The sequence below is a fragment of the Dasypus novemcinctus genome, chromosome 12 (genome assembly GCF_030445035.2).
Source record: "Dasypus novemcinctus isolate mDasNov1 chromosome 12, mDasNov1.1.hap2, whole genome shotgun sequence".
In the NCBI taxonomy this organism is placed as follows: domain Eukaryota; kingdom Metazoa; phylum Chordata; class Mammalia; order Cingulata; family Dasypodidae; genus Dasypus; species Dasypus novemcinctus.
Window position 1 is genome coordinate 30,242,567 of NC_080684.1, and position 72,089 is coordinate 30,314,655.

The 72,089-nt window shown below is 37.9% G+C and overlaps 3 protein-coding genes across 3 annotated transcripts; 1 reads left to right on the top strand and 2 right to left on the bottom strand.

The window, feature by feature from the left end:
- Positions 1-14,426: 14,426 nt before the first annotated feature.
- Positions 14,427-15,236, bottom strand: LOC101416978 (olfactory receptor 6C74-like). The gene has a single exon (XM_012525400.3). It carries the CDS (start codon positions 15,234-15,236, stop codon positions 14,427-14,429), a length of 810 nt encoding a protein of 269 aa, XP_012380854.3.
- Positions 15,237-24,330: 9,094 nt separating this feature from the next.
- On the bottom strand, positions 24,331-25,098 carry LOC101416549 (olfactory receptor 6C74-like). The gene has a single exon (XM_004459165.3). The coding sequence runs from the start codon at positions 25,096-25,098 to the stop codon at positions 24,331-24,333; it is 768 nt and encodes a 255-aa protein (XP_004459222.3).
- An 8,427-nt stretch (positions 25,099-33,525) lies between these two features.
- Positions 33,526-34,464, top strand: LOC101416128 (olfactory receptor 6C6-like). The gene has a single exon (XM_004459164.3). It carries the CDS (start codon positions 33,526-33,528, stop codon positions 34,462-34,464), a length of 939 nt encoding a protein of 312 aa, XP_004459221.2.
- The last annotated feature ends 37,625 nt before the right edge of the window (positions 34,465-72,089 follow it).

A 72,089-nucleotide genomic window follows, 5' to 3' on the forward strand; every position in this document is an offset into this window, starting at 1 on the left:
GTTGCTAATAAAGAGAAGAAGTAATTAAGGCCCCCCAAAAAAAGGGGGGGGGGAGAAAGTAACCTAGAGGATTAGATGTGGAAATTAAGAGTTAGATAAATGATTATTTTAAGACTGTTTTTAACAGAAGGTTGATGGTTCCCCTTTCATATGAAAGAAATATGAAAAAGTGGCACAAGTCTAGATTATTTGCTGACAATTTCTACAGTCTTCATTTGTTTAAGGAACAATCCCTTTGGTAAATTTGAATTTATATTTATTTTTGTAATATTTTGATATATATCAAATGTATAATGTACATATATGAATTATACATACATACATTCACACATTCATGACTTGGAGTTAGATGTTGTTCATCTTTAGACAAAGCTGTTGAAGCACAAAAAGAAGGTATTCAGATGTAATCATGGAAATTTTAATATTTAGGAATCAAACAGAGAGATAATAGAAAAGCAATTGAAATTTACCTGTCAATATAATCAGAGAAAACCAGATGAAATCTCACTGATCCAAGGCAAAGCTGCTACATTAAATATGAGTCTGTGTTCAATTGTAGTAAATATTATTGGAATTCATTATGATAGCAATATTATCATGACTCATAGACTTGAAAACATGGACTTTGAAAAAGTATATTAGTGAATTGGTGGATATTATGTAATTAACTGAAGATATATCTCTATATAATGGGCCTGTGTGTTGTTTCCTAATTCACAGTCATCTTGGTCCGTTCTAAGAGCTGCTGGCATCAAACTTTTATATTCATGCATCTATTTTATTAGAAATAGCCCAAACGAGTTACTTTTAATCATTTAGAATTAACTCTCCCTATAAATACAATGGAACATCAAACAAAGTCTGCTTTCCATTTATAAGAAAAGTACATACACTTATAAAGGGTTTTGTTGCTTCAAACCCTTATAAATCTATAGTTACAGGCTGAACATGTCTCATCCTCTAGACATATAAGCAACTCCACTAACTTTCTACTCCTTCCTAGGAGTTTGGGTGCTTTTACTGGCCTTGGTTTCCCATTGTTGGCTCCCTAATGCCTCTGGAAGATTTTTGTTTTGTTTTGTTTTTATTTATTTATGCATTTATTTATTTATTTTTGCTGTGAGACTTTTCCCCTCTTATGCAAACTTGCCAGAGTTGATTCCAATAACTTGTTTGTCTGTTACTTCCATCTAGTGGTCAATCATTTACTTGGACAACTAAAATTCAAACACACTAGAGTGAGTTACAGACCAGTAAGGAAAGGATGAAGGAATAATATGAAATTTGAAAATAACAATAGAGGTATGTAGGCAATGGTTAATGATTTCCAAATTCACACTGGAAAACATACAGGGAGGCATATTTCTTAGAAATAGAATATTTCAGGCATTCTGATCAAAATGGAAAATCCAGTTTGGTAAATATATCATGAAGGAAATACAAGATAATTGAAATAAAAAGTAATTAAAGTAAGAAAAGGGGGAAGATCTAACTAAAAAATTACAAATTATGACCAGATTATTACAAATGAAGAGGATTTATTTGAATAACTGAATATAGTAATTATGACATATTTAGGAGAAAGGGAGTAGTAAGAATTGAAATGAGCTTAAAATTTAGGAAAATGCATTTTTAAATATTTGCATAAGGAGTCGATGTCACCCTGGAAATTACTCTAATAGAAAAATGATCTATACATTCTAAAGACATTAATCATAGAAAAGTGCCAATATGTTTAAAACTCTAATTATATTTCAATTTAGTTAAAATATTGATGTTGTACTTTCAAAAAATTGGAAGCAACAATATTTAGAAGAAAAGAGATTTTATGTTACTGTGTAATTGACAAAAGTTTGGGATATGTTTCCTGAGCTACAACATGGAAGTTTCATTACATCACTTTGAATAAAATCTTAGGTATATTATATAAATTTTGAAAGACCAACCTGGATAAAGAAAGTATAGATGTACCCATAATTCAGTGGAGAAGCTCATCTCTATAAGAATTTATTTTTACCAAAGAAGTTCAAAACAACAAATTTTATGGGCAAACATCTGTAAAGTAAGAATGGCATTTGAATTATAGATGCCATGGAGTTTTTTAAAAAATCAATCATAATATAATTTAAGTTGAACAGAAAATAGAGTGACTAATGTTTTGAGAAGATGGTAATGCTATTAAGACAGGCAATATTTAAATTGGGTACTTGGAGGGTTCAGAATAATTTTATTATCCTTGTAACAAGAAGGAATGAAGAAGAAGGAACAGAATGGGGCTTCTTATATGATTGGGTGCATCAAGTTATAAAACAATATTCTTGCCACTCAGTCTTCAACTCAGTGTGCTTTGCATGGAAAAAGGATAAGAGGAAGGAAGGAAGGAAGGAAGGAAGGAAGGAAGGAAGGAAGGAAGGAAGGAAGGAAGGAAGGAAGGAAGGAAGGAGCGTCTTCTACAATGCAATTCAGGAATTACTGGAGTCTAGGCTAAAGATAAAGCTTAAACGATATCACGTCTCTTATTAGACTAAAGAAAATTAAGCTTCCAGAGTTTAAATTTGATTATTTGTTTTAGCTCAGTCATTTGAAATATTCTTCACTTCTCTGAACCCTCTTTATATTCCTTGCATAATGCTAATTATAAATTTAGCACTGTCGTTTCAAGAATTAAATAAAAGTGATTTATACAGATGTATCCGGAATCTAATGGGTTTTCAACAAAATATAGAATGCATTTGTTATCCATTCTACCCAAAAGGGCAGAAAAGTAGAAAACATTTCAGCATAAAATATTTGACCATTTTAGGTAGATTTTCCTTAAGAACAGATATGTTAACATGTTTAAGAAACCTTGTCATTGTGAAATATGCAATTTGAAAAAATAAAACTAAACCAGCAGGAATAACGTCTTGGGGAATAAGAGCTAGAGATCAATATTAATGGTTCTAAGGGATGTTGATGTGGGAGTGTATGTCATAGAAAAAGAGAATTACCAGAGAGAATATATGATTAAACGTTACTTCTGTCTTGGAGTGGGAAGAAATGGGAATGTGCACATCTTGATTTAGATATGTTAGACCCTTAAAGATTGCAATGAATTTCCAGAATAGCTCCATGATAAATTCCTAGCAGTATATGATAAGCAAAGTCATTCTGATAGGCACATAACAAAATCAACTGTACTCAAATATTGATAAGGTCCATAGCTTTTACTTTTATTCATTTTCTCAAAATGTATTTTTAACGTATTTTTTACTATTTATACTCTTAATATTTCTAAATTTAGATAATATTCTAGGACTATTAATTCTACTTTCTCAAAATGAAAAAAAATGATCAAAGGAAAAATGTAACCAACTATTTAAATAACCATTTCATCCTAAAGTCATATTATAAATTCAAATATCTTTTAAGAACCACTTCATTATACACATTCTACAGAAACCTGTACAATTGTCCCATCAATTTTTTCTGTTAACTTTCCTCCCTGGCTGCATTTTTGTTTAGATGCTTTACACAGTATTTTTCAAAGATATTTCTTTTTTCAAATAAAGACACATAGTTAAAAACAAAAAAAGGAGAAATAGGCAACAATATCATGTCCTATTATACCCACACTTCTGTAACACAAATTTCATGAAATGCTGTCTTTGTATGCAAAAACCTTTCTGTTCTATCTCATTTATAAAATTCTGGTCATGTCAAAGAAATTCATTATATACTGCCATAAATGGATTGTGGCATGCCATTAGAAAACCTTTCCTTAAGAACTGAATGTGTTTCTTCCACAATTTCCATTTCACTAATAGGGGACATATATAGCAGATGCAAATATTTACTGACTAGAATAAATACAGTAAGAATCACTAATTCATCATTTAATCATTCATGTCCAAAGCTATTTCAAATAAGCTACAAAACTATCCCAAATAAGCTACAAAACTATCCCAAATTGTATGGAGGGGATATCTCTGCTATGGAAATACCAAATATATATTTGATATCATTATTAATTTTTAAATAAGCAAGTAGGATAAATTTTCTATGAACTACTTCAAAGAGCTAGTATAAATAATTATCAGATACAAACTAAATAACTAGTTTCTGGAAACTGCGTCTTGAAAAAACATTCACAGACTTTTGAAATAAACATTTCCAAAGTCAAGTGTTAAAACTGATAGCTGAGGAGGTGTCTGGAAGTTGATTTGGTGAGACAGTGATGGAAGAGATTCTTGCGAGAGGTGGAATTTTGGGTTTCTGACAATGAGGTCAGAGGTTCTGGGTGGAGCCCCTTCCCCTAGGGCTGGCAGCCGGGCTGTGGGGATCCCTGGGATCTTTGTTGTGTGGGGTGTTCCCAACCCCTGAGTGGGCTGTTTCAGGGGCTTGCAGGGCAAGAAGTGTCTGGATGTCTATTTGGTGAGATAGTGACAGAAGAGATTCTTGCAAGAGGTGGAACTTTCAGTTTCTGACATGAAGGTCAGAAGATGTAGGCAGAATCCCTCCCCCTAGGGCTGGCGGCCTGTCTGCAGTGGTCCCTGAAATCTAAGTTGTGCTGTGGCACACCCAAAACCTGAGCAGGCTGTTTCGGGGGCTTGCAGGGCAGGAGGTGTCTGGATGTCAATTTGGTGAGACAGTGACAGAAGAGATTCTTGTGAGAGGTGGAATTTTGAGTTTCTGACATGGAGGTCAGAGGTTGAGGGTGGCACCCCTCCCCCTAGGGCTGGTGCCCAGCTGAGGGTATCCCTGAAGGCTGTGTTGTGCTGCGGTGCTCCCAGGCCCCCTCTTAACTGGATGCATGGTTCCCAGGTCTGTGTCCCCTAAACCCTGGTGGCCCATGCTCCAGAGAAACACACACCTTGAGTCTGCAATATCACAGAGTTCCCATCCCTGAATCCATCACGTCCTGAGGTCCATCTGAGATCCTTGATTACCCTAGCCCTTGGCATTTGTGGGGTTTTTTTTCTCTCTCTCTCCTTGAACTTGGAGGAGTGTACCAGCTGCCTTGGGGAGAGTCTAGGAAGAAAGGACAGGCAAATCTACTGAGAAAGCCCAATTTACATAAACATCCTCTGATAGGAAACTTGGTCTGGGAGAAGGTGGAGTCAGAAAATCAGTTAGACCTCTCCTAGCACACCTAAAGGGGAAGGACTGTAGGAGGTGCTATCCAAATTTCCAATAACATATTTGAGGTTTCTGATAAGGTGTAGGTGCTCTCACACTGGAAATAAAGAGTCATAGTCTTCTGTGTTGAGTTGGTTCAACAAGGACCTACTTGAATCTCCTAAAGGAACTGTCAGGCAGCTTTCCTACTGCCCTGGGAGAGAGAGTAGTGAGGAAAGGAGAAAGGGGGAAGGTCAGATCCCTAAGTGTATTATTTAACTGCAAAGAGGAATCCTAGCTTGAAACATTGGATTTATTTTATTTTTTTATTTTTTGGCATGGTTGCTAATATTGTATTGTCTCTTGGTCTTTTCTCTCACTGTATCCCCCAAGGTCCTTTTTCACTTAATTAGTTTTTTTCTCTTTTTCTTTTTCTTGCTTATTTCCCCTCCTTTTTCTTTGTCCCCCCTGTTTCTCTTCTCTTTTTTTCTTCTCTCTTTATCTAATTTTTAAAATTTATTTTCTTTATATACTAGGTGCGACAGGGAGCACTTCACACTTACTGTGTTTCCTCATCCTCCATTTACTCTTTTCTGTTTGTATTGATTTTGGCCACCTACACAATCCCCTTTCCCCTGCATCTTTCTATCCTCCATCATTTGCTGTTTATCTTACATTCTACCTCCCTTTCTTTGCCCCCATCTGACTTTTTATTTCTAATACCTTTGTTCTATTTTCTGTCTCTTATCCACTCTTGATATTATTGTCTTTCTTTTCTCTTTCCCTCTTTCATGAAAACACTGGTCTTTTAATTCATACCATATTCCTCCCAATATTCAGTTGACTATCTCATTATCAATACTCTACTTACTGCTATAATTCCACACAACTTACATGAGTCTCCTAGATCTCATTTTGCTTTCCCTGGCCATAGTATTTTCCTTCAAAGTGAACTTAGCCAGCAATAAGAAAATAGAGTAAGAAGAACAAAGTGACAAAGAGAAGACATAACACTTATGCATGAACAACAAGTAATTAAACCCCAAGACTAGACAAAGAAGCTAAGGAACTATTAAACATGTCAGGATAAAATGATAATCAGGAAAACATGGCCTAATCCAATCAACAAACTAAAAACCAGGAAGAGGAGCAGAACATTGGACAAGTAATTAAAGATCTCAAAACATATATTAGAGACCAATTTAATGAAGCAAATGAAGAGATTAACAATATGAAGAAAACACATGGAGAGGAAATTGCAGACATATGCAAAAGATAACAGATATGATGGTGATGAACACCACAGTTCAAAAATGAAAAATACACTCTCAGCAATAAGCAGCAGATTAGAAGAGGCAGAGGAGAGAATGAGCAACAAGGAAGACAGTACATCTGAAATCAAACAGATAGTAGAACTGATTGATAAAAAGATAGAAAAAAATCCAGATAGGAATTAAGGACCTGAATGACAATGCAAAACGTACAAACATATGTATTACAGGCATTCCAGAAGGAGAAGAGAAGGGAAAGGGGACAGAAGGGGTGTTGGAGGAAATAATGGCTCAAAACTTCTCAAATCAACTGACAGTGAAGGATGTACATGTCCAGGAAACACAACACACCCCAAACACCATAAATCCCCACAGGCCCATCCCAAAACATATACTTGTCAAATTATTCAATGCTCAAGACAAACAGAAAATTCTAAAAGCAGCAAGAGAAAAGAAAACCATCACATACAAGGGAGGTTCCATAAGATTAAGTGCTGATTTCTCATCTGAACCCATGGAGGCAAGAAGGCAGTGGTATGATAAAGTCAAGGTACTAAAAGAAAAAATTTTCCAACCAAGAATACTCTACCCAGCTAAACTAGCATTCAAAAATGATGGAGAGTTCAAAATATTCACAGATGAACAGAAATTAAAAGATTATGCCAACAAGAACCCTGCCCTTCAAGAAATACTAAAGGAAATTCTGCAGGAAGAAAGAAGAAAACAGGAGAGGCAGAGTTGGAGGAGAGTGTAAGAGCAACAAAAAAGACAAAAAGAGGAGGAAAAAACAAACAAACAAAATGTGACAAACACAAGTCCAAACAAAATATGGCTAACATCAATAATTCCTTGAAAGTAACAACACTGAATGTCAATGGATTAAACTCACTTGTCAAAAGAGATTGGATAAGGAAATATGACCCATCTATATGCTGTCTACAAGAAACACATCTTAGATCCAGAGATTCATGGAGGTTGAAAGTGAATGGCTGTAAAAAAATCTTATAAGCAAACAATAACCAAAAAAAGGCAGGAGTAGCTATATTAATATCAGGCAAAATAGACTTTAAATACGAAACAATTGTGAGAGACAAAGATGGATACTACACATTGGTGAAAAAGATAATCTTTCAAGAAGAACAAACAATCAAAAATATTTATGCTCTTAACAAGGGTGCCTCCAAATACATGAGGCAAGCACTGGAAAAAGTAAGTGAAAGAATAGATGCCTCTACAATTATTGTGGGAGACTTTAATACAACACTAATAAATTTGGACAGAACATCTCAAAAGAAAATCAATAAAGAAACAAAAACTTTGAACAGTATATTAGAAGAACTGGATCTAATAGACATATACAGATCATTACACCTGAATACAGCAGGATATACATTTTTCTCAAGTGCACATGGATCATTTTCCAAGATAGACCATATGCTAGGCCACAAAGAAAGGCTCAATGAATTTGGAAAGATTGAAATCATACAAAATAATATCTCTGACCACAGTGGAGTGAGGCTGGAAATCTGCATGGGCCAGAGACCCAAATTTCACACCAAGTTATGGTAATTAAACTGCACACTCTTAGAAAAACAGTGGGTCAAAGAGGAATCTCAAAAGAAATTAATAACTACCTTGAAACTAATGAAAATATAACACAACATACCAAAACTTATGGGATGCAGTAAAAGCAGTACTGAGAGGGAAATTTATAGCCATAAATTCATACATCAAAAAAGAAGAAAGAGCAAAAAATGAAGCACTAACTGCACATTTGGAGGAATTAGTAAAAAAACAAAAAAGTAACCCCACAGGAAGACGAAAGAAAGAAATAACAAATATAAGAGCAGAACTAAATGAAATAGAAAATAAGAAGGCACTTGAAAAGATAAACAAAACCAAGAGCTGGTTCTTTGATAAGATCAATAAAATTGACAAACCCTTAGCTAGACTAACAAAGAAAAAAAGAGAGAAGATGCAAATACACAAAAAAAGAAAGGAGAAAGTAGATATCACCACTGACACTACAGAAATAAAGACTATCATAAGATGATACTTTGAAAAACTATATTCCAACAAAAATGACAATTCAGAGGAAATGGACAAATTCCTAGAAACTAACAAGCAGTCTATATTGATGAAAGAAGAAATTCATGATCTCAACAAACCAATCACAAGTAAAGAGATAGAATCAGTCATTAAAAACCTCCCAACTAAGAAGAGCTTAGGGCCAGATGGCTTCACAGGTGAATTCTACAAAACATTCCAGAAAGAATTTACACTGATCCTGCTGAAACTCTTCCAAAAAATTGAAACAGAAGGAGCATTACCTAACTCATTCTATGATGCCAACATTACCCTAGTACCAAAGCCAAACAAAGACACCACAAGAAAGGAAAATTACAGACCCATTTCTCTAATGAACCTAGACGCAAAAATCCTCAACAAAATACTTGCTAACTCTATCCAACAACATATTAAATGAATTACACACCATGACTGAGTGGGATTCATTCCGTGTATGCAAGGATGGTTCAATATAAGAAAATCAAGCAATGTAATACACCATATAAACACAATGAAGGAAAAAAAAAAACCACATGATTTTATCCATAGATGCAGAAAAAGCATTTGACAAAATACAGCACACTTTCTTGATAAAAACACTGCAAAAGATTGGAATACAAGGAAATTTTCTGAACATGATAAAGAGTATATATGAAAAATCCACAGCCAACAAAGTTTACAATTTTGAAATCCTAAAATACTTCCCTTTAAGATCAGGAACAAGACAAGGATGCCCACTCTCACTTTTTCTATTTAACATTGTCTTAGAAGTACTTGCTCGAGCACAGACAAGAACCAGATATAAAAGGCATTCAAATTGGAAAGGAAGAAGTCAAAATTTCATTATTTGCAGATGACATGATCCTATACATAGAAAACCCTGAGTGGTCTACAACAAAGCTTCTAGAACTCATAAATGATTAGTAAAGTTGCAGGTTTCTAAGATCAATTCACAAAATTCAGTAGCATTCTGTATACCAATAATGAGCAAGCTCAGGAGGAAATCAAGAAACAAATACCATTTACAATAGTAAATAAAAAAACAAATACCTAGGAATAAATTTAAATAAAGATGTAAAAAACTTATACACAGAGAACTACACACCACTGTTTGAGGAAATCAAAGAAGATCTAAATAAATGGAAGAATATTCCATGTTCATGATAGGAAGACTAAATATTATTAAGATGTCTATCCTACCAAAACTGATCTACACATTCAATGCAATCCCAATAAAAATCAACACAGCATTTTTCAAGGAACTAGAAAAACTAGTTATAAAATTTATTTGGAAAGGAAAGAGGCCCCGAATAGCCAAAGACATATTGAAAAAGAAAAACGAAATTGGAGGAATCACACTACCTGACTTCAAAACATACTACAAAGCTACAGTAGTGAAAACAGCATGGTATTGGCACAAGGAGAGACACACAGACCAATGGAACCAAACTGAGAGTTCTGATATAGATCCTCATATATATAGTCATATAATATTCGATAAAGCCACCAAAACCTCTCAACTGAGAGAGAATGGCCTATTAAACAAATGGTGCCTGGAGAACTGGCTATCCACATGTAAAAGAATGAACGAGGATTACCATCTCACACTTTATAGAAAAATCAACTCAAGATGGATTAAAGACCTAAATATAAGAGCTAAGACCATAAAGACTTTGGAAAGCAGTGTAGGGAAGCGTATACAAGACCTTATAATAGGAAATGGCTTCATGAACTTCACACCAAAAGCACGAGCAGCAAAAGAACAAATAGATAAATGGGACTTCCTCAAAATTAAAGCCTTCTGCACCTCAAAGGAGTTTGTCAAGAAAATGAAAAAAGAGCCTACACAATAGGAGAAAATATTTGGTAACCATATGTCTGATAGGAGACTTATAACCTGCATATATAAAGAACTCCTATATCTCAAAAATAAAAAGACAGCCCATTAAAAAAAAAATGGGAAAAAGATTTAAACAGACACTTCTCCAAAGAAGAAATACAAATGGCTAAAAAGCACATGAAAAAATACTACAAATCTCTAGCTATCAGGGAAATGCAAATCAAAACTTCAATGAGATACCATCTTAAACCCATAAGATTGGCAGCTTTGAAAAAAACAGAAGACTATAAATGCTGGAGAGGATGTGGAGGAATGGGTACACTCATCCACTGCTGGTGGGAATGCAGAAGGATCCAACCATTCTGGAGGACAGTTTGGCGATTTCTCAAAAAACTAGCTATATATTTGCCATATGACACAGCAATTCCACTACTGGGTATATACCCAGTAGAAAAGAAAACAAGAACACAAACTGATATATGCACACCATTTTTCATAGCAGCATTGTTCACTATTGCCAAAAGTTGGAATCAACCCAAATGCCCATCAACAGATGAATGTATAAATAAAATGTATAAATAAAATACAATGGAATACTATTCAGCTTTAAGAGTGAATACACTAGAAACACATGTGATGACATGGATGACTCTTGAGAACCTTATGTTGAGTGAAGCAATGCAGGCATTGAAGGACAAATACTACATGACCTCAATGATATGAAATACGTAAACCAAGCTGCCTCAGAGAGCTAGAGACTGGAAGATAGGCTTAAAGGAAAATGGGGGGTAGAGGAATGATGTAAGCTGACACCTACATGGGTGAAATCTATGATAAGCTGGAGGTAATTATTTGTACAAGTAAGGGATAAAATGGGGGCATAGGGTTAACTTTGGGTGGGACTTTGTGGGCTTGAGGGGGGCTAGGGATGGGAAGATGGGTAATATTGCCCAAGAAATTGGGGGGAGGGTGGGGCAACATATGAACATAGGAGTTGAGAGTGTAGTGCTAAGAAACCTTTTTCAAAAATATAATAAGGAAGGTTACCTATTTAAGATGCTTAAAGGGGATAATCTGATGCAGGACAGTCTCCTAGGGAGTATGTGAATACTCATTTTGCAGTAGTGGGTTATATCGTTGGATAGAGACCCATACAATGACAGTGAAGGTATACTCACATCATGAGGAGGACTGATGTTCTCAAATAGAGGAAATTGTACCTCTCAAGAGAAATGGTGTCTCCCAGTGCATTAGGGCAGTTGAGCATGTCAAGCCCTCAACACTGTTGCAAGTATCCCTGAACATGTCCCTTCAAGCAATGAAGATTGACTGTCACTGAGGGCCCTAAAGGCAGGGGGAAAGAGGTATTGAATAGATGGAACCAATGTAACTGTGTGGGCAATAGAAGTGTTCCACAAGATTACACAAGGATGGATATAAGACATGTTAAATTACACCAAAAATGTATAGGGGCTGATAGACTAAAATGTAAATCATAATGTAAAACACAAGATAACTAAAAATTTAGAAAATTATATAATCTAAAATATAAACCACAATGAAACGCCAAATGTTACCTTATTTGAAAGCTATTGTCTCAATATCTGTACATCAGTTTCAGTAAATATAATATGAATATGTAAAAAGATTATTGCTGTGGAAGGGAAAGGGTTTTATGTTGCATATGTGTAAGTACTGTACATTTTATATATGAATTACTGTGATCTAAAACTTTCCTGAAGAAAAGCTTAATAATTAGGAAAAATAAAAGAAAAAGATAGGATGTAGACACTGAGGAAAACTTGGAAATAGTTGCCTTGCCAATTTGCATACAGGGCAACACTTATTGCAGTGATGGAAAGCAAAATATCAAAAACAAAGCTTTTCCATTTTTAAATTTTTTGATACCCCAATTTATTTTTACCTTAATTTTTCTAAATTAATATGTATTCTATATCTAACCTTTAAACTCATCACTGTATTCCATTTTACTGTTAATGGAACCTGGCAACATTTTGGGCTTCCCTTTTGAAGAAGTTTGGATCACAGAGAGGTTCAACAATGGCAGAGGAGGAATACGATATGGGATGCTATTGACACATGGGGACACATGGTTGGCAGGGAACCATACAGGGTATATATCCAGGGTACATAAAAATATTTGGATATTTTCATAGTGGTTACAATTAAAAACATCAACTGAGGGAGTGCTGTGTTCCTGGCCAGGGGAGCTCTATCACAGTCTCTAAAGGAACAGCAACAATCCCCCAAGTGCAATGGCAAAGATCAAAAAAGAAGGAAGATCCAACAATGAGCCCTTGATACTAATGATTATGCTTGTGAGCCTGTGCACCTGAAATGAGAACAAGACCTAGAGCTGCAGGGTGCCTAAGAGTTACCTCCTGAGAGTCTCCATGTTGCTCAAATGTGGCCAGTCTCGAAGCCAAAGTCAGTATGTAAATGTGTTGCCTCCCCCCAGTGTGGGACATGACTCCCAGGGATGAGCTTCACAGGTTCCGAGGTATTAATACCAAGCTCCAGCTGACGATGTAACTAGAAAATGACCTTGAATAAAAGGGTCAACTCGGACCAGCAGAATGTCTCAGTCTACATGTAATTCCAGGAGTTAAAAATGCTTTTTGACCTGAATAAAAGGGGGAAATGGAAAGGACAAATGAGTTTATATGGCTATGAATCTCCAAAAAGAGCTGGGAGGTTATCTGAGGGGTTGCCCTTATGCACACCTAAGCAGAGTCCCAGAGACAGATAAAGTAGATACAACCCCAGGTATTGGTTCTCCTGAGGGCTACAGAGACCCACAGGTTCTATGGTCATGGCAGATGGAGTTCAGTGCCGTGTCAGTTGGCCCTACTTTGGAGTTTGTGTTTCTTTTGCGATGGAGCTGGACTCAGATGTGATCTTTGTCCACAAGTCTCTCCTTTTACTTTTACTGGAACTGTAGTTGTTGCTGGGATTTAATGTATACCCAGGGGACCTGAATCTCTGGACTGATCATGTGATAGCCAGGTCCTAAGCCTCAATGGGCTTGCAACTCCTACACTCTGATTTATTGGACTTACCCCACTCATCTAATATGGAGGTGAAGAAAGTCAACCACCACACCAGGGAGCCAAGACTGCCTGCAATTGAAATTGGAGAATTGCATCCAGCATCCATCTGGAATCTAAGCCCCCTCTTGATATAGACGTGGAGAGGACACAACCATTCTAAGGTCCACAGCATGGAGGAATAGAGTATGGATTAGAGTGGACTTATTGATATTCTATTCATGAATTAGTAATTGTGATTAGTAATCGAAGAAAATGTGGCATTGGTGTGGAGAAAGTGGCCGTGGTGGCTGCTGGGGGTAGGGAGTGGGAGGAAGAGATGAGATGTGGGGGCGTTTTCGGGACTTGGAGTTGTCCTGGGTGGTGCTGCAGGGAGAGTTATGGGACACTGTATTTCCTCCCATGGCCCACTGGGTGAAATGTGGGAGAGTGTGGGCTATGATGTGGATCATTGACCACGACGTGCAGCGGTGCTCAGAAATGTATTCACCAAATGCAATGGGTGTCTCATGATGATGCAGGAGATAGTTGTTATGGGGGGAGGAGGGGGGTGAGGGGGGTGGGGTGTATATAGTGACCTCATTTTTTTTTAATGTACTATTAAAAAAATAAAGACAAAAAAAAAAACCCTGATAGCTAATACCCACTAGAGTTTAAAAAACTTCTTTAAATGAAATATGCTTGAGTCACTTTTAGACATCACAGAGATATATTTTAAAAAATCAGATTAAATGTTGGTTACTGATTGCAAGTAATAGCTTAAGTATGGGACAGTATAATAAACTTTGCATTGTATGACATATATTATTTAAATAAAACAATATTTATAGTATTGATTAAATAGAATACCTAAAGACAAAAGAGACAAAATGAAAAACTTAGCTTCATTTCCTCCAGATATCTAAAGAAGGAAGTGAGATCAGGAAGGGAATGTCTAAAAGGAGATAAAAATGAAAATTATCTTCTTTGGGACAAAAACCTATGAAAAATAAATCTTATAAAGGAATAAAGATGAATATCAAAGATTGGCAGAAGAAAAAGATAGAAGCTAGGTACTGGAAGGTAATAACAGATACATTGATTTTATTTGAGACTTCTTTTATTTCTTAATATAATGCAACAATATGTCCATTTCTTTGGCAAAGAGATAATTCTATGTAACATATGCATGAAAGCTATTTTCACTTGTTGTTTCTTCAGGGTGTAGGTTAGAGGATTCAAAAGTGGGGCAGCTGAGGTTTTGAGCACTGAAATTCCTTTGGAAAAAGAAATTTTTTGTTGAACTGTGGGTTTAACATAAATGAAAATGCAGCTGCCATAAGAGAGCGAGATGACAATCATGTGGGAAGAACAAGTGGAAAACGCCTTTTTCCTCTGTTGAGCTGAAGGGAATTTTAAAATCGTTAGTGCAATGTAGGTGTATGATGTTATTACCATTACCAGTGTGACCACGAGTGTCACCAAAGCTGAGATGAAACCCATTGTCTCGATGAGCCTTTTGTCTGAGCAGGAGATCTGCAGGAGGGGAGTAATGTCACAATAGAAATCATCAGCCTTGTTTGAGTCACAGAAGTCAAGCTTTAGACTGAAGATGAGTGGTGAAAAGATGATAAGGAATCCAGCGAGCCAACAACTGAGCTGTGTGCAGACTTTGCTGCTCATGATGGTTGTGTAGTGCAGGGGCTTACAGATGGCAACATAGCAGTCATAGGACATGGCTGCTGGCAGGTAAAACTCAGGGGCTCCAAGGATGAAGGCAAAAAACAACTGAATGACACAACAGTTGTAGGAAATGGTTCTGTCTCCTGTCAACATAATAATCAGCAATTTAGGGATATTTGTACTAGTATAAGAGATTTCTAAGAGGGAAAAATCCCGAAGGAAAAAATACATAGTGGTCTTGAGGTGAGCATCCTGCAGGGTGAGTGTGATGATGATTAGATTGCCAGTGATGCTGAGCAAGTAGATGAGAAGCAGGAGGACAAAAAACAACCTTCAATTGTGGGTTATCAGTCAAACCTGCTAGGATAGACACCATCGCTCTGATTTGGTTTCCCATTACTGTCCTATGACTTCTATGAATTCCGAATAGTAATAGTAAAAATAAAATACTTGATGACCCCTATTTAAGTAGCATGGTTTAAGCTACAATTTGCCAAGAATTGTTTAGATACAGCAATAGAGTACTCTTTTAAGTTTATGGATTTAAGCTGGTAAGAAAAAAATAGTTTGCATTTCCAGAGTAACTAGAAAGAGAATTAAAATTTAATTTACATTTACACCAAAAAATAAACCATATAAGAGTAGTCATTGTTGTTTGTTTTTATATGAATTAGAGGACCCTATAAAACATAGACAAAATTTGTTCACTCTTGATAAAATGCAAGAGTTGGGATGTCAGACCATGTCTGATCATTAAAGAAGTTTGCACACTGGGACCAAAATTATATTCATCATTGCAAATACATTTAGCCATATTTTGCACTTAACACATGCAAGCATGCACATAAACACACAGGCACATATAGACATACAAATATACACATTAGCCCTGGTCAATAATCAAGGGTGGTACACCTTTACCATTGTATTCAACCAATCAAACATAAATACCTGATTTTTTTTCTCATTTACTTTAATGGCTAATGAGATCTGAATCCACATAAGTGAATATGAGACATAAGGAATAATTTTATTTGTCCATATCTGTTGTCACTGTCCTCTCTTTCTACACCTCATGCCCCACTGTAAAATCATCAGGAACAGTGTGATAATGTTGATGTACTTAACAAAGAAACTGCAAATTTTCCCTGCAAACTATGGCTCTGAAAATGACAGCATTAGGTAAAGTAAAAAGGAAGGTAAAAGGATGCAGAAGCAGATATAAATACATGAGCATGAGTTTAAGGAATTGTATGAGATGAGTTTAGGGAATTGTAAAGGGAAGAGAAAGATAAAGATATGTTCTTGGTAGCTTAGAGGAAAGAGGACTATTGAATAGAGAGAATGATTTTGAGGAAAAAATTAAAACTAGATTAAAATTATGTAAATTAGTATGTAAAAATAATTACTATGAGGAAGAGTTTAGCATGGAATTTCTCTCCATCTGCTTCTATTCCTTAAATTGCCTTTGTGCCCTCCATTTAAAATACAGACCAAAAACATGAAGCATTTGGAGATCAACCTGGCCTAAAGCACAAGAAAAGAAAATACTTGGTTAATTTCAAATTCATAATAAATCACTAAACTAAATTTTAGAAGCCATATATTTCTCTGCCATAACAAGAATATTCGAATGTCCAGCTACAGGAAATTAAAGAGATATTAATAATAGATTTCTATTCTCAACATCCAGAATATAGTAAATGAGAATCAGCAAGAGAGGAACAACATTGTTCAGGTTTGCACTGGAAGATTATGGCTTAAGATTTAAAAGTCTGTTTCTTCAGTAGAAGTCTTCTTAATATTACAAAATTTTGTACAAACTATTTTAGGCCAAATTATAGAGCATTTAAAAAATGATTAATGATAAATCTCGAGAAAATTTCTTTCCTCAATATATTCATCATAAAATATATAAAATGATTAAATTTTGATGGGCACTATATAAAACAATGTTTTTGTCTTGAGAAAATTAAGAGACTTATTTGCAACCTCTAAAACATACATTATTATTCAAAATTTTAAATATCAAAAAAAATGGTTAATGTTATAATGGTCAAAATAGAACAAAAGTAGTTTAAAATATACCTAACAGAAGTTATCATTTTTTAAATGTGGAAACACATATTTTTTTCAAAATTTTTAGCCTCAAAGCAGCTTGCCTAATGCATTTAGAATCTCAAACATCTTTCTTTAAGAACACATATACACATATTTCAGCAGGCAAAATGATCCGTAGTTCAATGCTTAATACTTTTGTCATCACGCTGAAGAGAGCGCACTGTCAATCCATTCCTCTCTGCATGGACCACCCTCTCCCAACAATTTATGGGTGCTTTAAAGGTTATCTTGGTGAAGTTTTGATTAGAATTTTTTCCGGTTTTTTAGTTACTATATTGCATTTCCCCATACTACAATGTACATATTTATGTATTGATACTTTGATGAGTATCACATATAGTGTCGTATAAAAATTAAACTACTCTTAATCCCAGGACTATTTGTGCTTTCTGTAACTAGCAGAACAGTTATGAGGAATTATCTTGGGATCTGTGATTCAAGAACACCATTTCCCCTTGGATCACCAATGTTTGCCACACAAATGTTCTCCGTAGGCATTAAATGATTTAAAAATAATATGTATGTAAAATTACTCCATTGAATTTTATCTCCAGAGAATTTAGTATAGATTGCCTTAATATATGTTTGGCCTCCCACGTATGCATGCTATTAAATCTTAAATACATAGCAAGGATTTGGAAAAAGAAAAAGAAAGTTTATTTCAGGGGGGAATAAAAAGTGAGAATATATGATGCAGAATTTATCCTGTCATAGACAAAACTGCACATTAAATTATGTGCCATTATTAACATCCAGTCCAATTGCACATTTCACATCCTATGTGGCATTCAATTCCTTTCTGCAAACTGAATTTGTGATGTTGTCTAGTGGACCAAAAAAACATTATTTCATAGTTAAGGATTCTCCATTTCATCCATATTTATAAAATTTTAATGTTTATCTATGTACAAGACTAACCAGAATGATGATCCAATGCCTTAGCCTTCTGTGCAACTTGCTGTGGCTATGGGACTTGTTCTGGCCAATGGATGTAAATGGAAATAATTTTTTTAACTTCCAGGCATTAGTCTTTGATTAAAGGAGTTTTCCCCCTCGTCCTCTTTATCCTCTCTTAATGTTATAATGCAAATATGAAGGTTATTATCCTGAGCCATGAAAATGAACAGACACACTAGGGATGACTATTCAACAAGATAAAACACATTGAGTTTTCTCTCATGATAGCATGCCATAAAAGCAAACAAGATGCAATGAATTTATGCAACAGTCTCAACATAGTTAAATGAGTTAAAAAAAAAAACGCAACTTCCCTCTCTTTAAACCACTGCATATTTTTCTTTCTCATACTCTGCCAAATTTATCCTATCATCAAAAACTGAAAGGGTCTGAAATTTCACCCTATTTGCAGTATGGCTAGTTAGCCTCACTTTATTACTCACTTCTCAGCAGGCAGCATGAGATTTTTATTCTCATTACTTCTTCTTTTACCACAAATCATATGGGGCACCGGGTGGAAGGTGACTCTAGTGTAGGTTGTACATACGATGAGCTTGAGTCACAAATGAAGAACTGAAGTCTAGCAAATTTCCAACTTTTAAAAGGGCTGTCTGAAAATTTGCCTCATTTTGTCCACTGGGAAGCATTGGCTGACATACTGGTCAGCAAACAATTCTGTCTTTTGCCAAAAAGAGACACTATTTCTATTTCTATCTTTCAAGGCAGTCCAGGATGTAAGCGGGACTGTGCATACTTGCTTCTCACAAATCTACACTTCTTTTCTAAAACAACATGGCTTTTCGTAAATTTCCCAATAATTACTTCACTTTGTTGACTGCTCTGATTAATTGAACCTCTTGTTACCACCCCTACTGTGGAAATCAAAGTCCAAGAGGGAGGCAAGCCAATGCCTGAACTACACACAATAAGTACAAAACAAAGGGTACAGTGCATGAAGTCCCATTAAAAGAAATTGCTTAAAATTTCTGGAGGCAACCTACATTAGATTTGTTAACCTATAGAACAATCAGAGTATAGGTTAACAATTCCTCCAACAAAGCCTCCCTGGTGACTGGTAAACCCGAGCATTCCCAATTCAGTGCCTTGTGTTTGGTACTGCTATGCAGTTAATTCAATCTGTCCTATTTCTACGCTACTCCAATTCCTGTACACACACACACACATACATACACACATATCCCACAGCTCTGGATGTCTTCCCCCACCCTCAGTAATAATTTCATCTGTGACACTCTAATCAATAAATCCTGTAGAGTGCTCTTTTTGTCTGCCTCATGTGTATATTATCCAGTCTCACCTTCATAGCCTCCTCAGTACTACCTGGGAGAGGCAGGAGCAAATCTTGCTCCTTTGTCACAGCAACAAAACACAGTATTCTGCCCACAGGTATACAAGGCAAAGGCAGCTCCTCTTTACTCTAGATGTATGGAAGTCACAGTTCTGCTCCATGTGGGAAAGGTGCAACTTCCTTATTTCAGATGATGGAAGTTAGTTTCCACTACAGGCTCACAGCAGAACTGTCCACCATGTTACCACAAGGGAGACGTGGTGCAGGACAGGGGCCGGCTGACAACTCTGCTGCTGCAGTGCCCATTGGGATGAGAGACAGGATGGGATGTTATTTGTGGTACTTTCCTTGACAATAAGTAGGTAGCCTTGAAAATTTTTGCCCTGCTAGGCTAAACTACCCATCCACCAGTGTACTCACCTCAGTCTTTTTTAACTGTTAAAGACGCTCATATTTTATTAGGGCTATGTTTTGCCTGCTCACAAGGCATATCTGGGCATGGACACCTCTAGGACTCAAATTGGTGTACATAAAAGGGAAAACATGTAAGGATCCTTGCTGAGTATTTTTGGGTAATATGCCCTTAGTCAGTCCCTTTTTTATTCTACCTTATAACTTTTAAAAATCAGATTTTTATTAAATTACACCATGCAAACAGTAATGCCCATAAATGGGTTATATTTAAACTTAATGATTTTTCCTGAAGCAATTACTCTCACTCACAATAATTGACATTAAAAGACCAGAATATTACCAGCATGGAAGAAGATCCCTCCACATATGTCCCTTCCCAAATACAAACTGTATTTCATATCTTCAACTCAGTTTAGTTTTCCAGACTTTGAGCCAAGAAATGAAATTAAACAAAATATAGCATGTTTTCCCTTAGATTTTGAAAAGAATTTGTGAGATTTAGCTTTGCATTTTTCAGTATTTATATATTTATATTTAGTCTGTACACTTGTTTGAATATAACAATCACTTATACATTTAATATTACTAAATAAGTGTTTTGTTTTGCTACAACTGCAAATAAAGCAAGAATGAATGAGCTTTCACACATACACATGTTGAGCAATGTGATGTTTGAATTATATATTTATAAATTCTTATAAAAGTTTATACTCAAACTAGTAGCTTATCATCATTTTTTTATGCTTGTTAACACTTCATATTCTCTGTATTCTTTGTTTTTTGCTTTGGATTTTTCAATTTTAAACATTTTTTTGGGTATGACTTTTAATATTATCACATTCCATTTCTCTAGTAATTATTTTTTTTCACGTGCTCATATTCTTTGAATATTTGGACATATTTGTTTTAGAAATCCCTGTACATTTTTCTATTGAATGAGCTGTCTCCTTCTCAATTTGTGCAATTATTCCATACATTATAGTTTTAAATTATCTATTAAAATTTTAGGTAGTATATATTTTACTAGGAGAAAAAACACAAATTTACTAGGAGAAAAAACACAAGAGACTAGTCACAGAAAAAGAAATAAAAATGGGAATAATTATCCACTGCTGGTGGAATTGTAGAATCATGCAACCGTGTGGAGGACAGTTCGGTGGCTCCTCAGGAGGCTAACTATAGAACTGCCATATGATGCAGCAATCCCACTACTCAGTATATGTGCAAAAAAACTGAAAGCAGGAACATGAACAGACATATGCACACCAGTGTTCATAGTGGCATTATTCACTTTTGCCATCAACAGATGAATGGATAAGCAAACTCTTGTATATACATACAATGGAATATTACTCAGCTGTCAGAAGGAATATGGTATTAACACATGGATGAAACTTGAAGACCTTATGTGGAGTGAAGCAAGCCATGCACTGAAGGACAAATAGTACATGACCTCAATTATGTGAATTAAGCACATTGAGCAGCCTCACAGAGCTAGAGTCTGGAAGATAGGTTTACAGGAGACAGACAGGGAGTAGAGCATTGTGAGTTAATGCCCATATCAGTAAAATCTATGAAAAGGTGGAATGGTGAGGTTTTGCAGTGGATGGGCATGACAGTGTTGCAGTGATGCTATTGGGTTCAGCAGGGCTTGCCTATGAAAGGGTAAGGTGAGGGGAGCGGTAGATTGTACTATCCATGGGCCTAGGGGTCCGGGAAGGGAGCAAATGAACTCTGGGGATTTGTGGGTCTGTGGGTGAAGCTACAATGTTGTGACTCTTTTTGAAAATACAGCAGGGAAAGGTTGCTGGTTTAGGGTCTTGGCAGTCTTCCAGGAAGTATGTGAGTGTTCATCCTGTCATAAAGCATTGTATCTGTGGGTGGACACCCACATGGTAAACAAGAAGGTGTTGGAATTCCACCCTGGGTGGTTCTGCTATGTTTTCATTCAACGGGCAGAAGTCTTTCTAGAGCATAGGCAGTGCCTCGAAGGGGAGATCAGGCCAATATGTCAAATCCTCAATGTTGTTGCAAGTAATTATGAATCTTGTTCTTCAAAGAGTGAAGCTTGGTGGTGGTTGTGGGTCCTTGGAGGCGGGGGGCGGGGAGGAATAGAATAGATGGACCAGGGGGCATTTTGGGGATGTAGGAATTGTTTTACATGATCTTGCAATGATGGATTTTCATTTTCAATTTTATTCATATCTTTGTCTTCAATAAAACCAACTAATTTATTTCATTTTTGGTTTGTGCCTTTATGTTATATTTAAAACATTTATTTATATGAAGAGCATGAGTATACCATGCTATATTTTATCATGATCTTTAATGTTTTACTCTTCACATTTAGTCAATAGTCCCTCTGGAAAATTTGTTTGATATAGAGGTCAAAATCTTTTTCTTATCTTGTGCATACTCAAACAGCCCAGTATCCTTTGATAGTTTATGGCAAAAATCATCATTTCCTCATTGAAATGTATTACCATTTTGTCAGAAAGCAGATGAAAACATATATGTGTATATACACATATGTGTGTGCATGTGTATATATGTATATATATATATGTAATGTTTTTATTAATTAGTCCATTTGCCTACTTTTGTGCCAAATTGGCACTTTCTTAATTATAATGCTCTGAAATAAGTTATGAAATCTGGTGTTGCTTTGCTCTTCTTTAAGATGGCTTGATTCTTTTTGGCTGACATATTTCTGGATAAATTTTGAATCACATGCTAGTCTCGAAAAATAGGTCCTAAAGAATTTTGTTTGGGATTGAGTGATTCCCTAGATAAATTTAGGAAAACCTGATATCTTTGTAATATTGAGTCTTTGTATCACTGAGTATGACACAGCATTCCATTCCAGGTCAAGAATGTTTTGTGATACTCTTTGAACATTTCTGAAAATTTTGAAAAAAAAACTTTTATGATATATCATCCAGCCTAGTTATAAATTCTTTTCTATTATACTTCATTTTATAAAATGTTCTGTTCATTACAGGTAAATTGATTTTAGATTACCATGCTAAATTGTGATCTACAGATGAAAATATCTTAAGAGAAGAACCTGTTTCCTCTAATATTTAGAGTTCATTTGTAGAACCATATATGTATGTATGTGTATCTCAGTAGATGTTTTTGAAGGGAATAAAATAATTACTTATATATCTGCCCTTGGCTTCAGAGAGTATGCCAATTTAATTGGGAAATATATCTTCTGTTTTGGATACACTATATAAAGAAAGCATTTTACTCTTTGATTTTCAAAACAAACAATAAGCTAACAAATATCTTGCAACAATAATCGCAAACACTCTTAAATGTAAGCATCAACTACAGAAAAAAGAAATGTTAGCAAATATCTACAAAATATATTAAAAGCAAAGTTTGAGTTCTTTAAGACATAATTATATTAAAGATGACCAATAATTCTAATAGCTCATCTTGGGCTAATAATTTCCAGATTAAATGTTTACTCCACGAGAGTTTCAGTTAGTACAGAGTGTTTCCATATTCTCACATCCTTTTTACTCTTTTATTAAATATTACATTAGTATGATCCATTTATATTAGTTATGAGCCATTACAGATACCTTTCTACTTACTAAAGTCCATACTTTACTCAGAGTTCCTTAGCCTTTACTTCATATCTCTTTCTACCTCCCAGTATATTTCATTAAGGATAATATATTCTATTTTTTATTCTTGTTTCCTCAAGCTCCTCTTGGCTTTGTCATGATTCTCAGACTGTTTTTGTTGGCCTGACAGTTTTAAGTAGTACTAGTTACCTATTTGTAGAATGTCCCTGAAGTGGGATTTGATCCTGAAGTGGGATTTGACTAAATTTTCCTCACGGTTCGACAGGGGTTATATGTTTGGGAGGAAGACTACATAGATAGATTGCCATTTTTATCACATCACATCAAGAATAGATACTAACAGCAGGACTTACACTGTTGATATTAACCTGAAGTAGAATTCATTAAGTTCCCCTGATGTAAAATTAATTTCCCTCCCTTTCCAAAGTGTTACTTGTGAAAGAAATGATTTCCATGAACCTACTAATTGCTATTTTTTATATAATATACACATACAAATTTATAGAAATAAAATATTATCATAGGAGCATGTTAGTTCTAATTAGGTTGTGTCAAATCACAAATTATTATGCATTAGGAATGTAATAATGTAATGAAGTATACATTATATGAGGCAATAAATCATTAAAAATATATTAGAATTATAGTTAACTAGAATTCATGAATTATGAAATAGATAGATTGAAAAATTTAACTTCATTGCAGCTATGCAGAGAAAGAGAAATTAAAATAAAATATTTCCAGGAAAAAAAACAATGATTTCTAACAGGATTTTTGTGGGAAAAAAAAAAGCTTGAAGGGAGACATTGTCCAATAGCAAAGAAATAGAAAAAGCAGGAAATGATATACTGAAACCTTATTACGGATGATTGAATATTAGGCAAGACTCCGCATTACATTTCTCTGCCATGTCACAACAGCATTTTCATTTTTCTGAAGAGACAAATTTTTGTACCAAATTCAGGAAGGCTTTCTTCACTTGCTGGTTCCTCAGGGTATAGATAAAAGGGTTCAAAAGTGGTGCAACTGAGGTATTGAGCACCGCAATTACCTTGTTGAAGGATATTCTTTGTCTGACTGAGGGTTTAATATACATGAGAATGCAGCTGCCATAAGAAATGGAGATGACAATCATGTGAGAAGAACAGGTGGAAAAGGCCTTTTTCCTCTGATTAGTTGAAGGGATTTTTAGAATAGTCAATGCGATATAGATGTATGATGTTATCACCATTGCCAATGTGACCAAGAGCGTCACCAAAGCTGAGATGAAACCCATTGTTTCCAATAGCCATGTGTCTGAGCAGGAGATCTGCAGGAGGGGAGTAGTGTCACAATAGAAATGATCAACGATGTTGGAAGCACAGAAGTCAAGGTTTAGACCCAAGATGAGTGGTGGAAAAATTACAAAGAATCCAGCAAGCCAACAACTAAGGATGAGCTGTGTGCAGACTTTGCTGTTCATGATGGTTGTGTAGTGCAGGGGCTTACAGATGGCAACATAGCGGTCATAGGACATGGCTGCCAGCAAGTAAAACTCAGATGCTCCAAAGAGAAAAGCAAAAAATACTTGAGTTGCACAACAGTTATAACAAATTGTTTTGTCTCCAGTTGCCATAATAACCAGCAATTTTGGAATACATGTAGTAGTATAAGAGACTTCTAAGAGGGAAAAATTTCGAAGGAAAAAATACATGGGGGTCTTGAGGTGAGCATCCAGTAGGGTGAGTGTGATGATGATTAGATTGCCAGTGATGCTGAGCAGGTAGATGAGAAGCAGGAAGACAAATAACACAACTTTCAATTGTGGGGCATCAGTCAAACCTGCTAGAATAAACACTGTCACTCTTGTATGGTTTCCCATTACTATTCTCTGACTTTCTCCAAGTCTGAATAAAAACTAAAAGATAAAATAAATTGATGCTTGATTAATTCCTTTGGAAAAATAACAGTGACAACTAATATTTCAGATAAAGTTTGGAAAGCAGTATTTTCAGAAAGTATAATACAGTGGTCAATTATGTTTTTCAGATATTTATGCAATCAAAAACTTACACATTTCCAGAGTAACTAGATGGATAATTAAAATGTTAGTATGCATATCCTAACAAGAGAATCATCCTTGAGAGTAGCAATGCTTCATTTTATTATATGAATGTATTAGAATGTCCATTAATCTTGGAAAATATAACTTCTGCCTGGAAGATACATGCCAGTGTTGGGATTATAAACCATTTCTTATTCAATTTAAAGAAGTTGAAAACTAATACCCAAATTGCATGTATTATTGCAAGGGCATTAGTTTGTTCTTAGCATAGAAGCATACATCCAGATATGCAAATCCTACACCTCTCAATTACTAGATGATAGAAACTTTTATTGATCAAAACTCAAATCCTGAACTCTTTTCTGATTGGTTTTATTCATGACTGATGAGGATAGAATTTAAAAATGCCAAGGTGAAACAGAGAACATTTCCATTTGCTTTTCTTCTTTGGGTTCTCATCCCATATCTTCTTTTAACTCATAACAGATACAAGACGCAACTCTAAAACACATTCATTATAAAGAGGTAGTAAAGCTGATATGGAGAGCAAGATGCAATATTTTTTCTGCTGGTTAAAATGTTGAGAAAGGATAGGGTCAAGTAAAGTGAAAGAGAAGATAATGGATATCAAATCTGATAAATGTAATAAGTTTAGGAAATGTTATGAGGAGGTAAAAGTAGTGTGAAGAGAATGTTAAAGAAATATGAAAACCTAAAGGGAAATAAAATGTTATTTTTTGGTAGAGTTGGATTATTACAGTAGTAAGGTCTAGGAAAAAATAAAATAAAAATATTAAAATTATGTGAGTAAATAATAAGGGGAAATATTTAGCAAGGAATATGCTTAATAATTAATAGATACCTTTTTGTCCATTTTCCAAAGTACAGAACAAAAAAAAGAGTAAATTTTAAGTCAGCAAAATCTAAAAGAAAAACTAAGACAGAGAATTTGGTAAATTAAAAATTCCCAATGATTGGTAAGACTGATGTTAAGACAAATTTTAGATGTACTATATTGCTCTGTGACAGTAAGAATACTCAGCTGACAAGTGAATGAGTAATTAAAGACATTGATAGGAAATAACTAGATCTATTGAGCAGTGTATCTATGACAAGCACTAATCTCAACTTTCATATATTATATGAGATAGTGAGATTAACTAAAAAGAAAAAAATGTACACGGGTAAACACAACTGGTAAGTTACAGATTTCTTTAGTTTAGCCCATTCATATAGTTGTAAAGAATTTATTACAAAAATTTCCCAGTTATACAAATGTCACCAATAAAACATTGGTATAAATCATTTCAAGCTATTTTCTTGTAGAACTTTAATAATCACATGTAATACTATTACCCTAAAGATCACTGGAAAAGCAAAAGAAAACAACAAAAATCATATAATGAGCTCATTAGAACACACTTAATGGAGGAAATAACACTTAGTTTTATTAGATATTCTTATTTTAGTAAATATTAAAAAGTAAAAGGCTTTTAATTTCTAAATCGGTTTTGCATCTCATTTGTAGGTTCTCTAAGCTATCTCCAAAGTTAATTATAAATGCTGGTAAAAAGGCCTAAGTTTTTAATAGAAACAGACAAACTTTAGTTAAAATCTGTGTACTGGGAAAATTTATCTATAATTTTAGAAAGACTAATGTTTTTTACATTTGGAGTAAGAAAGCAGTCCAAATAGCTCTTATTACTATTCATTTATGCAGATTTATCCATGCAAGCCTTCTGTACTTCAGTATTTAACTCTTTGATTATCCTGTGTACAGAGCACATGGATGGTCCATACTTCTCTCCACATACTTCATTCTATTCCAATTTTCATTTTCTGTACCTTTTAGAAAAATATCTAACAAAATGAAGAATATTCAGGGAGAACTGAGATCTGAGAGCATCTTCCCTAAGAAGTCACCAAAATTTAAGTTATACAAATGTTCTCTATAAACATGCAGAATATACTTCCAAACACACACCACTTCTTGTAATTAAGTCTCTAGAGAATTTAGTATAGATTGCCATAAAATCTGTTTCCTTACCACACATCCTGATTCGAAATAACAGACACATAGATAAGGATTTAGAAGAAAGAGTAATGCTTATTTTAGAAGAGATCCATTCCTCTCTCTGTGTATTTCACTCCATTCCAAAAAGTCATTTAAATATTAGCCTTAACAATTTTTTGACTGATTTATTGCATGCTATCTAACAACTCTATCAAATTATGCCCCCTCACTACAATTTCCTGATAGTAAGTATGAAAATCATCTCTTGAACCCATGGAGTATTTATGCTTTCCATGCCCCAAAAGAAAATATTTAATAAGAATGAAGAATTCTCAGGAGGAACTGAAATCCAAGAAATTTCATAAGAAGTCACCAAATTGAATGTTATATAAATGTTTACTACAGACATGTAAAATAACACACAGATTCACATATACACATCCATTCTTTTAATGAAGACTCTAGAGAATTTAGTATAAGTAGCCATAAAATTTGTTTCCTTGATACACATACTGGTTTGAAGTCCCATATACATAAAAAAGGATTCAGTAGCAGAATAATTAAAGATTATTTTAAATGGAAATAAAGAGTAAGACTATCAAGTGGAAAATATAATCTGTTGTAGAACAATTGACTCCAAGCTAAAAGTGTCATTCTCATTTCTCTTCACACACTTAAATATTTTGCTAATGATTTAACTTAATCCTTTTCTGAAAATTGTCATTTATTCAAAGATTCTTTGTCTTATGCATGGTAGATGAAAACCTGCAACCATCAGTAAACATTTTATAATTCTTTATATTAATAATACAGTTTCCTGTTTATATGTGTTTACCCAGATGAAGATCCTAATTCCCAGTTCCTATTTTTCCCTGCCACCTGTTGTGTCCAAGTTCTGGCCAATGGTCATAAATAAAAATTATGTGTGTAAATCCCTGGCATTGCCTTTAATAATAGGGTTTTATCCTGTCTATTTCTTCTCAAACTTCTCTAATGTAAATGTGATGACAAGCTCTGTTGAGTTTCAAGAAAGAACGAAACATTCTAGAGATAGCTACTGAACAAGAAAGAACACACCCAGTTTTGTGACACCATAATAGCCATATCAGCATAATAATCCCAGTGCATTTAAAAAGGCAATTCTGTCATACCAGCATGAAATGCTAAAACGAGATAAAAACAAACTTGTCTTGTTTTAGTCAATGTGATATTTACCTTTAGTGAAACCTTCCTAACTCAAGTCACAATCAGTATAACTTTTGGTATCAGAGTTGGTGGCATGAGAGATAACTTCATAGAAGGAAAGTAGGAATTGGTTATCTGACCTTGCTGGGTCTGAGGAGAGTGAGGTGATCATTTTATATTGGCAGCTCAGGACTCAGAGATTTCAAACTTTACATTCTTGCTTGTGGTCACTTGCAAAGAAGTATATTTTAAAGACCAATCATTCACAAACTGAGTCTCTGGGAATACAAAAATACTATGAGAATGAGAAATAGAAGGACTTGTAAAGTGAGATGGCCAGTTCTAACAACACTGAGCATCTCAAAGGAAGAAATGAAAGGTTTAGAATTTAAATTCTCAGCTAATTCATTATTAACAAAGAACAGATTTTCCATGATGCCCCCAATAGATTTTTCTCCCTTGTACTTCATGTCTGTTGGAGCTGAAAACAAGCGAAATTCCCGACCTTGCACCTTGTTAAATAGGAACGTGGGTTGAATTCACACTCTTACATGTTTTCACATAGAATACATTGGAAATCATGCAAGGATCACAAATTAAAATGGATATAGTTGAGAAGATTCTTGATGGCCCACATATTTACAACTATTCAGTTTTAGTTTTAATTTTGTCACATTTTAAAAAATTCTGGTGGTTGTGTAGTTGTGTCACATGTGGTTTACTTTGCAGTTCTATGATGATTTAGGATGTTGTAATGCATTTGCTTCCTTATTAGTCATATCCATATCCTCAAGTGAAATGCCAGTTGAGCTTTTCAAGTGGGCTTTCTGCAATTATCTTGTTACCTGTAGGCATTCTTTATGGATTCTTAATACTGATCCTACTTATTTGCCAGATATGTATTTTTGTAAATACATTCTCGCACTCTATGGTTTTCTTTTCAATCTCTGGTGGCATTTGCTAAGAAATATTTCTAAATTTAAATACATTCTAATAAAAACTATCTCATGCTCTTTTTGCAGTTTAAGAAATTATGACCTCCTCCAAGATCACAGATTCTCTATACTTTTCTTTAAATTCTTCATTGCCTTACTTTTCACATTTGTGCATGTAGTCCATCTGAAAATTATTTTTTGCATAATGTGATGTTAAGATTAGAAAACATTTTGTCCTTATACTTATCCAAATGACAAAGTAGCTACTTTTTAAAAGATCACATTTCCCCTCCATACCACAGTGTCACATTTGTTGTATGAGTTGACCATATATTGTTTCTCAAAATGGACTTAATATTCATTTCCATTGGTAAAAATTTATCATTCAAAGCCCATAGAAAATTATTTAAATTATTACAGCCATACTATGTGTTATCATGTGTATGAGTACTGAATCCTATTTATTGGTTTTTATTTTTATTTTTGTTTTGTTTCTGGTAAAAATTGCCTTGGCTATTTTTTTTTTCAATTGTTTTGTTTGTTTGGTGTATGTTTTTTTTTCAAATATTTTTATTTGAATAAAATAATCAGACCATTAATAATTACTTCAAAAGCACAAAGAAGAGCTGAAAGGATTTTGATTTGTATGTCAATGAATTTATAGATCAGTTTCAAAGAGACTTCATATCTTCGTATTAAGGAAGTTTCCAGTTGGTGAATATGGTATGTCTCCTCATTGACTTGTCTTTTTTTCCATCTTTTCAATAATATTGCAATGTTTTGTGTATAAATGCCTTGCACATGATTTTAGAACAATTCTTCAATCATTCCATTTTATGTTACTGAAAATTATATATGTTAAATGTCATTATTCATTTTTACAAGAAAATATTTATAAATACAGCATGAGATTTTTGTATTGACTTTATCCACAGAAAGATACCAAGATCCACTTGTTCATTCAAATCATTTAGTAATAATTCCTTTTTAATTGTTTTACATATACAATTATATTATCTTTCAAGAATATTTACTTAGGGGACATTGTATTAAATATATAAATTAATTCAGGCAAAGTTTCTCCAACTCAGTGGTTCACAACCAGGAGGGATTTTGTCCCTGTACCCCTCCAGGGATATTTGACAAAGTTGAAGTATTTTTGTTTACAGCTAAGGATGCTACTGTCATCTAGAGGGTGGAGGTCAGAGAAATCCTTCCAAATATTTTACAATACACTAGATAGCCCCCACAACAAGAAATTATCAAGAGCCAAATAACTGTAGTGCTAAAGTGGAGAAAATCTTCTTTGATAATTGTTTGCTTATATTAATGCTATTAATATCAAAACAGTAACATATACCTTCTTACCTCGCATTTGGGAAGCCTGCGCTCAACCACTGAGCGACACTAGTTCTCCTTTATTAACTCTTTCTCTTTCTTTTTTTTTTTTTGTTGTTGAAGCCAGGGAATGAAACCAGCATTTTGTTTGTGGGAAGCTAGCACTCAACCACTGAGCCACATCAGCTCCACTGAGTTGGTTCTCCTGTTTGTTTGCTTCTCGTATGTTTTGTTGTTTTGTTTTGTTTTGTTTTAGGAGGCACTGGAAACCGAACCCAGAACTTCCCATGTGGGAAGCAGGTGCTCAACCACTTGAGCCACATCTTCCCTTCCAAATAGATTTTTGGATTGTTTTGTTTTATTGAAGTATATCATTCATACATGAACACACATAAACAATAAGTTTATAGTAAAGATTGCAAACTTATGAAATAAACATACATAACATCACTGGGGGTCTCATACATCACCCCTCCACCAACTCTGTATTGGTGTGAAACATTTGTTGCAAACTATGAAAGAGCATTGTCAAAATATTACTACCAACTATATTCCTTATTTTACATTTTGTGTATTTTTCCCCCAACTCATAGTATTTTTTTTAATGAATTTTTGTTACAGATACTGTGAACTTGCAAAACAATTTTACAGATGTGTAGATTTCTCATACAACTCCACACCCTGGTGGAACATTTGTTACAGATTATGAGAAAATATCATCAACACATTTTAGTGAGTAGCAACTGGTTTATAAATGGGATTGTGACTCCAAATAGTTTTGATGTAGAAATTATTGCAGTATAATTTAAGTACAGGAAATTTACACTTTTGGGACATATTGTTTGATAAGCTTTGACAAACATATGTGGTCTTGTAACCACTACCATAATAAGATATAAAATGTTTCCATTAACCTAAAAATTTCCCCATCATCTTTTGTATTCAATTTCTTATTTTCATCCTCAAGCCCTGATCAGATTTCTGTTCCTATATTTTATTTTCTTTATCTATTGGATTGGTGCTCTTTACCATTTGGGGCATTAACACATAAAACAAATATTTAGTAGATAAAACTCAGTGCACTCACAGAATCAAACAGTTTCCACCAATAAGTCATTCAAAGTTTCAATTTTTAAAAAGTTTACAATAAATTATACACAACTTCTTTTGCTTATGTGAAGCAAGGCAATGTTTCCTGTTGATGAAAGCCAGATTGGAAAATTTCAGTATTGCCCCAAGACTATGAAACAGTTAATGCTACCATTAAATAATTCCATGACCTTGTTATAATTAATAATCCTCTTCTGGGATAATATTATTTCAGCTTTTATTTAAAGTGGATTACAGTGGTGTATATCATTCCAAGTAATAAACACTTTTGGTACAATGGTCCCTAGAGAAGATATTTACTTTGTTTTCTTTTAAGAGAATCCCTTTGAGTCTGTGGTAAGTGGAAGATAATAAAATTGTAGCATTTTGTAAGTGTACAATTGACAATATTGTATTATTTTTACTTGGAAGAGTTACCTTTCATCAGACGATTTCCTGACCTTTTTCTTTGCTTCCAATTTTTACACTATTATTTTACTTTAAGAACATATATTTAGGTTTTTAATGATAGCAATGACAGTTGCATCAGTTTTCATGGAGGTTATTAAGAATGAAATATCACAACTTGCCACTTAATGTGTCATGAACGATGCTGTCCTTTAACATTATTGATGCCTGAGTTTGAGGCTTAGTATTGAGGAAGGATTTGAGGGAAGGGGGAAATCTACATAGAAGCAAAATATATATACACATTTCCTCTAGGTGTAAAAAATCACTGGAAATCTGTATCCTTTTCTGCAATTATAAAATATGGTCTGAAAAGTAAGTAAAACCATCATTAATTATGTTAGAAAACATTACTTCAAAGCACACTCAGGGGAAGAATAGACATAATAGATGCCAAGAAGGTAAGTTTAACCATAATTCTAATCTACTTCAAAATCACAAGTTCAGGCAAATGACCGGGAAGTTAAATCCTGGGAGATTAATATGATTGCTGAATTTTCATGTTTATAAATATTTTTGAAATGAAAGAGTAATTTTAGAGTAATGTCTATAATGGGTAATTGTAGTGGTATATTCTCATTGAAGTGAACTTTTCAAACTAATGAAATTAAGATCGTTAACTCATTATTGAAAATCATTGTGTCTTTGTAATTAATTGGCATGAAAATTGTCATAAAACTTTAAATACTGGTTTTGCAAAATCACTTGGATAATCAATGTAAGAGGGAAAATCAACTCTGCAATTTTTAAATGATTACTTAAAATGAGTATTGGCATAAATCAAGTTATGTGGGAAATTTTTGAGAAACATTATAAAGGGAATTAATGTTTGGAAGGATTTTGAATTGAACTTTGACCATGTATTTATATCACCTGTTACTTTAAACTGGAGAAACTATTTAAAAATGGGTATGTTTGAGAATATATATCTTTCTCTGTTTTTAGAAAGTATGTATTAGCATAAGAGAGAGATTGCTTGTGTATGTAGATATTTATAATTATGTTCTCCTTTTTCTATATAGATTTGCAAAAAGTCACAAAAGAGAAATGAAGAACCAGTCAATGGAAATACAGTTTGTTCTGGTAGGACTGACAGATGACCCACAATTGCAAATTGTGATTTTCCTGTTTCTCTTTCTCAACTACACATTGAGCCTGATGGGGAACTTAATCATTATCTTTCTCTCCCTGTTGGATGCCCGTCTTCAGACCCCAATGTATTTCTTTCTCAGAAATTTCTCCTTTTTGGAAATCATATTCATAACATTGTGTATTCCCAGATACTTGGTAAGCCTTGCAATTAGAGACAAAACTATTTCCTATAATAATTGTGCAGCTCAATTATTTTTTTTCCTTTTACTGGGAGTTACAGAATTTTACCTTCTGGCTGCCATGTCCTATGACCGCTATGTTGCCATCTGCAAACCGCTGCATTACCCAATCATAATGAACAGCAAAACATGCTACCAAATGGTACTCAGCTCTTGGGTAACAGGATTCCTAATGATTTTTCCCCCATCGGTCATGGGTCTCAAATTAGATTTCTGTGCTTCCAAAGTAATTGATCACTTTATATGTGAGGCTTCTCCCATCCTTCAGATCTCCTGCACAGATACACGTGCCCTGGAATTGATCTCTTTTATCTTAGCCGTGGTGACACTTGTGGTCACATTGGTTTTAGTGATTCTCTCTTACACTTATATCATTAAGACAATTCTGAAATTCCCCTCTGCACAGCAGAGGACCAAAGCTTTCTCCACCTGTTCTTCCCACATGATTGTTGTCTCCTTGACTTATGGCAGCTGTATCTTCATGTATATTAAACCATCTGCAAAAGAAAGAGTGACCTTATCCAAAGGTGTATCTTTGCTCTATACCTCAGTTGCCCCTTTACTAAATCCCTTCATTTACACTCTAAGGAACCAGCAGGTCAAAGAAGTGTTCAGGGATGTGCTACAAAAGATTTTGTATTATCCAAGAAAATGAATTTTAAATTATGATACAAATTACGACTTCACAGGAAAACTGAAAAAATTCACAATTTTTTTCTGATTATGTGTACCTTCTCAGTTATCTCATACGTGAGATTCTTTTGAAGAATCTTATTACTTAGTTTCTAACTTAAGCTCTACTCTTCCTTGTAAAAATATTTTCCACCCTGCTGCAGTAAACTTTCTAGTTTTAATTTTTAAATATTATCATCTGGAGGCAAATTATTCTCCAGAAACCATGACCTACAAGAAATGTGCCCTGTAAATATATCATGCCACAAGTGATTTTTAAATCAATTTGACATATATTTACTAAACATCCAGACATTGAGAGAGGTTCAATCCTTATGTTTAACAAGTTTGTTTTGCCTAAACGAGGCAACGACATAAAGCAAATATTGTCATAAAATCTTTGTTTTGGGCTGTAATAAAAGTCTACCAAAATATTATAGCATAGATCAGAAGGGCTTTTAAGAAATTTTGAGATCGGGGAAGCCTTACAGAAAAATTAAAAATTATGATGAGGCTAACAATATGCATAAGGAAAGAAGATTGGCATATAAATATAAGTAAATAACACAGAGGTGTTAGGTTGAGAGATGTGTTTGGAAAGGTCATGTCTGATGGTTACACAAGGCTTTGAGACAAGCAGCTTAGAGTTAGTAAAGGCTTCCCTGCATACACTTGTGGGACAGTACACACATTATTCAAGTTTTTGTGCTTCTGTTTCTCCTCATATGGAGTAGGAGAAATAAAATCACTAGCTCATGTTTCAGTCAATTGATTTAAAGCTCTGAGAACAATTTAATGCTCAGGAAGCAATAGTACTTATTTGAATAGCACGTATATTTTTATAGCACCTAATAAGTAAAAGACTTTATTTACATTTTATATGAATTTTTTTAAATTTTTAATTTTATCAAACTATATCATTCATACATGAACATACATAAACAGTATGTATATAGTAAAGTTGTGTACTGACAAAATAAACATGCATTAGGTCATACAGGGACACTAAACTTTACCCCACCAACACCTTGTATTGTTGTGAAACATTTGTTACAAACTATGCTAGAGTATCATCAAATATTTCTCCTCACTATAATCCATATCTTACATTTGGTGTATTTTTCACCCAACCCACCCTATTTTTTAAAAATATATTTTTATTACAGAGGTTGTGATCTTACAAATCCATCATGCACATGTGTAAAACTCCCATACAACACCCCTTCACCAACACACCACACCCGTGGGATATTTGTTACAGATTATGAGATAATATCATCAGATTATTACCACCAACCAAGGCCCATAGCCTACATTTGGCACTCTTTTTCCCTACTCAACTCCCCCATTATCAACACAGTACATCTTTGGCATTATGCAAGAATATTACAGTATTGCTCTTAACAACAGTCCATAGGTCAGACCAATTGTATTTTTCCCATGCTTCTCCACATTCCTACCACCCTGTAATAGGTGCCAGTACATCCGCTCTAGCTCAAAGGAGGACACTCTTGCATCTGTACCATCAACCACAATTCTCATTCACCTTTGGAGTGTCTTTGTTGTTCAGTCCCAAGATTATTTTCTAGCATTCTATCAATTAACTTTTACATCCTAGACTCATCTTTTCAGCCACAATCCCATTTATAAATTAGTTGTTACTCACTATGTGTTACCATCAACTCTTGAATAGCACTTACATTGAGAATATGATGCAAGTAATATTTAATGTGTTTGGTGAAATGAACTTTGTACCTCAACTTCTACATATTCTTGGTCTTGAGCCACATTTCTGCAGGTGTGAACCCTTTGTAATAGGATCTCTTACAGACGGTATTTTAGTCAAGGAGTGGCCAAATTTAATGAGATTGATTCTTAATGGACTTCTTTAGATGCCAAAGAAATTCAAACAAAGGGTGAGAAACCCATGTGGAATAAGTCAGAACATACAAGTCAGTGGAACCTGGAAGAGAAAGGAGAGGACATCATAATATGACAGGAGAGCCAAGGAACCCAAGAATTGCTGGGCAGTGAAAAACTATTCCTTCTGAAACCATAAACAAATAAATTCCTATTGAAGACAATCCGGTTTGTTATATTTGTGATGGCAGCCTAACAAAACTAAGGCAATGTTCTTGTGATTTAGACAAGACAATAAGTCTGGAGAAATTGTATGGCTGAATTATGAAGGGATCTGTGTGGCAGAAAAGTATTTTGGTTTTTTCCATGGTATCTGTAATTTTCAAAGGATCTTCTGGAAAATTTTATAAATATATTTTAAGTTCTCATTCCTAGTACTTCCAAGTCAATAGGTGTGGTATACAGACAATGAATTTTATATTGAATTTGCAGCTCAGTTTGTTTTGAGGTAGTGGTCATCACCTGGCATTTCCAACAATGAGATGTTAAGTAGTTACAATGTTAAGTAGTTAAGATATTACGTTAAGTAGTTAAGTTAAGATGTTAAGTAATTAAGATTGAAGTGTTAATGTTCAGCTTTGTGGCAATGAATTTGAAATTGGCTGTCTTGGAATAAAGGGAACAAGTGAGGGGGCCGTCACTTTAAACGTCCGAGAAATTTTGATACTTATTATATAAATGTGATTGTAGGTCTAGAAGCAGATAATACAGTCAGAGGTTTTTAGAGGAAAGGAGAGAGATTTTATTACTATTTGGGTTGCAGGTATAATAAACAGGATATGAGATTAATATCCTCTATGTCCTCATTTTCCATTTTTACCTCTGGCATATATGTATTGAAGGACCTTAAGGACACGTTTTCTAATCACCTCAAAAATATTCTCAGTGGCATAGAAATCACAAAGATACATACTTATCCAAAAAATGAAGGAGATTTATCAAGTAAGGTTTAAAATAACCAAGATAAAGCAAGAAACAGAAATTTTAAGATATTTGCTTAATTTCATTATTATCTGATGCCTGTCTTCTTTGACACATACTAGGGTCTGGTTTTGGTTCTAATTGTTCCATTTTTCACATGCTCTTGTGTCATCCAGTTATCTCACAGGGATATGAGAAATTTTTAATATGTTCCCCCTTCAACCTCCCATTCCTCCTCTCCCCAACAGACTATATATATGTCTTTGCCAGAATCACCTTATATATACATATATATGTCTAGTCACCAGTTCACCTGTAATCAAACTCGATAACAAAAATCCCAAGAAAAGAAAAAGGTATTTTATTTTTCTTGAGTTTGGCTAACAAAGTCATAGGTTATAAACAGTAACAAACTGTGAATGTTCTACTATACTGCTCTTGAATTTTTATTAAGTAATTTATTTTAATATAATTATCAAAGCTGCCTGCTACAGCATTCCTAGCTATTTTTACACTGGTCATTTTTTTCCACACAATAGAAACCTTCACACTAGAATGTGACATATGAGTGTTGATGTTCTCATTTCTCAGTCCCTGAGACTTCCTACTACCACCTTCCAAATTACCCATAAGAGGAGTGTCCCCAGGTGTGTAATTATCTCATGATATTTTCTCACTGTACATATCTCACTGTACATTTTCCACTGAACTTCTCAGGAGTATTTTTCAAGTGGAAAAATAACAGTGCCTAAGATCTCCAAGCAATCATTACCTTGACCTGAGGTAAGTCTGTCAATAACTTATGCTTTTGGGTTAAGACACTTCTTTCATTTTCTGTAGAGAAAAAAAAAAATGCCCCTAATTGTAGTTTTTATTGTATTTTTGTAATACTCATGCATCTGGATTTTTTTAAAAAAGTGTGAGGAGAGGTGAGAAAAAGAGAGGCTTGAATGAAAGAGACAGTGGGAAGAAAGTTAGACTAGATGAGATGTATTTTTCTCAGAAAATCTGAAACAACCTTATTTTTACCTCTATTTCATCTTATTTCTTATATAAATCATTTTTCCATCTTCTGAAGTCCTAAATTATCTCTTTAAATTAAAAATCATACCAAGATTTGATTTTCAGTACGCAGTACCATTTCAAATACTCATTTTTCCCCTGAGGAAACTCAGGCCTAGTCCTAGGTAGCTGTCTTCAAACCATGTACACAGTCAGTGATTACAGGTTTTCCTTGCCAGGACAACCAATTTCTCTTCATTTTTATCACTGTCTTCAACTTTACTGTCATTATCTTTATCATATCCCTAAGACATCTCATAAGTGGTAGATGTCGGGGTAAGGCAATTGGAGCGCAGAGACCAGCGATTGCAGGCTTGGATTTCTTGGGAATCTCTGCCAATAGAGGGGATCTGAAGAGTAAGTTCAGCCCACTTCTAGAAGAAGCAGTTAGGAATTTATACAGTACATCTATAGGCAGGAACTTGCTTAGTCAGTGAGAGTGGGTTTGGGCTTGTAAGACCGGAGGGCAAACAGGGATGGCTGGGGGATGGGTGGTTTAGGGGCAATGAATGCTAGGGGAGGGGGAGGGAGAGGTGGGGTCATGTGGCTCCTTTGCCTATTCTTATGAGGAAATTAACTGTATCTGGACACATAGGCTCTGGATGGGGGTTGTTCTATGTCATGAGACGTGGCTCCTTCTGAGTAAACGGCTGGTAACACTTCCACAATGGGGCAGGTTAATAATAAATTTGCAGCTTCTGCAAGTTGTGGCTGTTATGGGGGCTAAGGATGGGGCCTAGTCCTGTCAATACCTAAAATCGATTTAAGTTGTATTTTACCAAACAGATGTTCACCATCTCTATTCACAATCTGATTTAAAGTATAATAGAAAATGTAGGAAAAGACTTCTTGTTTATCACAGTACTGTATTTGCACTCGACTTCTTTACTCTGCATTGGTAGCAAATAATTCTTATGATTCTGTTTCAATCCCTGGATAAAATTTATACCTTGAATATTAATGACATGAAATAAAATTCTCTGTTAAGCCTTACTCTGTTTCCAAGTGTAATTTTTTAAGTAACTGAATATCTGTTTAGAGAACAAAGGATCATTACATTAATAAATTATTATAATTAAACAGCAGGTACATAACTCTCCCTTGGCAATACCAGAGGTAATTTGAACTTAGACCAGACCTCCTAGTAAATACCCAGATGTAACTGACCAAGACCCAAAGGGCTCTGCCGGTCCTATTTTTACATGAACCTGAAAATCCTTTTAGCAGAGGAAAATTAGTCTAGATCACTGTTTCTCACCCTCAACACAAATAAAATTTTGGATGTAATAGAAAACTTGTTTCATTGGATTAGGCACAGCTTGATCTATAAATGAAAAATGCATAATAAGATGCATCTATAAAAATTAAAAACTATGCTTCAAAGGCATTGTTAAATGAATGAAAACGTCATACTGGGAGAAAATATTAGCAAATACATGACTGGAAAAAGGACTTAAATCCAAAAAATATAAAACATGTCAATAATAAAATATAAAAATGCAAGCTAGTCATATAAAATACAAGCAACATTTAAACAGTTTATTAGAAAAAAATTGAAAAATGTCAAATAAGTGTAAAATGATGATCAAATCATTATCATTAGGGAAATGAAATTAAAATCACAATGGGATAAAACTATAAATTCTTTAAAAGATTAAAAACAAAAAAGATATTAAATATCAAGTTTAGGTAAAAATACGGAGCAATTGAAACTCATAAAATTCAGGTGAGATTATGCAATTATAAAACCACTTTGGAAAAGATTTTTGTAGTCCATAAAAAGTTAAAAATGTGTCTACCATACAATCCAGCCATTGCACTTCTGGGTATTTCCTGAAGAAAATCGACAGCATTTGACCACAGGAAGACTTGATGTCAGACGGGGGGGTGGGGCAAGATGGTGGCTGAGTGAGCGCACCTGATATTCTCTACTGCAAAGAAGCGGCTGGGCAGCGTTGGAAATTCTTCGGGACCATGCTGTTTCAGGATTTTGCAGGGCAGGAGGTGTCTGGACATCGATTTGATGGGAAGGTAACAGAGAAAATTCGTGTAGAAGATAAAATTGAGGCTCTATTACACGGAGGTGGGGGCTGTGCGGGGGATGTTCCCTCCTGCGTTGGGCGGAGCAGTGGCACCAGTGCTGTGGCGGCTATTTCTGGAGGCTCTGTGGTACTGAGGAATTCATAAGCCCTGAGCAGGCTATTGAGGGGCTAAGAGAGCAGGAGGCCTTCACAGACCAATCTGGGGAGACAAACGGGAGTTTTATTGCGAGGCGGGGAATTTTTTATTGCGGACACAAATAATAGCGCTTCCAGCTAGAGCCCCGGCCCCCAAGGCCGGCTGCCAATCTGCAGTGGCCTTAAATTGCTCACATTAAAGAGACGTCACCAGTAGGCTGTTTCAGAGACTGGCAGGGTGGGAGATGTCTGGAAGCCGATTAGGGGAATATCTTGTGAAGAGTTGGAATTTCGATTTTGGACTCTGATATCGACGTTTCCGGCTGGAGCCCCTCCCCCTGGGCCTGGCTACTGATCTGCAGCATCATTAAATTGGCTACAATGTAGATGCGCCCCCAGGTGGCCATTTCGGGGGCTTCAGGGCGAGAGGTGTCCTGAAGTCAAATTGGTGATACAGCCACAGAAGAGACCTGAGAGGGTGAATTACGGGGTTCTGGCACATAGGTCAGAGTTTGCGGATGTGATCTCCCCATAGGGCTGGCACCCAGCTGTGGGGATCCCTGAAAGCTGTGTGGCACTGCAGTGCTCCCAGGTTCCCTGTTAACCAGATTTGAGGTTGCCAGGTCTGAGGCCCCTAAACCCTGGTGGCCCACACCCCAGAGACTCACACCTCTTGAATCTGCAATATCACAGACTTTCCATCCCTGAATCCATCACGCCCTGAGGTCCATCTGAGATCCTTGAATGTCCTAGCCCTCAACATTTGCATTTTTTCTTTTTTATTTGTTTTGTTTTATTTTTATTTTATTTATTTATTTTTTATTGTCCTGATTGCTAACAATGCATTATCTCCTAGTCTTTTCGCCCATCGTATCCCCCAAAGTCTTTTTATTTTTTCTCTCTGATCCCTCATTTTCTTATTATTTTATCTTAATTATACAATAGGTGCTGCAGGGAACACCTCACATTTGCTGGGTTTCCTTATCCTCCATTGCCTCATTTCACTGTGTGAATTGATTTTGGTTACCTATACTATCCTCTTTCCCCTACATCTTGATATCCTCCATCATCTACTGTCTCTCCTATATTCCACCTCCCTTTCTTTGATCCACAAAGTGTCTAACTCTTAATTTCTAATACCTTTGTTTTGTTTTCTGTCTTTTATCCACTCTTGAAACTATTTCCTTTCTTTTCTCTTTCCCTCTCTCACAAAAACACTAGCTTTTTAATTCATACCATATTCCTCCCATATTCAGTTGACTACCTCATTATAGGTACTCTACCTACTGCTATAACTCTACACAACTTACAAGAATCTAATATCCATCCTCCCAGATCTCATATTGTTGCTCTGTTAACATATATCACCAATACTACTTTACACATTTTCCTTTCTTACACAATTGCCTTTCCCTGGCCCAAATACTTTCCTTCAAAGTGAACTCAGCCAGCAATAATAAATTAGAATAAGAAGAACAAAGTGACAAAGACAAGCTATAACACTTACACAAAAACAACAGCTAATTAATCCCCAAGACTAGACAAAGAAGCTAAGGAACTGATTAAACCTGTCAAGATAAAATGATGACCAGACAGCAACAAAAATCTACAAACCAAGCCAGTAGTCAGGAAAACATGGCTGAATCCAATGAACAAAGTAAAAACCAGGAAGGGGAGCAGAACTTCACACAAGTAATTAAAGATCTCAGAACATATATCACCAACAAATTTAATGAAGTAAAGGAAGAGGTTAACAACATGAAGACAACACTTGGAGGGGAAAATGCAGACATACGCAAAAAGATAACAGAGATGATGGGAATGAACACCACAGTTCAAGAAATCAAAAATACACTCCCAGCAAATAACAGCAGATTAGAAGAGACAGAGCAGAGAATTAGTGATGTGGAAGACAGTACATTGGAAATCCAACAGATTGTAGAATTGATTGATAAAAAGATAGAAAAAATCCAGCTAGGACTTAGGGACCTGAATGACAATGCAAAATGCACAAACATACGTATTATAGGCATCCCAGAAGGAGAAGAGAAGGGAAAGGGGTCAGAAGGAGTGTTGCAGGAAAAAATGGCTGAAAACTTCCCAAATCTACTGAAAGAGACAGATGTACATATCCAAGAAGCACAGCGCACCCCAATCATCATAAACCCCAACAGGCTCACCCCAAGACATATACTTGTCAAATTATGCAATGCTCAAGACAAAGAGAAAATTCTAAAAGCAGCAAGAGAAAAGAAAACCATTACATAAAAGGAAAGCTCCATAAGATTAAGTGCTGATTTCTCATCTGAAACCATGGAGGCAAGAAGGCAGTGGTATGATATAGTCAAGGTACTAAAGGAAAAAAATGTCCAACCAAGAATACTCTACTCAGCTAAACTAGCATTCAAAAATGATGGAGAGTTCAAAATTTTCACAGATAAACAGAAATTGAAAGTGTATGCCAACAAGAAACCTCCCCTTTGAGAAATTCTAAAGGGAGTACTGCAGGAAGAAAGAAAAAAACAGGACAGGCAGAGTTGGAGGAGAGTGTAAGAGCAACAAAAAAGACAAAAAGAGAAAAACAAACAAACAAACAAAATATGACAAACACAAGTCCAATCAAAATATGGCTAACATAAATAATTCCTTGAAAGTAATGATACTGAATGTCAATGGATTAAACTCACCTATCAAAAGATTCAGACTGGGAGATTGGATAAGGAAATATGACCCATCTATATGCTATCTACAAGAGACACATCTTAGACCTAGAGACTCATGGAGTCTGAAAGTGAATGGTTGGAAAACAATCTTACAAGCAAACAATAATGAAAAAAAAAAAAGACAGGAGTAGATATATTAATATAAGACAAAATAGACTTTAAATGTGAAAGAATTGTGAGAGACAAAGAAGGATACTACGTATTAGTGAAAGGGACAATCTGTCAAGAAGAACGAATAATCATAAATATTTATGCTCCTAACAAGGGTGCCTCTAAATATGTGAGGCAAACGCTGGAAAAACTAAGTGAAAGAATAGATGCATCTACAATTATAGTGGGGGATTTTAATATACCACTATCTACCTTGGACAGAACATCTCAAAAGAGAATCACTAAAGAAACAAAATATTTGAACAATATATTAGAGGAGCTGTATCTAATAGACATATACAGATCATTAAACCCAAACATGCAGAATATACCTTTTTCTCAAGTGCACATGGATCATTCTCCAAGATAGACCATATGCTAGGCCACAAAGAAAGGCTTAATGAATTCAGAAAGATTGAAATCATACAAAATAATATCTCTGACCACAGTGGAGTGAAGCTGGAAATCTGCAAGAGCCAGAGGCACAGATTTCACACCAAGATATGGAAATTAAACAGCACACACTTAGAAAAACAGTGGGTCAAAGAGGAAATCTCAAAAGAAATCAAAGACTACCTTGAAACAAATGATAATGATAACACAAGATACCAAAATTTATGGAATGCAGCAAAAGCAGTACTGAGAGGGAAATTTACAGCCATAAATACATACATCAAAATAGAAGAAAGAGCAAAAATTGAAAAACTGTGCATTTGGAGGAATTAAAAAAAAACAACAACAAAGTAATCCCACAAGAAGAAGAAAGAAGGAAATAACAAAGATAAGAGCAGAACTAAATGAAATAGAAAATAAGAAAGCACTTGAAAAGATAAACAGACCAAGAACTGGTTTTTTGAGAAGATCAATAACATTGACAAACCTTTAGTGAGACTAACAAAGAAAAAAAGAGAGAAGATGCAAATACACAAAATAAGAAATGAGAAAGGAGATATTATAACTGACCCCACAGAAATAAGAGGATACTTTGAAAAACTATATTCCAACAAAAATGACAATTCAGAGGAAATGGACAAATTCCTAGAAACACATAAGCAGCCTATATTGACGAAAGAAGAAATTGATGATCTCAACAAACCAATCACAAGTAAAGAGATAGAATCAGCCATTAAAAATCTCCCAACTAAGAAGAGCCCAGCACCAGACGGCTTTACAGGTGAATTCTACAAAACATTCTGGAAAGTACTAAAACCAATCCTGATGAAACTCTTCCAAAAAATTGAAACAGAAGGAACATTGCCTAACTCCTTCTATGATGCCAATATTACCCTAGTACCAAAGCCAAACGAAGACACCACAAGAAAGGAAATCTACAGACCAATTTCTCTAATGAACCTAGACGCAAAAATACTTAACAAAATACCTGCTAATCATATTCAACAACACATTAAACTAATTATACACCACGACCAAGTGGGATTCATTCCAGATATGCAAGGATGGTTCAACATAAGAAAATCAATCAATGTAATACACCATATAAAGAGACTGAAGGGAGAAAATCACATGATTATATCTATAGATGCAGAAAAAGCATTTGACAAAATACAGCACCCTTTCTTCATAAAAACATTCCAAAAGATCAGAATACAAGGAAATTTTTTGAACACGATGAAGAGTATATATGAAAAACCTAAAGCCAACATTGTTTACAATGGAGAAATCCTGAAATCCTTCCCTCTAAAGTCAGGAACAAGACAAGGATGCACACTGTCTCCCCTTCTATTTAACATTGTCTTAGAAGTGCTTGCTCGAGCACTGAGGCAAGAGCCAGATATAAAAGGTATTCATATTGGAAAGGAAGAAGTCAAAATTTCATTATTTGCAGATGACATGATCCCATACATAGAAAACCCTGAGAGGTCTACAACAAAGCTTCTAGAACTCATAAATGAGTTTAGTAAAGTCGTAGGTTATAAGATCAATGCGTAAAAATCAGTAGCATTTCTGTACACCAATAATGAGCAAGATCAGTAGGAAATCAAGAAACAAATACCATTCACAATAGTAAATAAAAAAATCAAATATTTAGGAATAAATTTAACTAAAGATGTAAAAAACGTGTACACCGAGAACTATACAAGACTGTTCAAGGAAATCAAAGAAGACCTAAATAAATGGAAGAATATTCCCTGTTCATGGATAGGAAGACTAAATATTATTAAGATGTCTATCCTACCAAAACTGAACTACACATTCAATGCAATCCCAATAAAAAATCAACACAGCCTTCTTTAAGGAACTAGAATAAATAACTATGAAATTTATTTGGAAAGGAAAGAGGCCCTGAATAGCCAAAAACATAATGAAAAAGAAAAATGTAATTGGAGGAATCACACTACCTGACTTCAAATATGCTACAAAGCTACAGTAGTGAAAACAGCATGGTATTGGCATAAGGAGAGACACACAGACCAATGGAATCGAATTGAAAGTTCTGATATAGAACCTCATGTATATAGCTGTATAATATTTGATAAAGCCACCAAACCCTCTCAACTGGGAGAGAATGGCCTATTCAACAAATGGTGCCTGGAGAACTGGATATCCATATGTAGAAGAATGAAAGAGGATTACCATCTCACACCGCATACAAAGATCAACTCAAGATGGATCAAAGACCTAAATGTAATAACCAAGACCATAAAGACCTTGGAAAGCAGTGTAGGGAAACATCTACAAGACCTTGTAATAGGAAATGGTTTCATGAACATCACACTAAAAGCACGAGCAGCAAAAGAACAAATAAATAAATGGGACTTCCTCAAAATTAAAGCCTTTTGCACATCAAAGGAGTTTGTCAAGAAAGTCAAAAGGAAACTTACACAATGGGAGAAAATATTTGGCAACCATATATCCGATAAGAGATTTATAACTTGCATATATAAAGAACTCCTATATCTTGAAAACAAAAAGACAAACAACCCGTTTAAAAAATGGGAAAAAGATTTAAACAGACACTTCTCCAAAGAAGAAATACAAATGGCTAAAAAGCATATGAAAAAATGCTCCAAATCTTTAGCTATCAGGGAAATGCAAATCAAAACTACACTGAGATACTATCTTACTCCAATAAGATTGGCAGCTATGAAAAAAAACAGAATAATACAAATGCTGGAGAGGAGGTGAAGAAATGTGAACACTCATCCACTGCTGGTGGGAATGCAAAAGGATCCATCCATTCTGGAGGACAGTTTGGTGGTTTCTCAAAAAACTAACGATAGTATTACCATATGACCCAGTAATACCACTCTTGGGTATATACCCAGCAGAACTGAAAACAAAGACACAAACCGATATATACACACCAATGTTCATAGCAGCATTGTTCACTATTGCCAAAAGTTGGAATTGACCCAAATGCCCATCAACAGATGAGTGGGTCAATAAAATGTGGTATATACATACAATGGAATACTACTCGGCTTTAAGAACAAATACACTACAAACACACATGATAACATGGATGAATCTTGAGAACCTTATGTTGAGTGAAGCAACCCAGGCATTGAAGGACAAATACTACATGACCTCAATGATATGAAATAAGCAAGCTGCCTCAGAGAGCTAGAGACTGGAAAATAGGCTTACAGGAAATCGGGGGGTAGAGGGAGGATGTAAGCTGACATCTACATAGGTGAAATCTATGATAAGCTGAAGGTAAGTATGTGTACAAGGAAGGGATAAAATGGGGGCATAGGGTTACCTTTGTGTGGGGCTTTGGGGGATTGAGGGGGTTAGGGATGGGCGGATGGGTAATATTGCCCAAGAAGTTGGGGGGAGGGTGGGGCAACACACGAACATAGGAAATTGTCAGGTGTTGGTTGAGAGTAAAATGCTGAGAAAACCTTTTCAACATATAATTAGGAAAGTTACCTGTTTAAGATACTCAAAGGGGATAATCTGATGCAGGACAGACTCCTAGGGAATATCTGAATGCTCATTTTGCCAGAGTGGGTTATACCATTGGGTAGAGACCCATATAATGAGAGTGAAGGTAGGCCCACATCCTAGGGAGGACTAATGCCATCAAATAGAGGGAACTGTATCTCTCAAGAGAAAGAGTGGCTCCCAGGACATTAGGGCAGTTGAGCAAGTCAAGCCCTCAACACTGTTGCAAGTATCGCTGAACATCGCTCCTCAAGAAATGAAGATTGACTGTCACTGTGGGGTCCATGGGGAGGGGGAAATAGATATTGAATAGATGGAACCGAAATAAATGTGAGGGCAAAAGAAGTGTTTCACAAGAGTACACAAGGATGGATATAAAACATATAATATTACACCAAAAACATATAGGGGATGACAGACTAATAATGTAAACCATAATGTAAAACATAGGATAATTAAAAAATTTAGAAAACTGTGTAGCCTAAAGTATGAAACACAATGTAAACACAAATGTTACCTTGTTTGAAAGCTATTGTCTCAATACCTGTACATCAGTTTCAGTAAATATGATACGAATAAGTTAAAAGATTATCGCTGTGGAGGGGAAAAGGTTTTATAATGGATGTGTGGGAGTACTGTATATTGTATAGATGAATTACTGTGATCTAGAGCTCTTGTGAAGAGAAGCTCAATAATTAGGAAAAAAAAAAAGAAAAAGATAGTATGTAGAATTTTTCCACATCAATATGTATTCTATATCTAACCTTTAAACTCATCGCTATATTCCATTTTACTAGTAAGGGAACCTGGCATTATATTGGGCTTCACTTTTCAGGAAGTTTTGGATCACAGAGTGGTTCAACAATGGCGGCAGAGGAATACTGGTATGGGATGTTATTGACAGGCGATATATGGTTGACAGGGAGTTATACAGGGCATGTGTCCAGGGTGCATGGAAATGTTTGGATATACTCATAGTGCAAACAATTAAAAACAACAGCTGGGGGGGGTACTGGGTTCTTGGGGGGGGGGCTCTGTTGTGGTCCCTAGGGGAGCAGCAGCAGTCCCCCAGGTGCAACGGTAAGGACCAGGAAGGAATGAGGGTCCAAAAGTGAGCCCCTGATACTAATGACTATGCTTGTGAGCCTATACACCTGAAATAAGAACAAGGCCTAGAGTAGCACTGTGCCTAAGAGTTCCCTCCTGACAGCCACTGTGTTACTCAAATGTGGCCAGTCTCGAAGCCAAACTCAGCATGCAAATGCAATGCCTTCCCCCCAGCATGGGACATGACACCCGGGGATGAGCCTCCCTGGCACCAAGGGATCACTACTGAGTACCAGCTGATGACATAACTAGAAAATGACCTTGAATTAAAGGTTCAACGTGGACCAGCAGAATATCCCAGTCTACATATAATAACAGGAGTTAAAAATGCTGTTTGACCTAAAGTAAGGGGGAAATGGAAAGGACAAATGAGTTCATATGGCTATGAGTCTCTAAAAAAGAGTCTGGAGGTTGTCAAAAGGACTGCCCTTATGCACATCTGAGCAGAGTCTCAGAGACAGATAAAGTAGATACAACCCCAAGTATTGGTCCTTTTGAGGGCTAAAAGGACCCACAGGTTCTATGGTCATGGCAAATGGGGTTCACTGCCATGTCAGTTGGCATTTCTTTAGAGCTGGTGTTTCTGCGTGATGGAGCTGGACTCAAATGGGATCTCTTTTCACAAGCCTTTCATGCTACTTTATTGGAATTGTAGTTGCTGCTGGGGTTTAAGATATATCTAGGGGATTTGAATCTCTGGACTGACAATATGATAGCCAGGTCCTGAGCCTCAACAGACTTCAGCTCCTACTCTCTGATTTATTGGACTTACTCCACTCAGCTAACATGGAGTTGAAGAATGTCATCCACCACACCATGGAGCCTAGAGTGCCTACAACTGAAAGCAGGAGGATTGCATCCGGTATCCATGTGGAATCTAAACCCCCTCTTGACATGTATGTGGAATGGACACAACCAAGGCAAGGTCCACAGGAAGGAGGAATACAGTAAGGATTAGAGTGGACTTAATGATATTCTATTCATGAACTATTGTGGTTAATAATCGAGAAAATGTGGCATTGGTGTGGAAAAAGTGGCCATGGTGGCTGCTGGGTGCAGGGAATGGGAGGAAGAGATGAGAGATGGAGGCATTTTCGGGACTTGGAGTTGTCTTGGGTGGTGCTTCAGGGACAATTGCCAGACATTGTATGTCCTCCCATGGCCCACTGGATGGAACGTGGGAGAGTGTGGGCTATGGTGTGGACCACAGGACATGGTGTGCAGCGATGCCCAAAGATGTGCTCACCAGATGCAATGGATGTGTCATGATGATGGGGGAGAGTGTTAGTGTGGGTGGAGTGGGGGGGTGGGGGCAGTGGGGGTGAATGGAGACCTCATATTTTTTAATGTAATATTTTTTAAAAAATGAATAAATTGAGTAGAATTTGAAAAAAAATAAAAATAAAAAAATAAAATGCTTGTTCTGTTATACAACAACAATAACAACAACAACAACAAAAGATGATGTCAAATGTTCATAACAGCTTTACTTGTAATAGCCAAAAGCTGGACATGAAATTAATGGCATTCACAGATGAATTGATAAATGAGCTATAATATGTTGATAAAGTGAATAGTTGCTAGCAATAAAGGAAACTAACTAACTGTACAGGTAATACATGAGTAAATCCCAAGATAATTGGCTGAGTGAAAGAAGTTCAATAAAAAATAGTTCTGCCTGATATCATTCATATAATATTCTAGAAATTGGTAACTAATTTTAAGGATCAGAAAGCAGACAAAGTGGTTGCTCAGGGTAGAGATGAGTAGATCACAAAATTGCAGAAGGACACTTTTTGGTAATGGTATATTATCTTGATGTGATGGTTGTAAATGTGTAATTATTACAAAATGTGAACTTTTTATACATTTATCAGTTTATGCATTTCACACTGTACATATATGCCATAGTTCATAGTATATCCTACCTTGATGAAGCTTGAAAAAATGTACTGATACAGAATAAACTCTCCTTGTTACAGGTTCCCTCTCACTAGGTTTGCAATAATTAACAAGCTGTGACTCAGTTCCCTCTGACATGCACTGAGGAAAGACAAGTCCCCTGCCCTTTAAGCCTACATGTCTGAAAGCATGGCACTTCCCCAAAGGTAGAACAAAGAAACCACGTGGAAATGGGAGTACAGGGAGTTTGAAACCTTCACTCTCTACAGATCAAAGTAACACCTGTTCCACTGTTACTGCCTTCCTTCACCCCTCCTCCTAGCCCCTGTTATCTCCCTTTTCCAGCCGTTGCTATCCCTCCCACCAGTCCCACCCACTTAGCCAACTCATAATCTGCCCCCTTCCTTAGTCACCGCTTACCTCATAGCTGCCTGCATGGCTCCGCCTATCCACTACCGCCCCGTAGTTAACCCGCCCCAGCTCCTACCCCTCCCTTAACCCGACCCTATATAATCAAGTGTATTTCCGCAATAAAGTGGACTAGCTCACTCTCACAGGCTGTCTCCGTGGTTTTTACCGCGCGTCCCCCACACCTGGAGAACCTAGGCCTACACGTTGGCCTAGGGGCTCCCCGCCGAGCCATGGAAGTCCGTCCGGTCCTCTTGGGTTGCTAACTCAAAATAGCAGCCCACAGTTGGGGGCTTGTCCGGGATCCTTTCCTTCCACTGCCCTCCGGCCCCTCTTTGCTGCTGCTGCTGCTGTCTACAGGCGACCATTTCAGCTCTCCAGGTAGGGACCCCATCGCCGTCTTTTCTTCTCCCACTATGGGCGCCTCTCTCTCCTCACACCATACCCCTCAGGTTCGGCTTTTAGCCGCCTTTCTTGATACCAATGGAGTCCGCGTTTCCCTGAAACAGCTCCAAAAATACTGGGACCTGCTACTCCCTTTTAATCCGTGGCTCGCCACCTGCCAGCTCTGGAGCCCGGACACATACTCTCGACTCATAGATCGAGTCACCTCTGCCATAGAGTATGAGAAGCGGTCTTTTCCGCCCAGCCTGCTGCCTGCTCTAGTAGCCATACGCGCCTGTCTCCTTGGTGCGCCGTCAGAAGCCATCCGAGACAAATCAGTTAAGCAACCCAATGACTATGAGCCCGACGATCCTGGCGACACAAATTCTCTGTCTGACCAGCTCGCCGCCGCTCTCGAGCGCGAACCTCCCCGCCCGCGCTCCCCACGGCCTGCAGAAGCCGCTTCAGCAGCTCCTCAAAGTGGTGGACTTTCTCCTTCTTCTTCCACCTCTGCCCAAAATGGCGCACTTCCGGCTTCTTCTTCACTTATATCCGAGCCCACCGGCGGGAACAAAGGCGCTTCCTCTCGCCTTTATCTGCCCCTCCCTGTCCCGTCATCTTCCGGCCCTGCCCCGGAAATGATGCAAACACCATCTTCCGTTAAACCAGAAAAGCCTCCTGCGCCATTTTGTCCCTCGCCGGACGTGACTTCGCCGCCATCTTGGCCGGCGCCCGGAAATGACGCGACTTCGCCGCCATCTTGGCCGGCGCCCGGAAATGACGCGACTTCGTCGCCATCTTGGCCGGCGCCCGGAAACGACGTCACTACACCGCCATCTTGGCGGATGCCCAGAAGTGATGTAGCCGCTCCGCCATCTTGTCAAGCGCCCAAAAATATCCCGCCACCAGCTTGTTGCCACCTTGACACTGCTAAGCCATCATTCTCTCATCTGTTCCCCGCTGCTGTTCATCCCTCGCCACCACCGTATGGCAGCAGCCCCCCACCTGCTTCTAGCGAAGTGCATTCTCCTGCCCCCCAGCTATACCCGCTCAACCCGCTGCCCACGCAGCAACGCCCTCAGACTTGGCTTCCCTTCACAGCAGAAGAAGTTAAAACTCTTCGCAAAGCCGTTAAAGAAGACGGCATTGATAGCCCATATGCTCAACAACTAATAGAAGAGTTAGGGGTTCAGCTTGTTCTTCCTTATGATTGGATTTCTCTAGCTCGTTCCATCCTTCAGCCAGGCCAGTTCCTTGAATGGCGCGCTCACTATCAAGTGGCTGTTGATCAACAAGTAGTGGAAAATGTTCGAGCAGGTGTCCAAGATCCAGCTGATGCCTACACAGGGGTTAACAACTATGCTGACCCTCGTTCCTATGTAGACATAGACCCAGGGTTTTGGCACCGAGTGAAAGTTCTCGTTCAGCGGTCATTTTCTTTGATTTCCACCAAACAATCCACCAAGTTCACGCAAATGCTTCAGGACTCACAAGAAACCTTTCCGGCATTTGTTGCCCGCGTTATCGAAGCATGCCAACGTAAAATTACTAACGAAGATGCTCAGTTTGCGTTAGCAAAAGAACTTATTCTTGATGGGTGCCTCGCACCCTTCCGAGCTGTCATCCTTCCTATCCGCGATAAGCCAATGCACGAATGGGTCCTAGCTTGTCGAGATATTGACCCACAGACTAAAGCACTTACTGCTGCCTTCACTTCCGCCATGGCTGTCTCATCTGCCTCTAATTCTGCCTGTTTTCGATGCGGTCAGCCCGGTCATTTTGTTCGCGAGTGCCCTCAACCGGCAGCTCCCCGCCCTGCCGTAGCACTGCACAGACCAAGAGGTCCCCCCACGCCATGCCCGCGCTGTGGCAAAGGGTATCACTGGGCCCGCGACTGCCGCTCAGCGCAACGTTTTTCTCAGCCTTTAAACTTCCAGCGGGGCAGGCCTCAGCCCCTTCCCCAAGAGGCCCTTCACAAAGCTCCAAAACCCTAATGTGGACCATGCCTATCAAACGTCACCAAAGACCTTCACTAGAACTTAAAATAGAGGGACAATGGCTTGACGGACTCTTGGACTCGGGTGCTGAAATCTCTTGTATTCCCTTCGAAATCGCTGCTTTTAATCACTGGCCCCTCGAAACTGGCCCTCAAGTCATCGGCGCCACAGGAGCTGCTACCTCTTGGAAAACATCTCAGCCTCTGCATTGGAGCGACCAAGAGGGTCACGAAGGCCAAATTCATCCACTCGTCCTCTCCTCAGTCCAAACCATCCTGTGGGGAAGAGATGTACTCAGCCAGCTAAAAGCTCGAATCACTACAGAAGCCTTCTTAGCTGCGCCGCCCCCCCCCTTATAGGGGCCACTGCTCCCGTTTCAAGACCTGACCCTATCCCTCTGGAATGGGACACAGAGGAGCCTATCTGGGTCGAGCAGTGGCCCTTGCCAACTCACAAACTACAAGCTCTCTCTGCCCTCATTGAAGAGCAACTATAGGCAGGGCACATTGAGCCGTCTACCAGTCCCTATAACTCGCCAGTTTTTGTCATCAACAAAAAGAACACAAGCAAGTTTCGCCTCCTCCATGACCTTCGAGAAATTAACAAGCATATTAAGCCAATGGGGTCACCCCAGCCTGGTTGCCCGCATCCCACTGCAGTCCCCCAGCATTTTTATGCTGCCACTATTGACATCAAATATTGCTTTTTCTCCATTCCCCTTCACCCGCGAGATTGTCCACGATTTGCGTTTACAGTCCCGCATACCAACAATCAAGGAGCAGCACTCCGATTCCAATGGTGAGTACTACCACAAGGCATGCGGAACAGTCCAACTATATGTCAGCTCTATGTCAATCATGCCATTGAGCTGCTACGCTCTAAGTTCTATCCAGAGCACACATACATCATCCACTATATGGATGACCTTCTTTTAGCAGCAAGTTCTAACACACTTCTCAATGATCTACTCTCTGCAGTTATGATGAACCTTGGATTAACAGTGCAACCTGACAAAGTTAACCCCCAGCCACCTTTCCAGTTCTTAGGCTTTCATTTTCATCAATATATTCGGCCCACCAGCCCGCAAATCCATGTTTCTGATCACATGACGCTGACTGAGCTCCAACGGCTTTGCGGACAGATCAATTGGCTTCGATCAGCACTCCCCATCACAACAGCGCAAATGCAACCCCTTTTCAAGCTCCTGCAGACTAAGTGCAGTCCATCCACTGCAGTCGTTCGCCCCATCACCATCACCCCAGCTGCCAAAGAAGCCATCCAACAAGTAAATGCTGCACTCCAGCAATGCCGCCTAGAGCGATTCTCTCCCGATCTCCCAATCCTTGCCTTAGTTTTGCCAACACCAGTCACCCCAACGGGTCTCCTATGGCAAGATGGTCCTCTTCTTTTTCTACACACGTCAAAAAGTAAACTCCCAAAAATCTGCCCATTTACAAGGGCTTGGATCACATTAGCCACTGACTTAGTACTTCTCTCCATACAAACGTACGGCGTCCCGCCACACACCATTGTTTGGCCCTTTGATGCAAGAGAAGTTACTTCCCTTATTATGAATAATGCTCAAATGCAGAGCCTGATAGAGTTCTTTCGTGGCTCCTTCGACAACCACTATCCTCATCATCCACTGTTGAAAGGTGTATCTCAATTAGCATTTTTCAACCCGTTCCGTCCGCTGCCCGCAAGAAAGCCAATTCCCTTCGCCATCACTGCTTTCACTGATGCCTCAAAAAGGGCCTTCGCTGCTGTCATATATGCGCCAGGAAGGCTTGAGCCACGACAAGTAATGTTTGCCAATCACCTTTCTGTTCAAGTGGGTGAACTTTTAGCTGTCGCTGCAGTCCTCAATCTTTACCCAGACCAGCCTCTCAACATCTTTACAGACAGCTTATACACCTTACAGGTATGTCGCAGCCTCCCACTTGCTACCTTTCTACCCAGTGACTCATCTATAGATCAAGCACTCGCCTTTGTACAGCGACTGCTTGAAGAAAGGCAACAACCCTGGTTCATCGCTCATATCAGAAGTCACTCTGGCCTGCCAGGACCACTGACTCAAGGAAATGCTCTTGCTGACGCCTTAGCATCCGGCCGCCATGTATACCCAGCTGCCATTCGAGAAGATTCCATTGACAAAACAAGACTAGGGGACTTCATCAACCAAGCCAAACTTTTACACTCTCAATTCCACTTCTCCGCGCGATCTATCCAGAAGCTCTTTCCAGACCTTCCCATCGAAACGTGCAAACATCTTGTGCATTCCTGTCAAACATGCGCACCTTTGTTACCCCTTGGACCCTTGCAGCCCCGCGGAGCTAATCCCCGCGGCCTGCGGCCTAACTCCCGCTGGCAACTAGACGTCACCCATGTTAATGCTTTTGGGCGCCTTAAATATCTTCATGTTGCAGTTGATACCTTCTCGCACCTATGTTATGCCATGCCCCTCACAGGAGAGAGTGCCAAACATTGCATCAAAGCGCTTCGGCAAGCCATTCTATTCATGGGAATTCCCTGGGATCTAAAAACCGACAATGGACCAGCCTACCGCAGTGCCACCTTTGCCAGCTTTGTGCAGATGTACCACATCACACACCATTTCGGCATCCCCTATAACCCGCAGGGGCAAGGAATTGTTGAGCGCACTCACCAACAGCTCAAGCTACTCATTCAAAATGAAAAAACTTCCTCTCCCCATAAAGCCCCTGCCGACGTCATTACTGCTTGCCTTATCCATCATAATCTCCTGACCTTCGATAACAAAGGACTCTCCCCAACTCACAAACATTGGGGACCCATGTGGCAACCTTCACAAGTTCCTCTTGTTCATTGGAAAGACCCCGCCACAAACCTTTGGCAAGATCCAGCCCCCTTGCTAGCACAGGGGAGAGGCTTTGCTTGTGTCTTCCCAGACTCCGAGCCACAACCGCTCTGGGTTCCTGGACGCTACATCAGGCCTGCCACCGACCCCAAAGTTCCACTGAATGACGAGTACACTGCACCCTCCGTTAGAGACAACATTGACTGTGGAGGCCCAGATGTCGCCCCATTTGCTCAAATTCAACACCAACCAGCCTCTCCCTGAAATGTTTATATTTAAATAAGTACTCTCTCCAAGTTTCTTTCCGTTGATTGTCCCTCCCCTATGAGGGCTCTCTTCTCCCTTCTTTGTCTTTACAGATTCCCCAAAAGACTCCACTCTGCACAATTTACAAGAAGAGCCTTATTGCCACCTCTACAACCTGCTGCTGACAAGTGCCTGACCTCCACCGAAACGTGCCTTACAACTTATCAGAGAAGAACTCTCAGTGCAGATGCTCTTCCCACTCCCCTCGCACCCTCACCCACTTTTATACTTCTTTTTTATAGTCTTCATTTTTTTTAACAATCTTTTCAGCTGTCTGTCTCGCAGCCCCAGCAGATTGGAACCTCCGCCAACGCTTTCTCCTTGCTGTCGCCTTTCTACTTCTAATTGGCGTTTTCACCTCCCTCGTCGCCCTCCTCCCATGACCACCATGCGCCCCCAAGCAAATTCACTCGAGCCTACCTCTCCAACATCACCGCCCGCGAGAACCACATCAGCTCCTTCTCGCCGCGAACGACATCGACAACGCTTCCTTGCCCGCCGCCTAAGCCGTCTTTCCCTGGAAGATGATGACCCCATCGAGCGCCAAGTTCTCCAGCTCCTCCGACAAGCCCGCTCTGTTCACACCCCCGCCTCCTGTTCCCCTACCCTTCCCTACCTCATCCATCTCCTCATTCTCATGTTGTCTCTAGCCTCCTCTGCCCAAAGCTCCTCATCCCATCAGCCATTCAACTGGACCTTACAGACATTCCCGGAAAAGCGCATTCTCGCTTATAATGTTACTAGTGTCGCTCCCTCCTTTCTCACGCACGTCTGCCCTCTTGCTGGAATTTCCTTCCGTCCCGAATGCCAAGTAAGCAACATCAGAAAAGCGAAGGTAGGCCACCACTCCTCCTCATCCTGTCGAGGCGGGGATACAGCATGCCTGCTTTCTCAAAACAACCATCTCCTTGGCCCTCAATTCAACCCTGTGTCTGGTTTTTACATCTGTCCTGCTAGTGCTCGAGGTTGTCATGACCCATCACACTTCTACTGCCCCTCTTGGGGATGTGTGACCATGGCCCATGGATGGTCCGGCGCCCCCAACAGAGACCCGTATCTCTCTCTCCAAGTAGCCAACAATTCCCGTTGGGACTTTATTTGGCTGACAGTAAAAAACCCAAACGACGATACATGGCTGGCCGCTCGCCCCTATGGACTCTGGTTGTATATGAGCAACTATGATCGTGGCGCCTTGTTTGAAATCCAAAAGCATGTTGTCTCCGCCCCACCCTCTGCTATTGGTCCCAATCACCTCCTTAACCCTCCTCCCTCACCCACTGTTCACCTTCTTCCATCCTCATCTACCCCCCTCAAAATCTCTTCCACCTTGGCCGCCGTCGTCCCTTCTACAAGCCCCACTTCCCCCCCGCTCCAGGTATTCAACCACATCCTCTCATCCCCTCTAGTCCCTACTTCAAACTCCTAAACGCCTCCTATTCCTCTCTCAATGCCTCCCACCCCAACCTCACTCGCTCTTGCTGGTTATGTCTTTCCCCCAGCCTCCCCCTCTATGATCCACTTGCTATCCCTTCACCACTCTTTACTTCCTCCACCGACGATTCCCCCTCTTCCTGCAATTGGAATCAGTCTACTCATGTCCCACTCACTCTTACGCACATCTCTTCCAAAGGTTTATGCATTCACCCCCGTTCTTCCCACACTCCTAGCCTTACTGTCTGTACCAACTATACCTCCCCAGACGTCTCTGCCAAATACTTAGTTCCCTTAAACACCACCCAATGGCTCTGCTCTTCCACTGGACTTACCCCATACTTATCTGTTGCCACACTTAACAAGACCAAAGAAACGTGTGTTCTCATCCTCCTCACGCCCCGAGTCATCTATCACACTCCTCTACATTTCTTTGAAGCCTTTGATCACACTCAAGAAGCTATTTACCTCCACAAACGCGAACCTATTACTGCTGTACTCACTGTCACTTCCCTCCTAGCTACAGCTGGAGCCGCCACTGGTGTTGCAGCCCTAGCCACACAAGCCTCCGCCCTCCAAAACCTTAGACAAGCAGTGGACTCTGATATCATCTACCTCCGAGATGCAGTCAAGTATCTTAGAGACTCCCTCAATTCCCTTTCAGAAGTTGTCCTGCAAAACCGCCGAGGCCTTGACCTCCTCCTCCTCAAAGAAGGTGGCCTATGTGCAGCTCTGGGAGAAGAATGCTGCATCTATGCCAATTATACCGGTTTAGTAGACTCCAGCTTAAAAGAACTTGAAAAAGGTCTCAACCAACGCCGACTTGAACGAGCCCAAGGTGCTGGTTCCTGGGGCTTCCTGCAGCCCCTCCTCCCTTATCTCCTCCCGTTACTAACCCCAGTTCTGCTCATCATCCTAGGTCTCACCGTTGGTCCTTGGGCCATTCAACGAATCATCCGTCTTGCCAAGGATCACGCTGACAGTGTATTTTCCTCGTTTGTTCAAATCCATTACCACCGTCTTGCTACCTCTGATCTCGCTCCTCAATCCCGCCCTTGTCCTCGCCCCCCTTCCCACCGTACTTCCCGCCTGTGAAGCTGCTTGCTGTGAAACTCCCTGACCTTAGCCGCCGGCACGGGTTTGTTTCCCTCGGCGTAAATGGCTTGGGTGCACCCTCCGCCCCCCTTTATTGCTATACGTCGGAGAATCTTTCACGGTTAAACCAGCCACAGCGCTATCCACCCCAAAAAAGCGTGCGCAACATCATGTTAGATATTTCGTCTAGCACTGGCACGCACCGACCCTAAGGGCTATGCATACATTCTGGCCAAATGATATGTCATTTGCCCATCGCCAGTCAATTCTACCCCTTTTTCTCTCACCCTCCACAGCCCATCCCTCTACTCTCTCACGCCCTTTTTTTTTATAAAACAAAAGGAGCAATTGTTACTGCCTTCCTTCACCCCTCCTCCTAGCCCCTGTTATCTCCCTTTTCCAGCCGTTGCTATCCCTCCCGCCAGTCCCACCCACTTAGCCAACTCATAATCTGCCCCCTTCCTTAGTCACCGCTTACCTCATAGCTGCCTGCACGGCTCCGCCTATCCACTACCGCCCCGTAGTTAACCCGCCCCAGCTCCTACCCCTCCCTTAACCCGACCCTATATAATCAAGTGTATTTCCGCAATAAAGTGGACTAGCTCACTCTCACAGGCTGTCTCCATGGTTTTTACCATGCGTCCCCCACACCTGGAGAACCTAGGCCTATGCGTTGGCCTAGGGGCTCCCCGCCGAGCCGTGGAAGCCCGTCCGGTCCTCTTGGGTTGCTAACTCAAAATAGCAGCCCACATTCCACCAGCATTCCAAAAAAACATAACTCCCTAACTAAATACCCTCTACCCATACAAGGGAAAATTTTCACTTCTAGGGCTTCCTATTGGCACCTGCACCTCACTTGGACCCTCAGTCCCCTCCCACTGACTATCATTTCCCTGCCTAGGAATGTACTGTATAAATTCAAATCTCTCCTTTCTGGAAGTGGGTTGAAGTCTCTCTTCAGACCCCTACCATGCAGCAGAGGAGCTGAAGTCTTTGTTCAGATCCCCTCCATTGGTCGAGCTTCCCAATATACTTTCTGCCTGCAATCAGTCTCTGTGTCCCAGCGAGCACCATTTTTCTCCACCATTTGGTGCCAAAAACCTGGGACTGGAATCATATTGAGACTGATTGATTGGTGAGGAATCTCTCCTCTGCCATGGCTGAATGCCCATCCATCACCAGATATTGAATCTTGGCTGGGTGAGTTAAAGTTTTCTCTATTGAAAAAGCCTGCTCTCACTCTCTCTCTCCTTTTCTGTTGCCCAGAACAACCCACGGGGAAAATCCTAGCAGTAGGTCAGTGATCCTCATTGTCCCCATGGACCTCAGTGGGAGGAAAGCCTGCATCTTCATGAGAAGAAATTCCTTGGCTCCAGAAACATCTGGCCCCAAGCACAGTTTCCTGTTTCCTTAGAGATATCTGATTCAGGGATGCCTCTCTCACTCAGAATCCCCTCTGTCCTAGAGACCCTTAGTGTTGCCCCAACCACCTAAAATGGAGAGTTCAACTTCATCCCCCCAAAAAAACCATGCCTCTGGGCAGTCTCCTTCATAATCTTAAAACTCTGTACCTAGATGGAGACATCAGACCTAAAAAGCTCATTTTCTTTTCGACCTCTGTGTGGCCACAATACAAATTGGACAATGAAAGTCAATGGCTGAGGGAGACGGACTTTGGCCCAGTGGTTAGGGCGACCGTCTACCATATGGGAGGTCCGTGGTTCAAACCCCGGGCCTCCTCGACCCGTGTGGAGCTGGCCATGCGCAGTGCTGATGCGCGCAAGGAGTGCCCTGCCACGCAAGGGTGTCCCCCGCGTGGGGGAGCCCCCACGCGCAAGGAGTGCGCCCGTGAGGAAAGCCGCCCAGCGTGAAAAGAAAGTGCAGCCTGCCCAGGAATGGTGCCGCCCACACTTCCTGTGCCGCTGACGACAACAGAAGCGGACAAAGAAACAAAAGCAGACAAAGAAACAAGACGCAACAAATAGACACCAAGAACAGACAACCGGGGAGGGGGGGGGAAATAAATAAATAAATAAATCTTTAAAAAAAAAAAAAAAAAAGAAAGTCAATGGCTGAAAAATGGCACTTTCAATTTCCAAGTTCTCCAAGACTTAGAGAACTTTATCCAGTGCAATGGCAGATAGTCAGAGATCCCTTACATTCAGGCATTCCTTTTCTTTCTTTCCCTCCCTCTGCCTATCCTGTTCTTCCTACAAAAATCTTCTTTTATACCAGAAACCTCCTCAGAAATCTTCCTTCTCATCACTTCTACTCCCTAAAACTTCTGAACACTCCAACTTTGATCCATCAGATCATGCCCCCCATCCCTGTACCTCCTTCATATAATCCTGCAGGGCTGTCTCTGTACTCACCCTCCGCCCCTTCTTCCTCACCCCGCCCCTTGTCACTGCTGCTTTCTACCCCTTCTCTTCTCCCCTCCTCATAGATGCTTGTGGAGACTACCTCCCCCCCCCCCCCCGTACCACAGCCCTCCACCTCCATCAGCCCACAGGCTTCTAACTCCACACAGACACCAGCTCCTCTCTTGCCCCTCTGGGAAGGAGCAGAAACTGAAGAAATAGTCAGAGTGCATGTTCCATTCTCATTCCTAGATTTAAGCCAGATAGAAAACCAATTAGGACCTTTCTCTGAAAGCCTCTGCATCATTCTTTCTACCTGTCTATCTTCAGAAGAAAAATAACATATTTGGCTTGCAGCCCAAACCCTTGCAAATACCCTAAACCAACAAAACGCTGCCAACAGCCCTGTCAGAGCCATGGCAGTCCCCCAGAAAATTAAACAAACCTAGCTATAAACTCTCCACCCTCCAGAGTTCCCAACAAACATCCCACCCCAGGCAATTACAAAAAAAAACCTGCAAGGGCATACTTCAATGACAAACAGCCTGGTTTCTGGGCCAAGCAGTACCCAAACCCACAACCTTCTCTAAGGCCTTGCCCACTAGGCAAGCAAGAAGTCCACTGGAAGTTCAATTGTCCCAAGGCCTCTCAAGGCAAAAGTGATGTGGGCTATGGGTGGGAGGCTCTTGCCTCTTCAGAGATAACCTAAACTATCTGTGGCTTGTGGGTGTGGGATGATAAAAGGCTGCAGTCCTGCCCTGGGTGACCATCGCAAGGATTCCAGTCCCAGGAAACAGTTTAACAATGCAAGGTCTATAAACTTTAATATTCAGGGGAAATGCAAACAAAATATGCTAAAAGCTTATCTAGAATGCCTGAGGTCCATGCTAAAAGCTTACCTAAAATGTGGAAGATATATATACTAATTCAAGTCTATTGAGAACTGAAACAAAAGGACCATTTGGCCTTTCCTCTCTGTATAAAGGGGACTCAAAAATCTTGTTCCAGGCTCGGGATTGAAACAGAAAGCTCCCGAGTCTGGCCGGCCGTCAATAAACCATTTTTCCTTCTCAAAATCATTCCTGAGTCCTGGCTTCTCTATACACAAATAATTGAACCTCTATCAAATTCTACAACAAAAGGACATCAGTTACCCAGTCAGACCCAACTCCCAGCTTCAACTTCAAGTTCTTCTGAAACTGGCAACAGATGATTAAAGGTACTCAGAAACTGCCCAGGACCCCACACCCATCTCCAAAGCAGAATCCCAGGTAACTCTGATGGTGGCAAGTAAGCCAATTTCATTCCTTATCATTACAAAAATCACTTACTCTGCCTTTCCCAAAGACCCTAAACCCTTAACTCATTCCTCAATCTCAATAGTGAAGGTCAATAAAATTGTTTCATAATCCCTCTTTTATTGTACCCACTAAGAAGCCATCTGTTCACCCATTCATTCCCTCCTCTGCTCCCCCCTTTTCCATCAAACTCTGTCAATCCTGAAATCTAAAATGCTAAAATTCCTATCATTGCTGTCTATCACAAACCTGTCATGGTTCAAACAAAAAATCCTACCTACGTCCCTTTAAACCCCAATATCCTGTCCCTCTTGATTCCCTGTGAAGTATCAAACCTACAATTCCTTGCCTCTTACAATTAAACCTTTAGTTTACTCCTGAACTCCTAAAAAAGTAATAATCCAAAATATATCTGTGTTAAATATATATCTGTGTTAAATGTCTGCCTATCTAAACTCCTAAGTTAAAGTTAACTGCATTTATACTGTTCAAATGTTCTTAACTGGTTGCTGATTACTAATTAAAATATTTCCAAGAATAAACTTGATTATTACAGATAACACTGATTCCAAAAAAAACCTTAAAAGTGGTAAAATCAAAAATGTGAAATAAAAAAAAAACTAAAATAGCCATACCAAAAGAATAAAAATTAGAAGTCAAATTGGTGAGCTTTATGCTTCTGTTGGTATGTCTAATGACAGCAGAAAGTAGCCAGATCGAGCAGATGCCCCAAATCCCCTCACCCTCCCTTCCTGTCCAGTACCATATACCCCAATACACAGGTCTCCCCATATATATATAAAACAACAAAGAGGAATGTTAGAAGTTCCCCCTCACTAAATTCGAAATAATTAACAAGCTGTAACTCTGTCTCCTCTGACACACGTTGAGGAAAACAATCCCCCCTGCCTTTTAAGCCTGTGTGTCTGAAAGCATGACACTTCCCCAAAGATTGAACAGAGAATCCACATGGAAATGGGAATAAAGGGAGATAGAGAACCTCATTCCCTGCAGAACAAAGGAACACATGTTTCTCCAGCATTCCAAGAAAACACAACTCCCTAATTCGTTATACTCTAGCCATACGGAAGCAATTTAGTATGACAGGGAATCAATAGACAGATATGGAACCTGGCAGAGAGTCCACGTGGAGAACAATAACCCCCAAGAATGGCTGCTGGAATACCCCACCCCCAAGATCCTGACATCCAGAACAAAAACTTCCTCTGGAAGCCAGGAGAATCACTGGATATTCCCCAAGGACTTTATCATTGGACCCTCATAAGGGATTGATGGGTGGAGTATTCAATCAAAACAACAGACACCCTCCCCTGCCATTAGCAAAGGGGTGGAATAATTAACAGTTCAAAAAGGCAGGCACAGAGCCTGAGCACACCACTCTCACTCTCCTGCTTTCTCATCTGTGGACCTATTTCTGCCCTCTCCACACCACTTTCACTATTTTTCCTCTGCCTCACGGCCATGCAAAGTAAAACCTGGGGATTTATAACCTATAATGGGGAATTGTAGTCTGTAAATCAACCTTTTTTTATCACTTTTCAATCCCTTCCTCTCTACCTGGGACAGCTGCTCTGTTATTTTCTCCCATTTCTCTTCCCTCCATGCCTGAATAAATTACTGACTTAACCCACCCAATGTGCTCTTGAAATTCATTTCTGTAACATAACCAAGAAGCCACCAAGCATAAAAGAAAGTGCAGCCTGCCCAAGAATGGCGCGGAACACATGGAGAGCTGATACAAAATGATGCAACAAAAAGAAACACAGATTCCCGGTGCCACTGATAAGGATAGAAGCGGTTGCAGAAGAACACACAGCGAATGGACACAGAGAGCAGACAACTTGGGGAGGGGGGAGGGGAGAGAAGTAAAAACAAAACAAAAACAACCAACTTCTGGTATTTTGCATCAGCACCCCTTTGGCCAACTAATACAGTGACTTTACAGTAACTAAAAGCCTCTTTGAAGATAAAGAAAAAAAAAGACACTGGGGGAACATATAATGGAAGAAATTGTCATGTACATAAAAGACAACAGTTCTTATGATGATGAAAGACAAAATTCTTTTGAATTTAAATTTTTTATTTTTAAATTTGCATTTAATTTGTAATTATTTTTATTTGTTATTTTATTCAGATTTGTTTTGGAGGAGTTTTTGAAACACATAACAGTCAAAACTGTGGCAGGGAGGTTCACTGGTGCAGGATATCACTGATGGGGGGATGTGTGGGGCAGGATGCTCCCAGGGGTGTGTCTCTATGGCACATGAATATGCTTATGTGTTCATAGGGCATTATCTTGGTAGGTGGAGACCCACAAAATAACAAAGAATATTGAATTTCCATCCTGGGAAGTCCTGCTACATTCTCTAATAGAACAGCAATATTCCCTAAGTACATGGGCAGTGCCTACCAAAGGAAGACAGACCATTATACCAGGCTCTTGATATTGATGGTTGTACTTATGAATTTTGTTCTTGTGAATTTGAAAGTTAGCCTAATATTATATATTGCCTAAGAGTTACCTCCTGAAATCCTCCTTGTCTCTCAAGCGTGGCATCTCTCTAAGTCAAACTCAACATGTAAATGCACTAACATCCCCCTGGCATTGGACACAACTCTCATGGATGAGCCTCTTGGCACCTAGGGATTATTAACAAGTACTGACTGGTGATGCATCTGGAAAAACACCTTGGCCAAAAGGGAGAAATATTAAATACAAATGAGTTTTTATGGCTATGAGATTTCAAAGTGAGTATGGAGTTCATTCCAGAGGTCACATTTATGCACATCTCAGCAGAATCTCATTGACTGCCACAGTAAACAGTGCCTCAGACAGTGGGGTTCCTGAGGGACCTAGAGACATCTAGACATTACAGGAAGGGCAGACAATCTCAGGAATTCAGCATGCTATCAATGGGCCTTACTTTGGAATATTTGCTCCCCAGTGTAACAGAGTTAGACTCATTTATAATTTCACTGCACATGGTTCTTCTGCCCCATTTATTTGAACCAAGAATTAGAATGATTCTTGCTAAATATATTGTCCCAAAGACTTAAATCTTCAGTCTGTTTATATACCAGTGGAGCCCTGTATCTCAGAAGAGTTGCAACACCTACTCTCCAGTTCACTGGACTCACTAAGGACAACTAACAATAGGATGATGGTAGGCAAAGACCCTCTCGAAAAACAGAGTATCTACAACTGCAAACAAGGCAGTTCCATCCATCTGCCCCATGGAATCTAAGCCCCCTCTCAATCAGAAACAAAGTGGGCATCGCCACCCGAAAATCCTCAAGATTAAGGAATGAACAAACTTGAGAGGAGGAATGCAACTATGGACTAATGTGGATATTATTCTCGCAATGGAAGAACTTATAATATTGATATAAATGCAGTGGCCATCAGAGAGCAGGGACAGGGAAGAATAGGAGTAAGTAATGACTAGCACAGGACATTATACATTTTGTCAAAACCTATAAAATTGTGCAGTGCAAAGTGTATACTCTTATGCAAACTATTTACATGGTTAGTAGCAATGCTTTAATATGTATTAATCAACTGTAACAAATATATCACCCAAATGAAAGACGTGTTAATAGGACAAATTGTGGGAGGAAGAGGGGGTAGGTTTTATGGAAATCTCCTATATTTTTGGTGTAACATTTATGTATTCTAAAGCTTCTTTAAAAATAAAAATAATTATTAAAAAAGAATAAGTGGTAAATAGATAAATCCTCGTTCTAATGGCATTTATATTCAATTAACAGCAATGAAGCATGAGACATATCAATAGGAAAATAAAGGAAAATAAATAGTAAATGTTATTAAGCAAGAAAGTATAGGGCAAGGTGACAAAAGGAAAGACTACATTATGTATTTTGTGAATAAGGGAGACCTGTCTGTGCAAGTGACATTTTAGGATGAATTTTACATCAAAAGAAGTAAGCAATAACTGGTAAATCACAGAGAAGAAGAAACCAGCCTAAGGGAAGAGCTAGGCCAGAAACCTAACATCAAATATCTTGATTTATTCAAAGAAAAATAGGAAGGATACTGGAACTAGTACATAATGAATGAAAGGGAAAATTAGGAAGTTAAGTAAAAAGGCAAAGGCAAGTTCATACAGGACTTTGTTAATCAATGTACAGAGCATAGCCTTTATTTTCAAAGAGATGGAAAGGAATATTAAAGTGTTAAGCAAAGGAAATGATATAATTTCATAGATTTATCTTAAATGTTACGAGTGATAAAATATATGTGGATTTGAAGCAGGATAACAATATGGAAAACTTTGCAGTAATCTGATCATTTGATGACTAGAAGTATATGCCCAACAGATATGAAAACATATGTCCGCACAAAAACATCTACACATATATTCATAGCACCAGTAGTCATAAAAGCTAAAAGTGGGAAACAAAAACAAACGTCCAACAACTAATGAGTTGATAAACAAAATGTGGTATTTTCTACTGTGGAAAAATTTCATTCTAAAAAGTAATGAGTTACTGATACATGGTAAAAATGGATGAACCTGGAAAGCATCATGCTGAGTAAAACAACAGTCAAAAAAGATTCCATATCTATGATTCCGTTCATATAGATGTTCAAGAACAGTCTAATAGAGAAAGTGAAAGCGTATGAGTGGTGTTGTAGGGATAGGCGATGGAAATTGTTTTCCCCAACCCCTATCCCTATCCCTAGGAAAACACTGAATTCCTCAACCCCTATCTCTATCCCTTTGAAAACATTGAATTCAGCATTTTAATGGATGGATTTCATGCTGTGTGAATTTTATCTCATTATAACTCCTAGAGAGAGACATGATTGGGCAAAAGGCAGGATTCCAAATGGTTTTGAAAAGCAAAGTCCAGTAGCCTGGTGTTTTATATGTGAGGGTTAAGAGAAAGAAAAAAGCATTAATTCAAGGACCTTTTTTTGTACAAATGGAAGAATAATAGCTTCAAATGCAAGAGTATAAAAAATAAGGCAAGCCTAGTTTGTTGATGATAGGATTTCTATCCATTTTGTCATTTTATTCTCATGAATTTTGTGTGTATATACATATATATTAGGAAAAGCAAGTGTAGTCAAAGGGAAGGAGGTCTGATAGGGGGCTGATAATATTTAGTAATTAATCTGTGGCTAAACCACAAAAGAAATTGAAAAATACAGTCAAAGAAAACCAGAAAATGATGACTCATTAAATTCTTCAAAGAAATTACATGGAAGAGGAGTTTGTGATCAAACGTGCTAAATATTATTCACAATCAGTATAATGATGCTAGAAAGATGACTCAGATTGGGCAACATGGAGTTTGAGAACAAAGGGCTAGTGAATTGGCATGTCAGAAACCATTAAGAGAATTGAGGAAGGAACTTGTTATAAAAAAAGGAGTGATGATAATGATAGCCAAAATTAGGCAATAGTTGATGATTTCTAAATTTAGATTACAAAACAATCAAGGAGGAATATTTAATGGAAATGAAATATTTCAAATATGTTGATTATAATGGGAAGCCAAATTCAGCTTTCAGGAAATGATATGATGAATATTATGTAATAAAGGAATCTCAGTAATGCAAAATAAGAGGAAAGCTGTAACTAAAATTTCTAATTTTGATCAAATGATTTAAAAGTTAACAATTTATTTGTACATCTAAATGTAGTAATTATTGTAGATTTGGAGGAAAGGGCACACTGTGGTTGGGAAATAAACTCTAAAATATAGGTAGAGCATTTTGAAATGTTCAGATAAAAAATTTGATGGTCAGTCTGGGACTTACAATGCAAGAATGACTTATACTTTTCAGAGCCTTTAATCAGGAAATAAATGCCTGTTTGACTAAATCTCAAGATATTAATCATCTTAATAAATATATTGAATTTGTCCTTATCAAAATAATTACAAAAATATGATAAAATAATGCTTTTATTTGGAGTAGGAAGGATTTTATGTTGTTATGGAATTGACCAAATATCTGAGTTATGTTTCTTGAGATATGACAATGTAAACTTTTATGGCTGTCTTTTGAATAAGAAATAAGGGTCTTTAAAGTCTGGGAGAGTAATATGGTGAATGAACAAAAGTATGTCTGTACTCATAACCACTTGGAGTAACACAATTTTATTAGAATTAATTTTGAGAAAATTAATAGAAAGTAGCATTTTATTGACAATAAAACTGGAAAACTATAATGACCATTGAAAGAAGGGCGCCATCCAGTTAGTAAAAAATCAAGTGTTATCAAAGAAGCTGCACACAGAAGTGAGTGATGAATTTGGTGTTGATAAATAATAGACAATATTCTTAAGAAATGTGATAATTAAAATTGGGTATTTAGAGGGTTCAGGATAAACATATGAACCTTATTACAAGAAAGCATTAGGAAGCAGAAGAAAGCAGTAAGGGATATGGTAGCTGCATTGTTATACAACCATACCATTCATACCCACCCAGTTTTTAACTCAGTGTGTTTTGCAGGGGAAAAAAAGTTATCCTGTACCAGGTAATTCAGGAATGCCTGGAGTCTGGACATGAAATTTAAAAGACATCAAGACCCTCCATCAGAGAAACATAAGCTAATTCTTCCTGTGTTTAAATTTTGACTAGTTTTCCTTTTAGTTTTTAGTTTTTCAAAATTCTTTTAACTGCTCCAAGCTATCTTTTGATCCTATGCATAATGATAATTATAAATATTATATCATGCTTGTTTCAAGAATTACATGACTTATAAAAAGCACTTAGCTGTGCCGAGATTTAGTGGGTATTCAAGAAAGTACTGGTCTTTTTTTCAATATTAAAATAGTTGGCCAGCCTACCTCACTAGGGCAGAAAGCCAGAAAGCAATTCAGGTGGAGACTCTCTCAAGAAATAAATTGTAACTATGTTTAAGAAGTTGTGATACTTACCAAAGATCCGATTTAAAAAACAGCAATATTCAACTACCTGGGGATTCAAGAATGAGGTGCCAATGGTTCTAATGGATATAATGTAAGATGATTTGCCTTACATCAAGAGAAAAGATGATTTAAGATGGGCAAGTCTTAGTTTAAACGGCTAGACTCTTATTAGGAATTGCAGACTGTCCTCTCTGGCAGAAGACAGACATTGAAAAATGTATAAATAAGCCATTTCAGAATACCTCAGTGATAAATTAACGGTTTCTTGGGTAATATATTTAAAGCAAACTAATTTTAAATGTCATATCATAGAATCCAGCCTAGTCAGAATATTGATAAAACCTTAGCTTTTATTTCTATCTGCTTATCTCAAAATGTTATACTTTAAAAATATTTTATAATAAATGATATTAATATTTAAGAGTTAGTTAATGATGTGGAATAATTTACATTGTCAACAAAAAATTCTTTACAATGATTTGGCTAAAATATAATCAATAGTTCCAATAATCGGTTTTCTTCTCTAAAATCATATTCCTGACCCATATTTTCAAGATCCAGTTTATGGGACAAATTCTACACAAATAATCTTTGACTACTACATGTTGCCCAAGTGCTCACATTTATTTATTATATGACAGTGTTTAATTGTCATCCTATAAATTATATTTTTATTTAAATTAAGGCCCACAGTTTAATGAAAAGAAAAAGAACATTGTGGCCTTATACCTGTATACTTTTGAAAAAATTCATGAATTATTATATGTCTATAAAAAATTGTATTAGATTGCATTGTTCAGTACTTTAGTTAGAACATGAAATTTGACTTCAGGAAACCCAATGGATGGGGACCTAAAGCTAAAAAAACTTTGAAAGAGGAAGAAGAGATTGCTTCTTCAAATGTGGTTTCAACTGTTGAATTGGATATATTAGACTTCAAGAAGAAATGAAATGAGTTTCTTTTTCATTTTCAGTCACTGCAATTTCCAATTAACATCTGGAGTATCCAAATTAATTGGAGGTTAGTTTAATGGGTATGGATATAACAAGTTTAATGCATTTACCTGTTCATTTAATAATGGAACTGTAAGAAATTATTAATTATAATCATAAATATAAACATCATTTATATAATCCCTCATAGAGAGCCTAAATATAGTTTCCACAGAATATACTTTCAAACAGCAATAATGTATTTTTAATAAACAAATATATTCAAAGATGATGAGCAACAATGATGAAATGATGATTTCTCATTTAAAATCATCACTGTTAAAAATAATGAAATTTTAAAAAATGGAATATGCATCTAATATGGCAATAGGACAAAAGCATATGGAATGATAATTTTAAAGAAGTTGTAGCAGAAAAGTATTATTATTTATACAGTACTATAATAAACTGCAGCATATAATACATTCAATATAATGGAAATGAAAAATATTTGTTTCTTAAAAATTAGAATATTTAAAAGTCAAAGAAGCGTGATTTAAAAATTTAGCTCCATTTCATTCAGATATCTGGAAAAAAAGAAAATGAAATGGGTAAAAAATCTGCAATGTAGAATAAAAAGAAAATTAATATTTTGCAATAAAATTATTATATACATATATAGGCTGAAAAAATAAAGGAAAGCTCAAATAAATCAAAAAAGAGGGAACCATGTTATTAGAATATTTTCCTTTACCTAATGCTACAGTATATTCGTTTGAGAAAGAGACAACCTTACATATGGCGTTCATGAAGCCTTTTTTCACTTGTTAGTTTCTTAGAGTATTAATAAAAGGATTCAAAACTGGGGCAATTGAGGAATAAAGCAGCACAATTCCCTTAGGAAAAAAAAAATTCTTTGAGGGTTTAACCAAATGAAGAGGCTTCCGTAAGAAAAGGAGATCAAAATAACATGGGAAGAACACGTGGAAATGCATTTTCCTCTGATTACTTGAAGGGAGTTTTAGAATAGAAAATAAAATGTATCTGTATGATATTATCACCATTACTAATGACTGTGAGTCTTATTGAAGATGAGATAAAACTTATTGTCTCTACGAACCATGTCTCTCAGCAAGAGATCTGCGGAAGGGGAGTAGTGTAGTAATAGAAATGATCAGCAATGTTGGAGGCACAGAAATCAAAGTTTAGACCCAAGGTGAGCGGTAGAAAGATGGTAAAGAACCCAGAGAGCCAACAAGTGAGGACCAGCTGTGTGCAGACTTTGCTGTTCACTATGGTTGTGTAGTGCAGGAGCTTACAGATGGCAACATAGCGGTCATAGGACATGGCTGCCAGCAGGTACAACTCAGATGCGCCAAGAAGGAAGGCAGAAAACACTTGAGTGACACAACAGTTGTAGGAAATGTTTTTGTCTCCAATTGCTGTAATAACCAGCAATTTAGAAATGCATGTAGTAGTAAAAGAGATTTCTAGGAGGGAAAATTTTTGAAGGAAAAAATACATGGGGGTTCTTCAGGTGAGCAAAGCAAGGTGTGAGTGCTGATGACTAGATTGCTAGATAACACAACTTTCAATTGTGGGGCATCAGTCAAACCTGCTAGGATGAACTCAGTGACTCATGTGGTTTCCCATTTCAATCCTTTCAGTCTCTTATATCTAAAACAAAAAAAAAATGCTTTGTTTTTTAGAAAATTATTGGAGTGAGTTAAAAAAACAGAAAAAGGCAGATAATAGTTACGTAA

Coding starts and splice junctions, on each gene's coding strand:
- LOC101416978 (XM_012525400.3), bottom strand. CDS start 15,236: ATGTATTTTTTCCTTCGGGATTTTTCCCTCTTAGAAATCTCTTATACT.
- LOC101416549 (XM_004459165.3), bottom strand. CDS start 25,098: ATGTATTTTTTCCTTCGAAATTTTTCCCTCTTAGAAGTCTCTTATACT.
- LOC101416128 (XM_004459164.3), top strand. CDS start 33,526: ATGAAGAACCAGTCAATGGAAATACAGTTTGTTCTGGTAGGACTGACA.